Genomic DNA, 72,089 nt, shown 5'->3' with positions numbered 1-72,089 from the left:
CCTTCCACCTTTGCCTTAAGTCCACCCCTTTGCACATTTGCGATGTGATTTCCTTAAGGAGCCTTTTATGCCATTTTAGAAGAAATGCCTCCTTTTTCAAAGGACAAAGGCAACCTTCTTTCTGCAATAACTTCTTCGTTCGAAGTCCATTTTAGCCCATTCAAATTGCAGTAGATTCAGAGTGAGAAGATCTATGCAATGGGATTATTTCCAAGAGCATCCTTGGACCTTCATTTTCCTCTGTGAGGAACACTTTAGACTTATAAGTCTATCCAAGATCCATTTTGGATCACGCCTTCCCACTAAAAGAAATTTTGGTCTCCAAAAGATTGACAAACTGATATGAACAGTAAATGAGAGTAACAACACCCTCTTCTTTCAACCTCCATACACTTTCCTTGCATAGTGCCTCTGAACCAAAGCCTTTGACCACTCTCCTTCCTAGATGTGCTGGTCCTCTTGGGAAGAACTGTTTTCCTCCTTGACTTTATGCAAAACTCCCGCTGAGAAGGTCACAGAAGGTAGTTTGAACTTATCTGCCTTCACCATTGATCCAAGGTGGCTCAAACAAATGTGAAGTTACATCTGCTTCACAAAATTTTCATTTGTACCTGTTTGAAAAGCTGTGAACAACAACTATTAACAACAACATCATTACAGACAACGACTAGATGGCCTAAACTCCTGCTTGAACAAAAGAAATAGATTTTCACATCTTGTGAACACCTCCATGTCTTACATCTGCATACAAATGATGGACTATATAACAAGCCCATAAAACATGCCTTTAAAAACAAATGACCCTTCAAGTCAAGCCATGTAGAAAGGATCTCAAGGATTCTTTTCAAAAGATGAAACACTTCATCATTATCTCCATCTTGGAGACCACGTCAACTTTTACCAAGTCAATATTACATGCATGTTTACAACAAAGCAATCAACCCTTCAAGTTAATTACACATACATGTTCAAATACAAGGAAATAATCAACATCCCTGTGTTCATGCATATCATTCTCATGCATGCATTTCATCCTTCAACTTTCGCTTAAGCACATTCTACTTTCGAAGCTGAAATGAACATAATGTTGTAACAACAAAGTGAGTCTCCTACTCAACTTTTTCATTCACCTTCTTGGTAAAATCCTGCAACTTGCATTCCATTAACAAAGAAATGCAAATAGATGCAAAAGGACATGCAATCTTAATTGGATAAGAACTCTAACCATTTCTTACCAATCCATTTCAAAGGTTCTTCCTTTGTCTGCACATCAACATCAACATGTGAATCATCCTAAAACACATCATTCATGGAAACTTCCTTTCCATTTCTACCATTTTCTCTTTCCACCCTTTTCAAGTTTTGTGGAAGCATTGTTGGATACCGAGTCCAACACTTTGCAGCAACATGTCCTTGCTTATGGCAGTAAGTGCAACACATGTGCACCCTCTTGACAGCATGATTTTCCTTGTCCAATGGACCTTTGGCTTCTTGCTTCCTTTCCTTCAAAAGTTTCCTATATGTGGCCATTCTCTTCCAACATCTAGAAACATTATGGTTATCCAAACCACAAAAGGAACATGCAATTCTTTTCCCATACTTATATGGAAATTTATCATGCTGAACATAATCAAAAGGAATATGATAAGAACCAGATTTATACCTTTCTCTTTCACCTTTATTGCCTTCATGAGGAGGTGAATCAAATGAAGAAGTAGCTCCCTTTGGAACATCATCAACCTCTTCAAGGCTGTCAGAGTTTCCACAACTCTCTAGTTCAAGTGCATGCTTATGAACACCTGCATCCTGCAAATGATGTTTCAAGCTATTGCATTCTCCACGAATACAATCTTCACACTCTTGAGGTAGAAGACCTGAAATGAAACTCCTTGGAACTGTTTAAATGGCCTTCATGGCAGCTTTGGAACTTTCTCCATAAGCTTGTCCATAGCCAAGACCCAAATACTTAGGCCTTTCCTCAATCATTATTGGCTCAACAATACTATGTGCATGTTTACCCAAGCCTTTTCCTTCATAGCCCATCTTGGACATTAGCTTGGAACCTATGCCTCTGGTATGTTTTTCAAAAGAACCAATATAAGCATTCTTAGAAGAATTTGAAGACAAACAGAAACTATTTACCTCTTCTTCAAGTGATACTTGACTAAGGCTTCTTTGGCAACAAAAAGTTGTGTCTCCAACTCATGCATCCTTTTCAGGTTCATATTTGCAATATGAAGTTGCCTCTCCATTTCCTGCAATTTGTCAGAAAGCAACTGCTTCTCTTCCTCCACGGAATTCAACTGCTCTCTAAGTATGTTGCTCTTCCTTCCATCCTCATACATTTCTCTCACCATATCCATCATGGTGAACAAGTCTTGCTTCTTGTCTTCATCAAAGAATCTTGTGAAGAAAGAAGAATTTGAGGACTCACTTGTAGAAGTTGTCATTATCAGAATGATCAAAAGAACTTCAAACAAGATTAACAAAGAGCTTATTCAACAACCTTTTGCAACAAATCTCTTGTGCTTCAAGGATTGTCTTGAGGTCCTTTGGGATAAGAAGAATGCCTTCAGCCCTTCTTCCTTCTTGTCCTCTCCTAGACTGAGCTATCAGTAGCTTTCCCTTCACCTCTACAAACTCAAACAATAGTCAGTCTGCAAACAAGCATACAATCAACCTCTGACTATTTAAACACCTTTCAGACAAGCAATCTTTGCTCTGTCAATCAAGCATTCTGATCTGATACCACTTTCTCTGGTATAACCAGCTTTGATATCACCTTCCTGAAGGTGGGGTTAATCAATCTTAGGCTCTGATACCACCTGATCTAAAAATGGGGCACTAAAGGCTTCTTGTCAAGCTTACAAGAACCTCTCCCACTTCCAAAGCTTAAATATTCCCAAGATCTTATGATTAACCAATTGTGGAATTAAAAATTGCTTGAAAATAGGTGTATGCTTGTGTTTTTTTTTTAACTGTTAAGTGCTTTAAGTTCTGTTTCTTATGCTGATATGTAAATACATGTAACAATAAAACAGTGCAGCAATAAAAAAACCCACATAACAACAATATTAATATGGAGTTCACCCAAAATTCTTGGGCTACGTCTCCTTGAGCTCTAATCAACTCGACTAGGCTCTCTGTGATTATGGCATAAGTTCTTTTACAAGATCCATGCTCAACTCCATTGGATTAAACAGAAACAATGGGCTTAGAATGCCATCTTACCCCTCTGGTTGTCCTCACTCTGCAGACAGATCTAGGCTTCTTTGGACTTGACTCCTTCAATCAGCACTCTGAGCGATCTTGCTCTAGCTTGCACCACCTCCCTCAGAATCCTCTTAACTATCTCTAGAATGCTTTCTTTTGTCTTCAACCCACTCTGGACGCCAGCAACAGCTTGATCATTTCGACCCTTTGTTGTTTTGCAGCTTCACTACGGCACCACGACTCTTGGAAGTCTGCTTTAAGCTTTGTGGCTCTGAGGCTCTGCCTCCAATCTCTGGTGGCTGTGCCACTATCAAGAACTCTATCTCTACAACTCTAGTGCTCTCGCTCTCGGCTTTGGCTTTGGCTCTGGCTCTTAGCTCTGGCTCCTTCTCTCACAAGCTTCTCTTGGCCTCTGCATGCATTCTCAGCAACCTTCCGGTGACCTTCAGCAACAACTCGCTACTGGCAATTGAGCTCTTTGGTTCACTCGACCTCCAAGTGACTCCAAAACCCTCTGCCCTCTCTCAGCCTCTGAGTGTCGTTTGTTAATGGTGCTCTCTATATTTTTGTGGAATCTTCCGACTCTTCGGATCCCCCATCCGTTCCTCTATCTCTCATCATGAGGAATCATTCCCTTGCGGTTCTTCAGCTCTTCGATTGGCCCTCTGTCTCACTGGCTCTATGGCTCTGCGTCTGGCCCTCTAGTGCTCTAGCCCTGTGGCTCTACATCTGGCCATCTGGCTTTGTGGCTCTGTGGCTCTCTGCGTGTAACGCATCATTGTTACAAACACCCACTTACAGTGTGGCAAGGAGAATGGGACAGTTACAAAGGAAATACACAGGCGGTCTCTTCCCAGAACAAAATCTGCGAAATAACCATATTTCCAATACACAGAGAATATACACAGAGATACACTATTGGGTACAAAATCCAGACTTCAAAATCTATGAAATTGTGTTCATAATCCCTATCGGGTTCACCATCCATCGCAATATCGTAATTGCATCGTCGTATGGCCAAATGGCCAAAAGCCCATTTACACAGGAAATACATTAAAAATCAGAATTTCCGTATTTCAAATATTATGAAATCACGTTTATAAACTCCTATTGGGTCCGCCCTTTATCACAAGTCGAATATCGTCATATCACAATGCATTGGCTCTTTGGTATTGGGGATCACCGATCTCCCGATCGTCGATTAAATCTGGACCATTGATTCTGCTCCTCGATCCGACGGTTGACATCGCACATCGCATGTCGCTATCGCAACGGCCCCGGGGGTCTTTCCATATGCCATGGACCATAGCGACGCCGATCTTCTGATCCGTCGATCGCCGATATCTCTGATCATCGCTATCGACTCCAATCGCAAATCGCAATCGGCATATCGCAGTGCCTGGGGTCTCGATATCGCATGTGGGCCTATCTCTGATGCGATAAGTCAGAGGTCACAGTCGGGGGAGTCCTTTTGCCTTTTCCTTAAGTCCACTCCTTTGCACATTTGCGATGTGATTTCCTTAAGGAGCCTTTTATGCCATTTTTAGAAGAAATGCCTCCTTTTTCAAAGGACAAAACAAACCTTATTTTTGCAATAACTTCTTCATCCAAAGTCCATTTTAGCCCATTCAAATTGCAGTAGATTTAGAATGAGAAGATCTATGCAATGGGACTATTTCCAAGAGCATCCTTGGACTTTCATTTTCCTCTGTGAGGAACACTTTAGACTTAGAAGTCTATCCAAGTTCCATTTTGGATCAATATGTCATGCTTAAAATGAGAGAACAATGAGTCACACGCAAATAAGTAATCAAATTATGGTGAATGAAGTAAAATTATACATGGATACTTTTATAAGTGAGATGACAAAATGGGCAGATGAAATGAAACAACTTGGGATCAAACTTAAAAGGCATGAATATGAACTAAGAAAACTAGAAACCAATAGATGCGAGGTTAATAATTCTCTGAGTGACTTGGAAAGAAAGCTCAAAATATGTATTTTTCTCCAAAAAGTGATGGGAAAGAACCGCCAAATCAATGTTCCCATTACTGTTGAGGATACTTTATAAGAAAACAAAAGATAGAGAACCAATACAACTTCCCTCTTACTTGACTTAAGTAGGTGTTGACAAGGTTAATCCTCTCTGCGGACAGAGATGATCCCTCTAGCCCAATGAGTGGGTATAGAAACTGAAGTGACAATCAACTATACATCTTCCTAGGTTATAATTGAAAATTATAACGAAAGAGATGACCTACCTTGTTCTGATGCTATTATTCGTTCCTTTGTTGAGGGCCTTGAACCGCTTGTGTCACAGACTTGTTCCTCCTTCTCTCAATGTTTATGTACCTACACAAGTGATCAAGAGACAACACAGCATGCCAAAACCAATAGAAAATCCAATAACAACCTACTTAACTGATTAAGGAAGGTCAATCTAATAAATACATGAACATATATATTTTGGGAAGATGAACCAACATTTGTATATTATTAGGAAATAAAGGGAATCTTACAACCAAAAGCCTTGATGTTGAAAGGCTCTGCTTGAGTGGTAATCCAAGTCCAAGAAAAGAATTCTCCAAGCACTCCTTCTCCAAGTCTAGATCACAAAGCTTCTCATCCTCTTTGGGAAATTTTCCTTTTCAGGATCATCACGGGTATATAATCAAATAGGGTGATGTCATCACAGGTTTGGCATAGTGCAACATGCGATCATCATGGTTTTTGGCCTCATAAGAGCGATGATCCTCAAATTAGGGTTTAAGAGTTATTTCCTTTAGGGGAAGCTCAAGGAATTTTCCAATAAATGTCTTAGGGAGGATCTGCACTGCATATATGAATGATTACACTGCATAATGGTCATGTTTCGGGCACTTCGTGGTATGTCACAAGGAAGTGTAGGAGGTGTGAAAAAATACTGTGTAACAGATTTCCCCTAAATCATGAAGGAAGAATGAGGAGTGATGGATGAGATACTTTATGATCTTTTGCAAGGACGAGGACACACACTATTAGGAGACCTGCAAATCAAGGATGCATGTACATATACATATCTGAGATCAAGACATGAATCTACAACATGGATGCATCCATCCAGATGATGAAGACTATGAAAATATCCATGGCATGGGCACAACCATCCAATACAGAAGGATCATCTGTAATATGAGATCCAAGGCATGGATGCAACCATCTGATATAGAAGGATCATCATAATAAATATAAAGTCTCATAGTATGGTCACAACCATCCATATAGCATAAACATGTGTACAATCATGAATAACATATAACTCCACATAGCCTGAGTCATATGAGACAAGACTCAGGGTCTTGCACTCCATCCCGACTTGATCAAAGTACAAATTCTAACATGTGAATGAACGTGTCACAGTCAAACATGCTAGAAAACCACCTAACTACCGACCATTAATGTGGACCGTTAATAGGCACGAGAGGAACCACCCATAATGCCAATGGCTCTCAAGGTACGACAATACAATTCGTGAATGTGATAATGAAGTTGAAGTCGAACACTCATGGAATCACCCGATCAAAGGCCAATAGTGAAAACCTGTTGTCGGATGCGAAGAACTTTCCATTAAGGCATGCAAGTTCTAAGGTACTGAAAGGGAGTTTCCAAGTCATCTTCCTGGATAATGAGCTGAAGTCATCATGAAGTGACCCATCGAAGGAGGGTCATAATGATTCCCTCATCATTGACAGGAAACAAGGAATAACGTGGAATAATTTTCAAGACTGTAACAATGACTCAAACAATGTATAGGTAAATAACTACATATTGGACTTCTCTTGAACACTGGCGACACAACTCCAGAGTGTGGCAACATCTGACTTGACATAGGACTAAAGGTCATGATGAAAAAATGGAATAGTCAAATGAGAGGCAAAAATGGATCACCCAAACCTGGGAGGACAAGTGACTGAGTGAGGATATCCCAAACCTGACATGAGAGCAGAAGAGTGTCATGTTCAAGAGTGACATGCTGCCTATACAAAGGATGTTTCATCTTCATTTTTTCCCCACTATTTCTACCGAGTACCTCTTTATTTTTACACAAGCTTGAAGAGGATACCATATGCTTGTCGTATAAATTCACCCTTCGGATGAATCCATCCTAGTAAGTTTTACGAGTCCTAGGAAGGAGAAACTCGGGCTCATCATGGTGACAAGTCTCTCGTCTTTAATTTTTTAACGAGTCTGACAAAAGAGTAACTCAGTGTCTTTTTCATATTTTAGAGAGTTTGAAAAAAAATGGAAAAATAAAACTCCATTAGGTCCCTTTTCGTAATTTTCCTCTCGAACCCGAAAAGGTAGAAAACAATATTTGAGAGAACCTCTTGACCATGTCGAGCAAGGTGTTCCTTTTTTGTACAATAGTCGATTTCAGTCCGAAAAAGGGCTAAACTTATACTGAGTAGATGCCAATTCATTTACTTTAATGAGTTTGAAATGATAAGTACTCGACAATATGTTCATATTTTGGAGTTTGAAAAGAGCTGAAAGAGGAATCCACCTGGAGGAACGAGTGGTATAAAAGGATAACAACTGGTTTCGGTCATGATGGAACTGCTCAAAACATGTAATGGTCAAGAGGTTGGCCAATATGACCACTCATCACAAATTTTCCTCAGGTAAGGGTAAAACAACCAAGTGAAAGCATATGATTGGCCAAAGAGATGGTGATGATGGAATGAACAAACCAAGGCTCATCTGGAAAAAAATCGGCTGATAAAAAAGGAAATCATGAGATGTAAAGTGGGAATGGTTTCATATTTACACAAGCTTGAAATAGAGACAAATTATGCTTGGATTTGGTTTCATTTTTACACAAGCTTGAAACAAAGATAAACTATGCTTGAGATAAGTTTGCATTCCCCCAGCATAATGACTCAATTTGAGGTACATGACCCCCAAGCTTCATTTCATTCACCTAAGTAGACTACTGGTTACTAATAGGTGGATGGAATGAAGGTTCAATTATGACATCAAGTGAAAGACTCAATTGGAATCTTACGAGATCTAATCAAAGACTCGAATTGGAAGGGGATGTGTTTCATTTTCTAATGAGCTTAACACAGGGAAATAACCATGCTCATAACCTATTTCATTTTTTAATGAGGTTGACATAGTAAAAGAACTATCCTCATATCCCTTGTTTCATTTTTTAACGAGCTTGATACAAGACAAGGAACTCTGCTCCAACCCTTGTTTCATTTTTTAACTAGCTTGACACAAGACAAGGAATTCGGCTCCATGGTACCTTGTTTCATTTTTTAAGGAGCTTGACATAAGTAAAAGAACTCTACTCCATCCCTTATCACAACCCAAAAGAGGCCATGGCTTCCAAGAGGCTCTCATTAGATGGGAGAACAACACTTTGGAAGAGATACATGTCCAAGGATCCAAAGGAAAAATCAGGCTCCAATGCCCCCAGTACATAATGTACTACATCACCTACTAGATCATTAGTAGATGTGGGTATGGAATAGGTGGCCACGTAATTACCCTGTGGTGGGGGTGATATCGCTTGCACATGAGAACCATTTAGGGATGATGGTTGAGTGGGAATTGATTCAGGACCAATGAATGTAAGCTGATCAATGATCACAATGCTTCTGTCGTGCGGGAAGCACATCACTCGAAAAAGGGAAGAAACACGAGCTCCCATGACATAAACATAGTCACGGCCAAGGAGTAGATTAAAATCCAATGGGCCTTGGACAACCGTCACGTCTATATAGATAGTCTTTCCTCCCAAAGTAATAGGTAACTTAGGAAGGATCCCTAACGGTTGAATGGTTCCTCTATTAAAAGCTAACAGATTCTGGGTGATGGTGACAAGCTGAGGAGAACCTAGAGCTTTCCAAGCAGTTGAGGACAGGATGCTAACAGGTGCACCCTCGTCTATGACTGTGATAGGTATGACCATATGGTAAGCATGTACTGTAATCTAGAAAGGCACATAAGACAGAAGGCGATATCCTGTCAATTGACTCCAATCAAAATAAGTGACTAAACTACTTGGAGGGGGTGTCATAGGAACGTGAGAGCTTCCCTCTTGTTCTATGGGAATAAGAGAGATGCTCTCATGCACCTTGGGAATAGGAGGATTTCCCTCCAGTTCATTCGAAACTAAAGAAACCAGAAGAACCTGAGCAGTATGAGGTTCACTCTCTACTAGAAAGGTACGGTTAACTGAAGGTGGAACTAAGTCTACCATTTTCTCAACCAATGGTTGGTCAAGAACAAACTCACGAGACTCACTTTAAAAGAGAGCGGGGTTGACCAAATATGATTTTTGATCAATCATTGGATCAATTAGTGAAGGATCAAGGGAAAGCTTTCGATACCCAGTCAGAAGACAAGGTTGAGAAGCTGTAAGATTTTCCAACCCTTTAGAAGCTTCATCCATAAGAGGAAAAAGGTGAATGGGATGATTACCTTCACACAACTTACAAGGAAATTTGACTTTTCCCTTTTTTCCATGAGCTTTACTAGTTGAAGGTTTATCACCAGCATGATCGCCAGAGGTTGATGACAAAGGTTGATGTGAACCTGTAGACCACACTTCTAAGACCTTGGGAATACCAGGACATGTCCGAAGAAGTTGGTCACCCTTACATAACATGCAAGGGAATTTTACTTTCTGGAGATGGTTGGAATATTTTCCTTCATTAGTTGCATCTATAGCAATTGCTGCTTAGGTGCCCCCTTGCTTATTTTTCTTCTTCTTAGCTTCCTAATTACTAGAATCTATACTTTCACCAGGTGAAGAGGAAGAACGGGATGAAGAAATAGGTGAAGAAGGCGATGGGTCAACTTCAGGATCAACATGAGGTTAATGTTGTTCAGGTGGAGGAGAACTTGGTTGAAAAGTAGTTTGGACACTCAGAACCACTGAGGTCAAAAATAACCAAACTGGCAGACTAATGGTCAATCCAAGAAGGGACAACATCACCATATAGGGAGCACTAGTATTTCCAAAAGAATGAAAAGGACTAGGATTCATGTCAGAGGGGTTTCCTTGGCTGGTAGACTTAGGGAAAGTTGCCATTAGTATCAACCTAAGATCTTCTAAGGAGTATTTCCACAGGAAGGATGTTTTTCTGTGGTCAATTAATTTTAGAATTTGAAACAAAAACTTTGCCTTTTCATGTTTTAAGAGTCGAGAAAAGGATGAAAAGGTGACTCTAGTCGCTTTCGTTGGTTTAGCGAGCTTGAAAGGACAAGTGCTCGATGATCTTTTCAAATTTAAGGAGTTAGAAAAGATCGAAATGACCACTCAGGTAACTCTAGGCAAAAGGAGTACCAAGTAACCGTGAACTGCAATATACACCTCAGCAAATAAATTTACCAAGGACTTGATGTACGTGTAGGAAATCTCCCCGAATGTTGTGTTTGGTGTATCACATTTATAGGGTGGCAGACTCAGCTTCCTATGGATAAAGGTTTGCAACCTATGGGGGTGTTCCTTTATATATGCGACGATATGGGGAGCACAAGTCCATGCTAGCACTATCTAATGCCGAAGCGAACAATAGTTGCTAAGTTTTATAGATGACGGAACACGTCTCTAGCCTATACCACTAAGTATGAATGTTAATGTTTCAAATGCTCCTTAGATTAAGTGATAGATTTTAGAGTTGACCTTGAAATTATGTTTCGGTTTCAAGGCTCAAAATGATGTCACCTGAAAACCTATGATGAAACTATATGAGAAAAGGAAAACTTTCATTTCAATGAAAGCTAGACTAATCAAGGGAATAAATTTCAATCAATAATGCATCAAACAAAATGCATCATGCAAAATGCCTTCCACTAACTTTCACTTTCGTCTTCCAAATGCAAAATGTGAAAACAAAACCTAATCTTTCATTTCACTAAATGCAATGCAAAAAGTAAAAATGATTTCCACTTTTCACTATCCTAAATGCAACTTCTTGAAAGCAAAATGATTTGAACTTTACTAAGATGCACTTGTATGAATTATGCTTTTCTTTTCATTTTGAATGATTTGATGCACCTAATACAATTTTTTAGCTTTCAATCACTAAAAAATGTGATCTATTTTCAATGATGAATTTCAAAAAATAACTTTTCAATGCAATTAATCTAATGCATTTTCACGAAAAGTAAATTTCAAAATACAGGCTAAAACAAATGCAAAACGATGTTTTCAATGAATTCTACAGAAAACAACACTCAATCAATCAGCAAAACAAACATCTCAATGACATCAACAAGCAGCAAGAAATGACCAATGACTAGAAACCCTAGAATTCAATCAGATTTCACTTTGAAGCCAACGAGACAAATTTTGCAAATTAATCAAGACAATCAATCAAAACATTGACAAATCCAAGCATACAGGATGGGAAAAGACCTTAGGGGCCAAGACACACTGGATTCTTAGGAAGAAACCTAAAAAATTCTCACATTCAAGGATCATCACTACTTTATATACCCAAACCCGCGATTATCGCTACTTTGCATAGGAAAACCTGTGATGGCATCACTACTTTGTATAGAAAAAGTAGTGATGATTTTAGCGCGACCAAATAATGAAGAAAAAAAATTCATCGCAACTGTAAAGGTAAAAATCGCGATGCCATCACGACTATTAAGGCTAAACCTGCGATGGGCGAGGAATATGGGAAAAAACTAAAAAGATTCCAAGAAACAATCCAAACTTAGCACTCTAAGGTAGTAATCAGTGATGGTATACACCCAAACTGATGCAGACAAGCCGAAAAATTAACGGTTGGTCAAACTAGACAAAATATCAAGGTGAAGGATTGAAAGGAAAGGATCATAGGCTCCCCAGTGGAGTTGCCATTTTTTTGACAAGGTTAATCCTCTCTATGGATAGAGACGATCCCTCTATCCCAATGAGTGGGTCTAGCAACTGAAGTGACAATCAACTAGACATCTTCATAAGTTATAATTGAAAAGTAGAATGAAAGAGATGACCTATCTCGTTCTGATGCTATTTTGATTTCCTTTGTTGAGGGCCTCGAACCGCTTGTGTCACGGACTTGTTCCTACTTCTCTCAGCATTTATGTACCTGCACAAGTGATCAAGAGACAACAAAGCATGCTAAAACAAAAAGAAAATCCAATAACAACCTACTTAATTAATCAAGGAATGTCAAGCTAATAAATACATGAACATATATATTTTGGGAAGATGAACCAATAGTTTTATATTATTAGGAAATAAAGGGAAGCTTACAAACAAAAGCCTTGATGTTGAAAGGCTCTCCTTGAGTGGTAATCCAAGTCCAAGCAAAGAATTCTCCAAGTCTAATCAATAGCCTCTAGGCACAAGCTTAGCATAAGGGTGCAAATAGACATAGACCAACCCAACCTCTAACTTGACCAACCATTTGGGAATGGGAGAGGATGAATATATAGGTTGGGAAAGGGAGTTAAGATCTCTCCAAAGATAGGATTAGGCCCTTATATCAAGGAGGTAACTCATAGGGATAAGACCAAGAGGCCAAGTTGAGAGAATTCGATCTCATCTACGCCGAACAACCTCCAGCTCGCCGCTCTGGAAGCTTCTAGATCTGAAGCTTCTCATCCTCTTTGGGAAAATTGCCTTTTTGGGATCATCGTGGGTATATAAGCAAAGAAAGAGATGTCATCGTGGGTCTGGCACAGTGCAACATGCGATCGTCGTGGTTTTTGGCCTCATAAGAGCGATGATCCTCAAATTAGGGTTTAAGAGCTATTTCCTTTAGGGGAAGCTCAAGGCATTTTCTAATCAATGTCTTAGGGAGGATCTGAACTGCATATATGAATGAGTACAATGCATAATAGTCATGTTTCGGGCACTTCAGGGTATGTCACAGGGAAGTGCAGGAGGTGTGACAAAATACTGTGTAACGGTAGGTGAGGTGTTCAATCAATACTCTTTCCATCTATTTAATGAAGCAGAGACTATGTACTCTAGTAATATTACTTCCAGAATGGGTGGTGACACTTGCAAGTTGATCCAAGAACAAGATCTTAAATTTGTGGTTGAGACACTTCAAAAGTGGACTATTTGTCAAATTCCAAACAGGACATAGAAAAGGGAACATTGATAATATTTGTAAACAAGGAAGTTTAAGTAGGAAGATAGGAAAACAAGCTTTGGGAGGCTATAGAAATGGAACCATTATTCCTCATTCTATTGGTAGTGGAGGGGCATAAAAAGAAGCAAATAACCTCCAAGAGAAGTGGCATTGGTATCTTTCAAATGTCGAAGTGTAGATGTATCAAGCAAGGCCCCCAATATGGGAAAACTTCAAGATGTATTTCCAAGTTATGACACCTAATGATATGAATGCAGAATACTTGAATAAAGATACATCATTTAGGGAATTTGATACATCATCTTGGGAGATTGAACTTGAAAGAATTCGAAATTGCATTGTTGAAGTGAGGAAACAAGATTTGACTCATGTTTTTTATCATCTTCAGGATTTTAAAGAAGTTCAAGAGGCAAGCTATATATTTTCACTTATATAGCAACAACATATTTCTAGTTTTGCAATGCTAAGGTTGTGTTTTGCATGTGTGATATACTTATTAATTGGGGACAACACATTATATATTTTCCACATGCCACTTGTTTGGTGTTTACAATCATGAAATGTTGAAATGAAAAAAAAATAAGTTAGCAAAGCGGACATGTATTGGATTCATCGTAGAAAGTTAACAATTTTTGGGCATGTGGTAGAGTACATTCCATTGTATGCTATTTGGTGGAATATTATAATCACGTGGGTTTCACTCAATGAACCTTTGACCTATCACATGTGTTCATGGCATATTAAACAATACCCTTAACTCGACTACATATTGGAAAATACCTCTAAAAATCACGTTATTTAACTCACTGCCAATATAAATCCAATACACCTTCCCAATTTAGAAAACCCCTACTATCCACTAGACATTGTAGGTATCCATTTTTTCACATTTTTTATACCCCTTTATATTTTTCATTAACTTTGAGCTCCACTTTTTATACCTTCCAATATAAAAACCCTTTACCCCCTATATATCCCCCAATATATTATGCCATTTTTTCCTCAATATATATCCCCCAATATGAACCCATGTGGTATGGTATTTCTCCCCCAATGAAGCCCCCATGATTGTAATCTTATGAAGTTGAAGGAATGAAAATTGCTTCATTACTATATTGAAATGTTTCATAAATATTCCTAAGAGTTGTTGAAGATTGATTTGGCAAAAAAGAGTGATGACACTCTAACAATAAAACAAATGTTCAGTGGCACATGTATGCTTAAAGGGATTTAGAGAAATGGATTCTTCCATCTTCATTTTCAATCGACTCGCTGGTATAATTAATGGTTTTGATGTTGTGGATGTTGGTTTAGGAAATTGAAAAGATTTTATTTATTTTTTACTGAAATGGTTGGTTCAAGTTTAGAAAATAATAAATACTAGTGCAACCATATAAATTAAATGGTTGGTAAATGTTGATATGCATCAATTAACAATAAGCATCAAAACACTTTAAAAAATAATAAAAACTAACTAAATTATAACTTTATTTAAAATAATAATTATTATTACTGATAAAATAATTAATATATAAGTTAAACATATATACATTTAAAAGAAATATGTAAGAAGATTATTAACCATAGAGATTCACCTTCACTTTATCATGGAAATTTTTAATATGTAAATAGGCTTTGTTACAATGCCATGGGCCAATACCATGACTTATTAATACCACATGAACAGAAAAACCATGACTTATTTTATATGGCATTTTTTTTAATTAATGAATTTAATTAAAATGGAAAAAAAGCATCACTACTTTGGAATTAAACCTCAATCTTTGATTTGTATATACTACTAAGAATATTCTAGGATATTCTATGGAGGTTAAATCTGTACCATCCACCTAATAAATATTGATAATTAAATTAAAATTATGGAAAACCTATTCCAAAATAGACATGTCTATTGACATAATAAAGTTGTTTTAACAAATTCTACATAATGGACGGTTGTTTGATACCTGTTAGCTACCTATATCAATAGGTTTCATATTTCATGATTGGCAATGAAAAGGTCCAAATATGCTCTGCTTTGATGATGCAAAGATCACATATTTCCAAGAGAATACAATCTGTGCTTATAGCTTGATGTGGACTCAATTTTGATGGATGGTCCAACAGCCTAATCTGGATCATGCCATGTTTTAAATTTCCAGTTGTAGAATAGAGAAGGAAGTCTGTCCAAACTGTTTAATCTTGGCAGAAAAGTAGCTCAAGTAGAGAAAGTAAGGCTCCCAACTGCTTAATCTGGGACCTTGGAAGCAATATGGGTAGAATTAGATAGAAAATCAAAAGGAAAAAGCCAAAGAAAAGAAAAGGCAAATAAGGGTCTGCAAGCCTAAGTGCACCCTCCAAGAAGAAATAAAAAATGCTAGGAAAATAGATGGGTAGGCAGATGGGGTTGCAGCAGTATCATTCCTTATAATTGAAGGTGTGCTAACCTATTTCACAAAGCAAAATCAATGGATTGAGAAGTCTTTCTTCTCTATCAGGTTGCAGCAAGCAAAGAAGCATGTCTAACTTCCCAACTTTTCCCCTTTTCATTCATTACTAACATCCCATCATCAGTTGAGATTCATGGAAGAATTGGTGGTTTTATGGTGGCTCTTAGTCCTTTAAAAGCCACATTTCTTGTCTAAAACTCTTTTCATTTTGATCTACTCCCTAAGCTAAGTTATTTTCAAATAAACTTAGTAATATCACCCCTCATCCACTCTTTCACCCACATTAATTTCTAACTTTATTATATAAACCCCCTATGTTACCCTTTTCCTAAGTATTATAACACCATGGTGTATAAACCCCAAACATTGTATAAATATCCCTCCCCTTGGCATTATAGCCATATGTTCTCTGTCAGGGATCAAAATGACATCTGGTCACTTTGATAAACCTAAGTCTAACCCCCCTCCCCTCTTCTGAATTCATTTGGCCCATTAAAACCTTCATTTGCTAAAGAAAACCTTGTAAAAGACCTTTTTTTTACCCATACCCACTTTAAATTGCAAAATAAACATCAAAACCCACTTTTATTCGCTTATCCAAAGTGTCGGGGCCGCATTATTTTTACATTGGAAAACATTACAAATCCGTCATATCCCAAGAGGTTTCCGCCGAGCACAGATCCCGAAAGAAATATTAAAATAATCCCGCCCCCTTCCGTATTGTCCGATCACCTCACTGATCCGTCAGCCGTCGGATCGGACCTCTTTGATCCGACGGTCCTCATCCATATCGGACCGGCCCCGACGTCCGACAGATACCTTCCGATATCTGTCAGAGGGTGACGTCAGGCCTCCGCCACGCGTCATCCCCACAGCTTATCGGAGGTACGCCTGACAATTCCCCTTCCGTATCAAAAGCGGTGCGATGAGAAACCGCTAACCGCTTCCGGTTTCGGTCGATCCGCCCGGCCAACGTCACCACCACGTCAGTGCCACCCCGCCGTCGCGTCAGCTCCTTCGTCCGCCCCCGCGCTGATATGCCTGCCACCTCATTATCCCCGTGGACCAATCACACCTTGCCACCTCACCCGATGACGTCATGCTAACGTCATCCGACCTTGACCCCACCTGATGACGTCATGCTGACGTCATCCAAAAAATGCGCCAATATGCCAAAAATCCATATTTTGGTCGATTTTTCGTGTTTTTCATAATTTTTGCCAAAGCGCTGTTGCTTTCTCTGCATGGTTTTTTACGTCCAAACTTGCACCACCTTGCTGAAATCGATTTGGAGACCTCCGGCGCGCCATTTCTACATGCATTCGTGACCGTTGCTCGCTGTTTACCAGTTTACCCTTATAAATCCTTCATGCGCCTAATTTGTCTGTGAATTCCCTCAAAAAGCTTAAAAGACGAAGAAACTTGCAAATTCGCCGGCAAAATCCCTGTATCTAGTACCCATTTGCAACTGAAAGGTCGAAAATCATCAGCTGAGCCTTGTTTGCCTAAATTTCACCAAAAGACTGCACTATGTTCGCGCAATCGCGAACCAGTTACTCAAATTACACCTACTTGCTATAAAAGAAAGATTCAGACCAGACATTAGTCTTATCTCTACCTTAAAGCAGTATTTCAATTGCTGCAGCTGATCATTTATCCTTTATCCCTGAATAATTCACATTTCTTCGTCGAAGAAAACTCTTTTGTGTTGCTCTGCATAGCAACTCCATCCATAATCCTAGGAGAAATCATGGATCCACCAGTAGCTCCTATAGCATTGAACGTTGCTCCATTGAATGCCCCTCAGAGACAATTGGAATGGCAGCCTCTGGCAGACATGGACTATCAGATTTCAGAGGAAATGCTGATGAGGACCAAGTTCCACATCCACCTGCTCAATGAATTGAAGGCCAAGCATGAGACTGGAACAGATGTGCTGGGCATATGGGAGTCTTTCCTCCCTATTTTCAAGCTCCCTCAGGTTAGACAATTCCCTGATTTGATCCACCTGTGTGCTGAAAACTATGACCCCACTCAGAGGGCAGTTCTTGACCCTTCAGGCTCAGCTGTGTTTTATATCACCCCAGAAGCTATCAAAGAGATGCTCTGCTTCAGGACTGAGAAGAAACAGGTCCCTCTATCACTTGTAGACCTGATAAATCAAGGAGCCAGAATGACAGATGCTCAGGTCACCAAATTAAATCAGCTGTACATTGACTCTGACTCTGTGAAGTATCCTCCTATCAATCAAGTATACCTCAACCAACTGGGTAGAGATCTTGCAGACATGATTAGTCCCATTTTGGGCTACAACTCAATTGAGTTTGTTGATCAAACTGTGCTGGTAATGATGCTCATGTTTGCCCCTGGCAAGTCTCCTATCTGCTATGACTATGCCACCTATATAGCAGACAAAATACATGAGCAACTAATGAACCTGGCAAGAGAAAGAGTGTTCAGATACACCTCTTACATTTACCACTTAATCTTATATCATCAACATCAGAAGTTCTCTTTTCCAATCAAAAGAGTGGATGCCCAAGGCAATCCAAGATCAGTGGTCTATTGGTCCTCTGTTTTCCACTGTAGATTCGAGTCTCCTTATACTTATTGTGAGTTCATAGATCTCTTCATCCACCCAGCTATGTCAATGTTGATGAGCTCACCTCCTCCAAGGCTCACTGATGACATGCAAAGGATCCTGCAGTTATCCAAATCATACAGCATTGGGGACTGGTACTTTTACCAGAACCACACCGTCATCAGGATATATGGGTGTGAATTGCCTCCCTACAGACTACCCAAATATGTGCCTATGAGGTTGTTTGCCCTAGAATACTTCAGGCAATTTGGCAATGTTGATGTGCTTCACTTTTCAGGCAAAGGCAAGAAAGCACAGTTGAAAGTCAGGAACCAACTTGGCCACTTTGTCTATAACCAGAGGGAGGAAGGTTGGAAAGAAGCAGACAGGATGCTTGAGTCCCTTGGCCTTCAAACCAGTTTCCTTTGGAAACCGTATGACCCCAATCACTTCATAACTTTGAGAAGGCTCAAATATAAGCTGTCTGGCTATGATCATGTAAAGATTCCTCACATTGAAAAACATGCAAACCAAGTAAAATGGAGGAGAGGAACCCTAGAAGAGCCTGTTACACAAGAAGAGCTGAATCAAAGAGCGGTGAGGAATCTAAAGAAGATGGCTGACCTTGAACTTTGTTCACAGGTGTTTTCCCTTCCAAGCACACAAGTGGGAGTAGTTTCATCCTCCTCGACTGCAAATCAGCAAGCACCCAAAGCCACTGAAGATATATCTAGCAAAGGCAAGGAAAAGGAAATGGAGACCGAACAGCCACCTCATGAGAAGGTGCAACAACAGCAACAGCAGGTAGAACAACAACAACAACAGGAATTACAGCAAGAAGAAGGGCAGCATGACAAAGAGCAGCCCCCACAGCAAGAAGGGGCAGTTGAGGCCCCAATTTTCACGGAACAGCAGGCACAAAACACGGTGCCTCCTAGGCAAGAAACATCAGCTGATGCATCAATCCTCCAAACTCCACAAAAGGAGGATACTAGCAGAAAAAGGGACAGAGAGACTCCCTTGACCACATCAATAAGTCATGGTGAAAAAAGACAGAGATTGAATCCTTTCTCTGAGGAGGAAATGCCAATAGGGCAGTCTCTGGGCATGGGCCCACCTAGTAGAGAAGCATCTGCTAGCTCCTTCCAGCAGGGACAAGACAGAACAATAGGAGGAGAAGTCAGCTCCTCAAGCCACCAAAGAGAAGCTGAAGGAGGGATCAAACAGCAGTTCATAGACATAAAGAGGAGGAATGAGCCAATAAAGATACAACTATACAATCATCTGTTGAAAATGGCTCCCACTAACCAGCAAAGACTGATGTCTGCGTTTGATGTTAGTGAAGGCAAAATGATCATGAGTCATTTCTTGCCAGCTGTAGCACAGCCCCAGTCCCCTGCAGATTATATAAGGACCAATCTGGAGGTCCTTGCCAAGGACATCCACCCGATGGACAAAATTGAACTACACAAACAAATGGGTGAGATGGTGTATGCCTCCTTGGCAGACAAAACATTGGACAATTATAGGCTGGAAAATAGCCTTAATAATACAGCAGCCCAACTTGAGTTGGAAAGGGCATCCTCACAAGCTAAGGACAACAGAATTAGGTCCTTAGAAGATATAATTATAGAGATTGGGCATGATCCCAAAGATATCAAGGGCATACAAGAGATATTGAAGTTGAGGGATGCAGACATGGCAGCTTTGAAGAGAAAGATCAAAATCCCAGCCACTATTCACCCTCAAACAGATGAAGTTTCCCAGCAGAGGCATGATCAAGATGCCACAGCTTTGCTGGTATCTCTATACAAGCAGCTAATTCAGACTCAAGAAAAGCTGGGAGAATCAGAGGCTGCACAGGCAGCATTGCAGGCAGCTTTGAAACAAAAAGAAGAAGGTCAGACCTCCCAGCCTCCTCCTGAAATAATAAACCTTGAGGAAACTGCTCCAACTACTGTTCCTCCTCCTCAACAAACAGAACAGGCAGCAACATCCACCTCAGCAGCACCACCAACAACAGAGCAGGCCCCAAGCCTGGACATGCAAAAGCTGAGGAATGAGATCCAGGCCTTGGAAGCACAAATGACAGAATTGAATGAGGCCAGGGAGAAACTAGCCAAAGTCAATGAAAGATATGACAAGTCCAAGCAGACTGTGGCAGAAAAGGGCAGGGAGATAAAAGCCCTCAAAGACAGAATCAAAGAGCTAGAGAATGAGCTCAAATTAGATAAGGTGGTGGCCGAGATCAAGACAGTGCTATGGGCCAATATTGGCCAGTCTATTACTGACCAATGGCAGTACATTGACACGATCCATGAGCAGTTGGAGCTCATCACAAAGGCACAGAAGGAGATTCAGAGATCAAGGGCAGCTCTAGGCAATATGCCTGAAATTGCCACCAGGATGGTCAATGTGCTCAATAACAGAACAAGTTCTCAGTTAGCAACCATGGGAATTCCTAACAGAACTGAGACTATTATGTTGGTAAAAAGGGTCCTTACACTAAGAAACTTAGTGCAGACATTGGAGAGAAGGACCCAAGACATGCAGACCGAGGTAAACAGATTTATGGACAAATTTGTGGTATTACAGAACCGAGGTCTCCCTGGCTTACTGAACAGTGCAAGGAAACTGCTTACCCATGAGCAGTATGCCAAGAGGGTCAATACATTTGCCACCAGTCAGATCACTGAAAGGCCCAGCACCTCAGAAGAAACAGGGCCAGCTACAGGACAAAGTCTCTACAATAGAGTAGAGAATTTATTCTTCATAATGAATGAAATTAATCACCTGTTTGAAGTGCCTCCTAACTTCTATAAATACACAGAGGCAGATGAGAATATGGATGCAATTCTCAGGCATCAACTACCCACACAGGAATGGTGGACAAAGGCAATACAGATGATCTTATAGACCAGGAAGCCATTCTTCAAGTTTTGCATCAAAAATATAAGGTGGCATGCACAGGAAAAGCTAATAAAATCAGCATGCAGGAAAAGATACAAGCTGAGCCAACTCAGCAGGACTTTCGGCCAGCAAGTCAAGATGGACAGCTACAGGTGACAGGGCCAAAAAAGTTACAGCAGAGCAGCCACATCAGCGCATTTCCCAGCATTTACAGCAGATCATTCCAACCGACTCAGTGGCCTCCAAAGGCCAAAATATCTTCTGACTGACATAAATGAACATTTATGATGTATTAAAGACAGCAATAACTTTTTATCTGCTGTTATGTACAAAGTTGGTGAAATATTTATTTCTCAGATGACTCAACGCCATAGATATTTTGTATTACCATTTGTATATATTGGCCCCTCGCATAAGCTTGGGGGGTTGTTGTTGATTTCTCTTGAAGAAGTTCTTATGTTGTAATCTTTTCAGAGTTTAATAAACAAAGTGATGGAATTTCTCAAAGTTCTGAAGTGTTGAATGCGTTCTGGTGTCTGTTGAAAACTGCAGGATTCCTGTGTACCTCACAATTCAATAAGTTTTCTGTAACTCTCTTTGTTATGTGTTTCAATCTTTTACAATCCATATATGTTTCTAATTTCCAAGTATTTAGCAACAAAGAAAAAGAATAGCCTTCAGGATTTATTCATGAAATACCCTGAGCTCAATCTATGTTGTTAATGAATGTTTTCTTCAGCTATAATCTTGATAAGTGTAATTCTTAATTGCTACACTATCAGAATATATCTTTCACAGTGACCTTTGTTTCAGGAATTCAAGTTTGCTCCTGAGCAACATGTTTCACTTTCACATCACCAGCTTAATGGAGAATTCTTAATTGCTTTCCGTTGGCTGACCATACATCACCACTTAAGTTTAAATTTTGTTTGTTGAGATACCCAATAGGCCCTGCAGTCTGAACATTCTCACTCCAGCATTTCAAAACATTTCACAGCTCTAGACTCCATTGCCCAATGATATACTACTGTCTGGACACTACATCTTAAGCACTGAAAGAAGTCCTTCAACCAAAACATAAACCAAAAACCTGAGCATAATAGCTAGCCTAAAACACAATCAAAACAGAGACAAATCATAAAGAGAGAGCCCTCTCTGATTACAGTTTGGCTAGATATTGTAATCCAAAGATTGGTTAGTGGTTACCCCGGCCGTATTCCCTTGGGAGTCATAGGGAACAACCTGGGTGTTAACATAAATGGCGACTCCGCTGGGGACCTAAGCATAATTTTCAAGCTGTTGTCTATCCATAGACATTGGTGCTAAAAAGCTTAAACAGTCCCTTAAACAAACCTAAAATATCTTAGAAAATACCAAAAACAAATTCAAAAGCTGGCTCCTAAAAGGGAAACCAGACACACTAGGTCAAACCCTGACCCAAATCCAGCAGTTTTTGAGAATCCTAATATAATCCCTAGAATAATTAGGAAGCAACAAAGGCAGGAAAATCCTAGTGATTTGAGTCCTGAGACAGCCCACCCTGAACCAGTTCCAACCCCTATCAAGGTTCTATTTCGCTCTACCCCTGTCTCCCCCAGTTCACCATCTACATCTCAAAGCCCTCCTTGCACATCTTCACCCACTGCACATATCCCCTTGAAAAATACCCTAGGTGTTGCTACACCTGTTACCCCTGTAGTACACACCGTTCCTTTTATCCCAGTTGCCCCTGTAAATCCCCCAAACCTTGTGAATATGGCTAACAGATATGCACCCTTGCAGATACCAGCTAATGCTGCCGCTCTACCCCAAGACTACCAAACCAAAATCTCATATTTTGACTCCACTGGCCCTTTGACAGCTGTTCAGCATGCCAAAAGGATGCAAGACCATTTTGAGACCTATGAAATAGATGATGACAGTGTGAGAATGAGGATGTTTGTTCAAAGCCTAATTGGGGATGTAAGAACTTGGTTTAGATCCCTGAATGCAAATTCCATCACAACTCCTGATGAGCTTTATCAAGCCTTTACTAGCAGATGGGAGAAGAAGAAGGATCCTCTGCACATACTTGGTGAATATGACACTATCAAAAGAGGTCCCCAAGAGACTGTTTTGGAGTATTGTGCAAGATTCAACAATGTATATAACGCAATCCCACAAAATTTAAGACCCCCTCCTGATTTAGCTTTGTACAAATTCCCTGATGGTTTCGACCCTGACATGGCCTATCAGTTGAAGGAGAGAGACCCTCAAACCCTTGCAGAGGCCCAAAAGGTTGCTGTCACAGTGGAAGCTAACCTGATTGCCAAAAGAAACAGAGCAAGGTTGGAAAAGAGAACAGCCTTCAAAGAAGAACCCTCTACTTTTGATCAAAAGCTGGATGCAATACTCAATGGAATGAAAAGATTGGGTGATAGAGTGGAATCGGTTGAGAGAAAATCATCATGGGAAGCACCACAAAACAACCCTCCTAGGAATCCAAATTTTAGGAGAATTCAAAACCCAAACGTTGGCAAGGCCAGTGCTGACCAAGACATAAGACCCCCTTTCCAGGAAAACTATGTTGAAACTTCCACATCAACTGAACCCAATGAAGATTCTCAGATTAATTTAATGGGTCTAGATGGTGAAAGTCAAGTTTTCTTAACACAAGAAGATCATGAGGATGATGAAATCAAACTGTTCCAAACCAAATCAGGTGAATCCTTTGACTTTAAACAAGGCTATGACACTGCTGTTTATGAAGTCCATAAACAATACAAGCTAAGGAGCAGAACTGTGAATGTAAATCAGCCTAAAAAGATAAAGGATAATCAGCAGCCTAAAAGAGCCATAGTCACAGAGCCTAATGACAAAACAAGTTCACCTGCAGAAGAAGTAATTATCGAAGAGATCACTGAGCCATTGTCCTTAAAACAGCAGCCTATGGCTACTTCATCCTCTCACCCTAATTTAAATGTTACTCCTCAAGAGATGAGTAAAAAAGACAAGTCCCAAAATCAAGATAAGAATCAAGAAGAAGATTTAGTGAACAAGGAAAGGACTGTTATCCATAACCCTAAGACCCAATCTGAAAAACCCTTTGACCTAGAAACTGAAATTGGCAAACTAAAGATAGCAATTCCTCTCTCAGAACTAGCCAAGCATGACATTTATAAACAACAGATCAAGAAGTCCCTTCAACTCACCAGCATCAAAGATGATGTCAATGTGTTGGATGACACCCCAGAATTACTATTTGGCCCAGAAGTGGATGGAAAAACAGTAGTCACAGGGATATTACCTTTTTATGTCAGCTTACATATTCATGATAAAATATTACATAATGCAATGTTTGACTCAGGTGCCTCTCATAATCTCATGCCAAAAGCAGTCATGGAGAGATTGAATCTAGATATAACAAGACCATACAAGGACCTATTTTCCTTTGACTCCAGCCAAGTCAAGTGTTTAGGTCTCATAAAAGATTTATGTGTGTCTCTGGTTCAATACCCAAACAAAACAATTCTAATGGATGTTGTAGTTGCTGATATCCCACCTAAGTATGGGATGCTGTTATCAAGATCATGGGGAGCTAAACTCCAAGGTTCCCTGCAATTAGATATGTCATATGCCACCATCTCTGTCTTTGGGCAACCAAAAAGACTATACAGAGAAACACTCATGAAATACATGGTCAGCAGTGAAGAAAAGCCTCAAAACTTTCCCATATATGTTGTCCATTCAGACATAGACTCATACATTCTCTTCAATGACAGCACAACTCTCTCAAAAAATGATGTTGAAACCAAGATACTCATACAAGAGGAAGACACTAATGAAAGAACTACCACCCATGAAACAACAGTCAATCAATCACTAGACACTGCTGCTGCTCTAGTTGTCAAGCATATTCAATCAAATGATGAGACTATCCTAGAAGACAAGCCAGATGAAAAACCAGAACTCCAACTTACATTGCCAGCCCATGAACAGATCATTAAATCTCCTTCACAACAAGATATTCTATGGTTCCTTGAATTTGATGGCTCAGTCAACAAATTAGGGGCAGGAGCTGGAGTTTGGGTACACAATAAAGAAAACAGTCATGCAGAAGGCAGAGCCTATAGATTAAACTTCAGATGTACTAATAACATGGCAGAATATGAAGCTCTTTTACTAGGCCTCAAGTTAGTAAAGTTCTTGCAAGCTGCCAGGGTTTCAATCATGGGAGATTCAGATTTAGTTATCCAACAAGTGAAGGGAAATTTTGTCACCAATGACAAAAGACTAAGATCTTATAGGTCTGCTGTTGCTGAAGTACTAAACTTTTTCTCTGAATTCCAGATCACTAAAATTCCTAGAACCCACAATCTGCATGCTCATAGTTTGGCCACATTTGCTAGTACTTGCAAATTACCATTGGAACCTAACAATTGTTTCACAGCTGAGATAAAACACAGACCCTCCATTCCAAACAATGTTAAAGATTGGCAAGTATTTGAGGATGATATGCAAATAAACAATTTTTTAACGCTGCAACAAGAATTTGCAGGATTAAATATTGACACTGACAGAGCAAGTCAATCACAAATACTTGAAAAAGCAAGTCAATCACAAATACAGTTTGAACAGACCAACCACCCAATATCACCTAGAACAGCAAAACAAATGCTAAATCCAACTATTTTCAACAAGGAGAACATACAACAAATTCAACAAACCAATCATGAGGAAGCAGCTATTGTAGAGGATGAAATCATAGAGCTGAAAGACAATTTTCTTCCAACAGGCCTAACTCCACTAGAGGACATCTTTGATTCAAACGATATTCCCAGAAAACCAAAAATGCAGCCCCTAAATGCAGCCATTGAAGAGTGCAACATTGGCACGGTGGATAAGCCCAAGATAATAAAGCTATCTGCATCTCTGCCTCCTGATCAGAATCCCAAATACATTGACCTTTTCAAAGAATTCCAGGATGTCTTTGCATGGGGTTATGAGGATTTAAAATCCTATGACACCTCTGTTATCCAGCATACAATCCCTCTCAAGCCTAATCAGAAGCCATTTAAACAAAAATTGAGAAGGATTAATCCCATGCTCCTCCCTTCAATTGAAAAGGAATTGCAAAAAATGTTTAAAGCAGGCATCATAGCACCAATCAGGTTTTCTGATTGGATTTCAAATTTGGTCCCTACAAGAAAGAAAACTGGTGAAATAAGGCTTTGTGTGGATCTTAGGAACTTGAATCAAGTATCCCTCAAAGACAATTATCCCTTACCCAAGATGGATCACATTCTCCAAAGAGTGGTAGGGGCCTCAAGGATCTCATTACTTGATGGATTCTCAGGCTTTAATCAAATCCTGGTACACCCTGATGATCAAGACAAAACAGCATTTACAACCCCATGGGGAACTTTCAAATATGTAAAAATGCCTTTTGGATTGAAAAATGCAGGGGCAACGTTTCAAAGAGCAATGGATATTGCTTTTGCCAAAGAGATTCATGACTTCCTTGTCATTTATTTGGACAACCTCACACCATTCTCAAAATCTGACCAAGAACATTTGAAACACTTGAGGCAGATCTTCTTAACATGCAGGAAATATGGAATTTCCTTGAATCCCAAGAAATCTTTGTTTGGTTTGGAAGAAGGCAAGTTGCTAAGACATATCATTTCAAAGGATGGCATAAGAATTGATCCAGATAGGATACAAGCTATCCTACAAATGCCCCACCCAAGAAATATAAAGGAATTACAAGCCTTTTTGGGTAAAATCAACTTCTTGAGAAGATTTATCCCAAACTTGGCAGAATTGATCAGATTGCTAAATAACATGCTAAAGAAGGATTCAAAAGTGAAATGGACTGTTGAAGCAAATCAAGCCTTTGAAGGTATAAAATTGGCCCTTACTCAAACTCCAGTCTTAACAAATCCTCAATTTGACAGAGAATTTATCATTTTCTCTTTTTCCTCCCAGCATACTATTGTTGTTGTTTTATTACAGAAAGATGACCAAGGAAATGAGAAACCCATTGCTTTCTTTAGTAGAGCTCTTAGAGATGCTCCCCTAAAATACCAAATCATGGAGAAACAAGCTTATGCTTTGGTCAAGGCCATCAAAGACTTTAGGATCTACATCCTTTATTCCCATGTTATAGCTTATGTGCCAAGTCCTATTGTCAAAGACATTCTCACCCAAGAAAATTTAGAGGGCAGAAGAGGAAAGTGGATTGCCAACATTTTGGAATTTGATATTGAGATAAAACCTACAAAACTAATAAAAGGGCAAGGTTTGGCCAAACTAATGACAGAAGCAAACTTTCAAGCCTTAGACATCAACCAGATGGACAGTGAACCGGAGCTGGCGACTCCAAAGATCAATGTAGCCTTTGAACAATCCCCTTGGTACTCTGATATATGTTATGTATTACAAAACCTGTGTGCTCCCCCAGGATTGTCCAGAACTAAATGTAGGTTCTTAAAAATGAAAGCTTCTAAATTCTGTGTTATGGATGGAAATTTACTTTGGAAAAACCATGAAGGGATATTGCTAAACTGCCTAATTGAGAATGAAACTGACAATATCATAAAAGAATTTCATGCAGGTGACTGTGGTGGACACTTGTACTGGAAGTCCACTGTGGATAAAATACTGAGGGCTGGTTACTACTGGCCCACCATGTTCTCTGATGTCAAGAAATTCACTACCTCATGTCATAAATGTCAAGTGTTTGAGGGAAAGAGACAGTTACTGCCACTTCCCTTAAGGCCTATTGCAACAGAGAGACCTTTTCAACAATGGGGCTTGGATTTCATTGGGGAAATTCATCCCTCATCTTCAGGCCAACATAGATTTATCTTAACAGCTACAGACTACTTCACTAAGTGGATTGAAGCTGTTCCATGCAGACAAGCAAATGATTCAACAATCATTCAGTTTTTGGAGAATAACATATTGGCTAGATTTGGCTGCCCTCACAAAATAATAACAGACAATGCTACTGCTTTCAGATCCAAGAAGATGGTGAATTTCTGCCACAAATTTCACATTACCTTGGGCCATTCTACTGCATACTATCCCCAAGGAAATGGCCTTGCTGAGTCATCAAATAAAAGCCTGGTAAACATTATAAAGAAAGTGCTAGAAGAGAACAAAAAGAATTGGCATAAGAAACTTGTGAATGCCCTATGGGCAGATAGACTAACAACCAAGAGATCAATTGGGACCAGCCCATATGAGTTGGTTTATGGCTTAGAAGCCAAATTCCCTTCATCACTAGGAGTTCTTGTCATGAAACTTCTTCAAGAAAGCCAAGCTGAACCAAATGATATGCAAAGAAGGATCAATCAAATAATATGCTTGCAGCAAACTAGAGATCAAGTCTACAGCAGAGTCCAAGTTTTACAAGAGAAATTAAAGAAGGCCTTTGACAGAAGGACTAAGGCAGAAGATTTCAACATTGGTGACAAAGTCCTCAAGTGGGATTCAAGAAGAGAAGATAAAGGAAAACATGGAAAATTTGATTCCCTTTGGAGAGGACCATTTGTTGTCCAAGCAGTACAAGGAAACAACACTTATTTCCTTAAAAGTCTTAATGAAACTGATTTGGATGAAGGTCCTGTGAATGGCAGGATGCTGAAGCACTATTTTGACTACTACCCATAAGTGCAGCCTGAGTTTCCCTTGTACATATTCAGATGTATATATTATTTTCTGTTAAAATGTAAAAATGCAGCTTCTCAAGTCTTCTTAACTATCAGCAAAAGGTAAATAGGTTCAGAGATCTACCAAGAAAGAAGAGCACAATTTTGGCATTTCAAAGCAGCATACTTCAAGTTTTGGTAAAAGCAGTCAAGGGCCAAGGCAATCTGACCTGCTGTTCTTGGTCTTTCAAATGAAAAACCATCCCCATGTGGAGCCACTGTTAGCTACCTATATCAATAGGTTTCATATTTCATGATTGGCAATGAAAAGGTCCAAATATGCTCTGCTTTGATGATGCAAAGATCACATATTTCCAAGAGAATACAATCTGTGCTTATAGCTTGATGTGGACTCAATTTTGATGGATGGTCCAACAGCCTAATCTGGATCATGCCATGTTTTAAATTTCCAGTTGTAGAATAGAGAAGGAAGTCTGTCCAAACTGTTTAATCTTGGCAGAAAAGTAGCTCAGGTAGAGAAAGTAAGGCTCCCAACTGCTTAATCTGGGACCTTGGAAGCAATAAGGGTAGAATTAGATAGAAAATCAAAAGGAAAAAGCCAAAGAAAAGAAAAGGCAAATAAGGGTCTGCAAGCCTAAGTGCACCCTCCAAGAAGAAATAAAAAATGCTAGGCAAATAGATGGGTAGGCAGATGGGGTTGCAGCAGTATCATTCCTTATAATTGAAGGTGTGCTAACCTATTTCACAAAGCAAAATCAATGGATTGAGAAGTCTTTCTTCTCTATCAGGTTGCAGCAAGCAAAGAAGCATGTCTAACTTCCCAACTTTTCCCCTTTTCATTCATTACTAACATCCCATCATCAGTTGAGATTCATGGAAGAATTGGTGGTTTTATGGTGGTTCTTAGTCCTTTAAAAGCCACATTTCTTGTCTAAAACTCTTTTCATTTTGATCTACTCCCTAAGCTAAGTTATTTTCAAATAAACTTAGTAATATCACCCCTCATCCACTCTTTCACCCACATTAATTTCTAACTTTATTATATAAACCCCCTATGTTACCCTTTCCCTAGTATTATAACACCATGGTGTATAAACCCCAAACATTGTATAAATATCCCTCCCCTTGGCATTATAGCCATATGTTCTCTGTCAGGGATCAAAATGACATCTGGTCACTTTGATAAACCTAAGTCTAACCCCCCTCCCCTCTTCTGAATTCATTTGGCCCATTAAAACCTTCATTTGCTAAAGAAAACCTTGTAAAAGACCTTTTTTTTACCCATACCCGCTTTAAATTGCAAAATAAACATCAAAACCCACTTTTATTCGCTTATCCAAAGTGTCGGGCCGCATTATTTTTACATTGGAAAACATTACAAATCCGTCATATCCCAAGAGGTTTCCGCCGAGCACAGATCCCGAAAGAAATATTAAAATAATCCCGCCCCCTTCCGTATTGTCCGATCACCTCACTGATCCGTCAGCCGTCGGATCGGACCTCTTTGATCCGACGGTCCTCATCCATATCGGACCGGCCCCGACGTCCGACAGATACCTTCCGATATCTGTCAGAGGGTGACGTCAGGCCTCCGCCACGCGTCATCCCCACAGCTTATCGGAGGTACGCCTGACAATTCCCCTTCCGTATCAAAAGCGGTGCGATGAGAAACCGCTAACCGTTTCCGGTTTCGGTCGATCCGCCCGGCCAACGTCACCACCACGTCAGACCCACGTCAGTGCCACCCCGCCGTCGCGTCAGCTCCTTCGTCCGCCCCCGCGCTGATATGCCTGCCACCTCATTATCCCCGTGGACCAATCACACCTTGCCACCTCACCCGATGACGTCATGCTGACGTCATCCGACCTTGACCCCACCTGATGACGTCATGCTGACGTCATCCAAAAAACGCGCCAATATGCCAAAAATCCATATTTTGGTCGATTTTTCGCGTTTTTCATACTTTTTGCCAAAGCGCTGTTGCTTTCTCTGCATGGTTTTTTACGTCCAAACTTGCACCACCTTGCTGAAATTGATTTGGAGACCTTCGGCGCGCCATTTCTACATGCATTCGTGACCGTTGCTCGCTGTTTACTAGGTATTTACCCTTATAAATCCTTCATACGCCTAATTTGTCTGTGAATTCCCTCAAAAAGCTTAAAAGACGAAGAAACTTGCAAATTCGCCGGCAAAATCCCTGTGCCTAGTCCCCATTTGCAACTGTAAGGTCGAAAACCATCAGCTGAGCCTTGTTTGCCTAAATTTCACCAAAAGACTGCACTCTGTTCGCGCAATCGCGAACCAGTTACTCAAATTACACCTACTTGCTATAAAAGAAAGATTCAGACCAGACATTAGTCTTATCTCTACCTTAAAGCAGTATTTCAATTGCTGCAGCTGATCATTTATCCTTTATCCCTGAAAAATTCACATTTCTCCGTCGAAGAAAACTCTTTTGTGTTGCTCTGCATAGCAACTCCATCCATAATCCTAGGAGAAATCATGGATCCACCAGTAGCTCCCATAGCGTTGAACGTTGCTCCATTGAATGCCCCTCAGAGACAATTGGAATGGCAACCTCTCACAGACATGGACTATCAGATTTCAGAGGAAATGCTGATGAGGACCAAGTTCCACATCCACCTGCTCAATGAATTGAAGGCCAAGCATGAGACTGGAACAGATGTGCTGGGCATATGGGAGTCTTTCCTCCCTATTTTCAAGCTCCCTCAGGTTAGACAATTCCCTGATTTGATCCACCTGTGTGCTGAAAACTATGACCCCACTCAGAGGGCAGTTCTTGACCCTTCAGGCTCAGCTGTGTTTTATATCACCCCAGAAGCTATCAAAGAGATGCTCTGCTTCAGGACTGAGAAGAAACTGGTCCCTCTATCACTTGTAGACCTGATAAATCAAGGAGCCAGAATGACAGATGCTCAGGTCACCAAATTAAATCAGCTGTACATTGACTCTGACTCTGTGAAGTATCCTCCTATCAATCAAGTATACCTCAACCAACTGGGCAGAGATCTTGCAGACATGATTAGTCCCATTTTGGGCTACAACTCAATTGAGTTTGTTGATCAAACTGTGCTGGTAATGATGCTCATGTTTGCCCCTGGCAAGTCTCCTATCTGCTATGACTATGCCACCTATATAGCAGACAAAATACATGAGCAACTAATGAACCTGGCAAGAGAAAGAGTGTTCAGATACAGCTCTTACATTTACCACTTAATCTTATATCATCAACATCAGAAGTTCTCTTTTCCAATCAAAAGAGTGGATGCCCAAGGCAATCCAAGATCAGTGGTCTATTGGTCCTCTGTTTTCCACTGTAGATTCGAGTCTCCTTATACTTATTGTGAGTTCATAGATCTCTTCATCCACCCAGCTATGTCAATGTTGATGAGCTCACCTCCTCCAAGGCTCACTGATGACATGCAAAGGATCCTGCAATTATCCAAATCAGACAGCATTCGGGACTGGTACTTTTACCAGAACCACACCGTCATCAGGATATATGGGTGTGAATTGCCTCCCTACAGACTACCCAAATATGTGCCTATGAGGCTGTTTGCCCTAGAATACTTCAGGCAATTTGGCAATGTTGATGTGCTTCACTTTTCAAGCAAAGGCAAGAAAGCACAGTTGAAATTCAGGAACCAACTTGGCCACTTTGTCTATAACCAGAGGGAGGAAGGTTGGAAAGAAGCAGACAGGATGCTTGAGTCCCTTGGCCTTCAAACCAGTTTCCTTTGGAAACTGTATGACCCCAATCACTTCATAACTTTGAGAAGGCTCAAATATAAGCTGTCTGGCTATGATCATGTAAAGATTCCTCACATTGAAAAACATGCAAACCAAGTAAAATGGAGGAGAGGAACCCTAGAAGAGCCTGTTACACAAGAAGAGCTGAATCAAAGAGCGGTGAGGAATCTAAAGAAGATGGCTGACCTTGAACTTTGTTCACAGGTGTTTTCCCTTCCAAGCACACAAGTGGGAGCAGTTGCATCCTCCTCGACTGCAAATCAGCAAGCACCCAAAGCCACTGAAGATATATCTAGCAAAGGCAAGGAAAAGGAAATGGAGACCGAACAGCCACCTCATGAGAAGGTGCAGCAACAGCAACAGCAGGTAGAACAACAACAACAACAGGAATTACAGCAAGAAGAAGGGCAGCATGACAAAGAGCAGCCCCCACAGCAAGAAGGGGCAGTTGAGGCCCCAATTTTCACGGAACAGCAGGCACAAAACACGGTGCCTCCTAGGCAAGAAACATCAGCTGAAGCATCAATCCTCCAAACTCCACAAAAGGAGGATACTAGCAGAAAAAGGGACAGAGAGACTCCCTTGACCACATCAATAAGTCATGGTGAGAAGAGACAAAGATTGAATCCTTTCTCTGAGGAGGAAATGCCAATAGGGCAGTCTCTGGGCATGGGCCCACCTAGTAGAGAAGCATCTGCTAGCTCCTTCCAGCAGGGACAAGACAGAACAATAGGAGGAGAAGTCAGCTCCTCAAGCCACCAAAGAGAAGCTGAAGGAGGGATCAAACAGCAGTTCATAGACATAAAGAGGAGGAATGAGCCAATAAAGATACAACTATACAATCATCTGTTGAAAATGGCTCCCACTAACCAGCAAAGACTGATGTCTGCGTTTGATGTTAGTGAAGGCAAAATGATCATGAGTCATTTCTTGCCAGCTGTAGCACAGCCCCAGTCCCCTGCAGATTATATAAGGACCAATCTTGAGGTCCTTGCCAAGGACATCCACCCGATGGACAAAATTGAACTACACAAACAAACGGGTGAGATGGTGTATGCCTCCTTGGCAGACAAAACATTGGACAATTATAGGCTGGAAAATAGCCTTAATAATACAGCAGCCCAACTTGAGTTGGAAAGGGCATCCTCACAAGCTAAGGACAACAGAATTAGGTCCTTAGAAGATATAATTATAGAGATTGGGCATGATCCCAAAGATATCAAGGGCATACAAGAGATATTGAAGTTGAGGGATGCAGACATGGCAGCTTTGAAGAGAAAGATCAAAATCCCAGCCACTATTCACCCTCAAACAGATGAAGTTGCCCAGCAGAGGCATGATCAAGATGCCACAGCTTTGCTGGTATCTCTATACAAGCAGCTAATTCAGACTCAAGAAAAGCTGGGAGAATCAGAGGCTGCACAGGCAGCATTGCAGGCAGCTTTGAAACAAAAAGAAGAAGGTCAGACCTCCCAGCCTCCTCCTGAAGTAATAAACCTTGAGGAAACTGCTCCAACTACTGTTCCTCCTCCTCAACAAACAGAACAGGCAGCAACATCCACCTCAGCACCACCACCAACAACAGAGCAGGCCCCAAGCCTGGACATGCAAAAGCTGAGGAATGAGATCCAGGCCTTGGAAGCACAAATGACAGAACTAAATGAGGCCAGAGAGAAATTAGCCAAAGTCAACGAAAGATATGACAAGTCCAAGCAGACTGTGGCAGAAAAGGGCAGGGAAATAAAAGCCCTCAAAGACAGAATCAAAGAGCTAGAGAAGGAGCTTCAACTGGATAAAGTGGTGGCCGAGATCAAGACAGTGCTATGGGCTAATATTGGCCAGTCTATTACTGACCAATGGCAGTATATTGACACAATCCATGAGCAGTTGGAGCTCATTGGAAAAGCACAGAAGGAAATTCAGAGATCAAGGGCAGCTCTAGGCAATATGCCTGAAATTGCCACCAGGATGGTCAATGTGCTCAATAACAGAACAAGTTCTCAGTTAGCAACCATGGGAATTCCTAACAGAACTGAGACTATTATGTTGGTAAAAAGGGTCCTTACACTAAGAAACTTAGTGCAGACATTGGAGAGAAGGACCCAAGACATGCAGACCGAGGTGAACAGATTTATGGACAAATTTGTGGTATTACAGAACCGAGGTCTCCCTGGCTTACTGAACAGTGCAGGGAAACTGCTTACCCATGAGCAGTATGCCAAGAGGGTCAATACATTTGCCACCAGTCAGATCACTGAAAGGCCCAGCACCTCAGAAGAAACAGGGCCAGCTACAGGGCAAAGTCTCTACAATAGAGTAGAGAATTTATTCTTCATAATGAATGAAATTAATCACCTGTTTGAAGTGCCTCCTAACTTCTATAAATACACAGAGGCAGATGAGACTATGGATGCAATTCTCAGGCATCAACTACCCACACAGGAATGGTGGACAAAGGCAATACAGATGATCTTATAGACCAGGAAGCCATTCTTCGAGTTTTGCATCAAAAATACAAGGGGGCATGCACAGGAAAAGCAAATAAAATCAGCATGCAGGAAAAGATACAAGTTGAGCCAACTCAGCAGGACTTTCGGCCAGCAAGTCAAGATGGACAGCTACAGGTGACAGGGCCGAAAAAGTTACAGCAGAGTAGCCACATCAGCGCATTTCCCAGCATTTACAGCAGATCATTCCAACCGACGCAGTGGCCTCCAAAGGCCAAAATATCTTCTGACTGACATAAATGAACATTTATGATGTATTAAAGACAGCAATAACTTTTTATCTGCTGTTATGTACAAAGTTGGTGAAATATTTATTTCTCAGATGACTCAACGCCATAGATATTTTGTATTACCATTTGTATATATTTGCCCCTCGCATAAGCTTGCAAGGGTTGTTGTTGATTTCTCTTGAAGAAGTTCTTATGTTGTAATCTTTTCAGAGTTTAATAAACAAAGTGATGGAATTTCTCAAAGTTCTGAAGTGTTGAATGCGTTCTGGTGTCTGTTGAAAACTACAGGATTCCTGTGTACCTCACAATTCAATAAGTTTTCTGTAACTCTCTTTGTTATGTCTTTCAATCTTTTACAATCCATATATGTTTCTAATTTCCAAGTATTTAGCAACAAAGAAAAAGAATAGCCTTCAGGATTTATTCATGAAATACCATGAGCTCAATCTATGTTGTTGATGAATGTTTTCTTCAGCTATAATCTTGATAAGTGTAATTCTTAATTGCTACACTATCAGAATATATCTTTCACAGTGACCTTTATTTCAGGAATTCAAGTTTGCTCCTGAGCAACATGTTTCACTTTCACATCACCAGCTTAATGGAGAATTCTTAATTGCTTTCCGTTGGCTGACCATACATCACCACTTAAGTTTAAATTTTGTTTGTTGAGATACCCAATAGGCCCTGCAGTCTGAACATTCTCACTCCAGCATTTCAAAACATTTCACAGCCCTAGACTCCATTGCCCAATGATATACTACTATCTGAACACTACATCTTAAGCACTGAAAGAAGTCCTTCAACCAAAACATAAACCAAAAACCTGAGCATAATAGCTAGCCTAAAATACCATCATAACAGAGACAAATCATAAAGAGAGAGCCCTCTCTGATTACAGTTTGGCTAGAAACTGTAATCCAAAGGTTGGTTAGTGGTTACCCCGGTCGTATTCCCTTGGGAGTCATAGGGAACAACCTGGGTGTTAACAATACCCATGATGTTTTTTATATAATTCTATAAAAAGGCTATAACCTTGATGGTTGACTCATTTTTTAGAAAGGAAAAAATTGTTGGATTGGTGCCTTTGTTTATAATAATGGTGCTCTTAACCTTGTAGCTCAAGGTTTGGGGATGCTTGCAAGACATCCGTATTACATTTACCTTAGGAAACTATGAGGAAGGATGCTAAGAAATCAGTGGAAATTAAGGAAGATTGGTCCATAGGTTATAATATGTTTGGGGTATCATATGTTGGTCTTGAAAAATATGGTAGTGCAATTTTTTCTTACAACAAGAATCTAGAGCTTTATCATTCTAATAAAGGATTAAAATTGGGTTTTTTCAATGGATAGTTTAATGCAATTTGTTCTTACGACAAGGATCTGGAGCTTTATCATTTTAATGAAGGATTAAAGTCGGGTTTTTTAACGGATAGGAAACAAATAGATTCCAAAACCCATTCTCTCCATTTAGAGATATGTTTTAGAGGCTAAGAGCAACAATGGATCCAAAGATCAAGAATATGGTCCTTCCATCTATAGTTTTTAGTGATTTGAACAATGTACAAGGAAATTTCAACATTTTTAGAGATGATATTCCAAAGTGATGGGCAACAAGTTCACCACAAAGTTACAACTGTTCAATATTTGGTTTCTAGCAATGCATTGCTAGCAAAAAGGGAGTTTTTTAAATTTTTACTATCAATTTTAATTATTTATAAGAATGTATATGAATTCAACAATTACAATTCCTAATTCTTTTATTCCATGATTTAATAGGTATAATTATGGTAATTATTGAAATAGGAGAATGATGATGTCATGCAATAGTTTTACCCATATTTGTTACAAATTTTGATTATACATGTATCTCAATGCACCGAGTACAAGACATAAATAAGGGGGAAGGGAATGTAATACCCCTATCTTAATACTCGAATTTTAATGCATATGTATATGTGACACCTAGGTTGGTGAGTTGGAACACATTAATTAGGCTAGCGAGTCAAGTTCTATTGAGGCCTATGTGCTTATGTCTATAAATGCATTAGGCTTGTCAATTAGTGTACATATATTTTTTGAGGTTGAATTGTCTATGTGGTTAGGCCAAAGCGCTTATGAAATAAAAGGCCAACAAAACTAGTAGATGTAACATGTAAATGCATATGTATTAATAAATGACATCATGGTTATAGACCAAGGGATAGAAAGAGTATGGGGGTTGTTACACAGCAATTTGTCACCGTTTGTCACCGTCCCTGTTACCCCTAACTTGTACATTGGAGGACTCATTCCGGGACCTGTGAGAAGTGACATGACTTGAAACCACTTGCATTATATTCCTCTGAGTATGAGCTTCATTTGCCCTGAAGACATCTCCTGCAAAATACTCATGAAAACAGCTCCTTTTGCATTAGCGCGGGTCCACCGTTCACTGCCCGCGCCCATGAGGGAAATCCTCTAAAAAGGGCGCGCCATTGGCGCTCTGTCTCAGAGTCGCACTCGCGCAAACCGAATTGAGTAAAGTTTTCAACCACCAAACTCCCGAAGGTTCTCTTCAACCCATTCACCAACTGAATCTATGTTGAGCTAGGATGGTTTGGCTTCGAATCTCCATAGAAAGGAAAGTGGTTTGCCACCTTTCATGGAAGTTTCCAAGTGATAAAGCCAATCCCATGAATAATGTGGTTGATCCTATCTCTTTCCTCTCTATCTGTAAAATCTTGCTTCTATGCCTTGAGGAAGCTAGTTACAATAGTTACAGTCACAATAGTCAGTAGTTCCAGGAGTTTAAGAGTTTGAAGTTGCAAGATCCTTCTTTGCACCCATAAGGCCAAATCTAAGTAAGGAGATTCTTGTCACCCAAAGAGAGAGAGGCTTGTTCCTCATCCCAACAAGCTTTGCAAGACTTGTGTAGCTGACTGCCCAGCCAAAGGAGGATTTGACGTCAGAACAATGGTTGTATTCTTATTTGTTATTTATTAATAATAGATGACTATCATTATGGTTCCACTCTCATTGTCTTATGTTTGATGTTGAGTTATATCTTTTTTGACTGATATATAATTGCATCTACTAGATTTTATGCTTGTTTTCATATTGTTCTTTGCATGTGCAGGTGTCCAATCACGGAGATCGTGAGGATCGTGACCGGCCAAGGCAAAGGAACGAGGGCGATACCTCTTCGACGAATACTAGCATTGGAATCCAAGTAGGTTCTCACCATCTACTTTTTATTTGCAATTAGGAACTTGCGTGATAGCATTGTGTGATTGTTGCTAGACCCGGTCTGGGCTAGTAGGGATCGTCTCTGTCCGCAGAGAGGATTTACCTCCACAAAAATTTGGCGACTCCACTGGGGAGATCTTGTTATTTGATTTGTAAACTTTAGACGGAGCCTGAAGTACGGCCAGGTAGCCTTCGAAATGCTATTGCTTTGCATTAGCGAAGTAGATCAACGCCACTTCAATCAATCTCCGGTTTGGTTTACGGACTAAACAACTTGGAGTTTGTCTTGTCTCTTTGGCTTTTCTTGCTTTGATTGCTTAGATAGCTTTCTGGGTTGGATTTCTTGTTGTTTCTTTCTTCCTGGTTGGCCTAGATACTGTTCTCAAGCCCTGGGTCGCTTGCTTTTGTTTTTTATTTAGCAAACTTGATTAGCGTGCTTTTTAGCCTTACAGTCGCGCTATTGGCGCAAGTTGCTCAAAGACAACCTGCACCAATCCTATAAAAGCGCGAGTTGCAGCCTGACAGTCGCGCCAGGCCTGTCAACTTTTCAGTTCGCTTGTCCTTAAGCCCTCTGAGCTTGGATTTGTATCTTGTTGTGTCTTTTTCAATTACTGGAGTGTGTTTGATCCTGGTTTGACTAGTTTTAGACCTTCATCATTCGGGTGTCTGCCTTTTTCTATCGATTTCACATTTTATCCCTAGGGCATCTAGTGGCTTTGTGCATCGAGCCTCCTGGAGGTGTTTTGTGTTCTTTGATCATCCGGTCAACATTTTGATTATTCTTTTGCATTCGCTCAGTAGTTGTCAAAGTTTTTTCTTGTCATTCAAGTGATTTGCTTCTTTTTCGCTTGGGTTTCACTTGGCTTCGTTTGGGCTTGGATCACATAGCTCATAAGAGGTCTTTGTGCTTTCTTCTTGGTTTGAAGGACTGTTTTGGTGTTTTTGGGATTCGATTGTGTTCTCATTGAGTGAAATTGATCTTTTTCTCAGTGTTACTGTCTCTCAAAATTTATTTAGTGCACTTTGCCATTGAAAAGAAAAACGAATAATCTCTTTTGCGTTGCATTAGTTAATTGAAATTAGAAGCTTTTCATTGATTAAGTGATTTAAAACAAAAGAAAAGTTTCGTTTATTTGTCATTAGCTGCATCAGAGTGATTCTTGCTTGTTTGTGGTCATTTTGTTTGAAAAATCCTTAACTCTCTCGTAGTTAGCATTCATCGAACGAAATGATATTCTTTGGCATATAGTTTGCATTTAGGAAATTGTGAGAGATTACATACGGTAGGACCTGGAAACTGAAACTTAACTAAAGATCAACCATAAAATGAACTAAATGAACTTAAAAATGCATTGGAACATAACACTCACTAATTAGAGGTCTAGGCTAGAGACGTGCTCTGGCGTCATTAAACCTAGTCACTGTTGTTTCACACTACGGTTGGGTGATTCCTCCTTTTGTGACTCGATCGTGCTCTAGCACGGACTTGAGCTCCCACGTACCGTCACATATATAGGGGAGACCCCACTAGGTTATCATCCTTTATCCACAGGAAGCCGTGTCTTCCACCTTACAAGCCGTAACGCACGAAACACAGCATTCGGGAAGATTGACTGTTGTACAGGAAGTCCTTGGTTTTCATATGACTGCCAAGGTGTATATGCAGTTTTACGGATTTGTTTGGTAAACCCTTTGCCTAGTTCTCCAGAGTAGTCACTTTTGATCCTTTTCAAACTCCTTAAAAGAAAAGGCTCACTTGAGAAGTTTGTCACTTCGAGCTCACAAAACATTCGAAGGCGACTAGAGTCACCTTTTCGTCCTTTTCTCGACTCTTAAAACATGAAAAGGTCAAGTTGTGTCCTTGCGTCTTAAAATTCATTTGGCCACGATAAACATCACCTGGTTAGATCTTGTGTGCGTTAGTTTGAGTAGGGTCCTTTATCGTTAGATTCCCTTAGGTTTGTTTGAAGTTTGTCATCCTGGCTGAACGGTCGACTCCCGTTCCAAGTGATCAAGGCTCTCTGTCTTCCACTGCTCCTGAGGTACCGGTTGTAAGTGATACTCTTCCTGTTATCTCGAGTATCCAACCGATCAACTCTTGCGCTCCGGATGACGAAGGTTACGAAATTCATTGGAACCCCATCTGGGAACCTGACGAAGATGATATTCCTTTTACCCCCCCTGGTGTTTCGTCTCCAATGTCTACCTCTCACATGGATGAGACATCTCCTAGAGTGAGTGAGACACCTGTGTTGTCGAATATCAACACTCCCATCCCAGCTACTTCTCTGCTCCCCCCACACTATCAGTCGTTGAGGGATAGGGTAAGTGCCAGGACCCCTGCTTCGACCATGTGGGATCCCCATATCACTCCCACCACGGGATATTTTGTTTCACAAGTCCACACTACACCTGTCACTTCAGTTCCGACGAATCTAACTGTTTGTGTAGCACATTCAACTCCGGTTGTTAGTGTCGTAACAACGTCCTCAGCCTTGAACACTGGTGTTGGTCCCCCTCACGATCAAGTGAGTAATGGCCAGCCAACACTCTCGCCTAGAGTTGTCCACCCTGCACAAAGTGCTCCACCCTCTTCTGGTCCCGTTCCAGGAGGGGGGCCATATGATGCATCTGGACAAGCTGTTTAGGATCCGAATGCGCAGGGTCCATTCTTTTATTATGATTCTACCGGTCAATACCTTCAACTCTCTCAACCCTTGCCTACTCAACCTATTGTTGAGGTTTCGGTACCATTATCTATTGCTTGGAACCCTAGTACCACCTCTTTCCATGGAGGCCAAGCAATGCCTGCACAGCTTCAGGGACCACCTAACCAAGGCCAGCCATCTTATGTGCAAACCCCCCAGGGGCAGCAATATTATGGCCAGTCTTACCCAGGACAACCTGGGGGCCTACAAGGACAACCCTATCAAGGACAACCTTTGGCCGCTGGCGGTCCATCTTTTACCTATCTAACTCAACCTTCTGGTTATCCGGGGCAACCTGGTACCCAGCAAGGTTACCCGTCTGGACAACCAGGACAACCTTACATTCAATAAGGCCAACCTGGTATTCAGCAGGGTTATCCCTCTGGAAAAACCGGACAAACTTACATTCCACAAGGTCGACCGACAGTCCAACAGGGGTATCCTTCTGGGCAAGGGGGGCAGCCTTACATACAGCAGGGCCAACCCATTACCCAGCCTAGTTATCCTTCTGGGCAAACGGGCCAGCTCTCTGCACAGCAAGGCCAACCCACTGCCCAGCTTAGTCATCCTTCTAGACAGGCTGGCCAACCTCAAGGTCAACCGGCCGTCCAGCCCGCTCAACCATCTGCTCCGCAAGGACAACCCTTGGTTGCTCAAGGACAACCTAGTACCCAGCAGACACATCCTTCTGGGCAAACAGGTCCGTCCCAAACCCAACCAAGCCAACCTTCCGGCCAGATGGTCCAAGCCCAACCTGTTCAAGGACATCCTTCTGGGACCCAGACTCAACTTGGTTATCAAATGCAAGGTGGGCCACGACCCCAACCTTCTTACCAAGCGCAACCTTCTTATCAGGCTCAGTATGGAGCTCAGCAAATGTATGGCTACCAGCAACCCCAGGGGCAAACTCAATTTACCCCTTATCAAAATTATCAACAAATGCAGGTCACTCCTTATCAAAATTATCAGCAATAGTACGTTGCACCTGCAGGTCAAGTTGCTAATCCATGGGGTGTTGGGGGGCAGACCCAGGGTCAACTGTCTGCTTATGGACAGAATCCATATGGACAGAACCCCTATGGGAAAAATCCCTATGGGCAGAACCCTTATGGGCCAGGCCCATCCGGACAAAGTCCATGGGGGCAACCACCACCTGGTTGGAACCCTGGTACTACCTCTCTTCCACAGCCACAAATGTCCTTTAATCCTCAGTTGCCTTTCTTAGCGACGTTGGAACTTCCGGATGTGTCCAAGTTGATGAATGATCCCATTCTTCATAATCCATATTGGCCACCAGTTCCAACTAAAATACCCGGTGATTGCCCAAAATTCGATGGCAAAGCTGGTGAAGATCCTCAAGCCCATGTCATGACCTATCACCTTTGGTGCTCATCCAACTCATGGCTTGATGACTCCATCCGGCTCCGCCTCTTCCAAAGGACTCTCACTGGCTCAGCCGCTAAGTGGTATATTGAATTGAATCGCGGAACATTTCAAGATTTCAACTCACTGGCTATGGCATTCCTAACTCATTTTCAGTTACCCATTCGGTATGAGACAGGGACACATCTCCTTACGTCTCTCAAACAGGACACGGCCACGCATATATCCGATCATATACATGAATGGAGACGGCGTCATCGCTTGATCAAATTTTGGATTCCTGATCAGCTCCTGACCGATTGGTTCACGACTTCCTTTGTCCCTGCGATCGCGCGAGATATCGCCATGGGAGCTTGTGTAACTGAAGAGCAAGCTATCGCGCGTGCTCAGTACCTCGACTTAGTATACTCTCAGTCAGGTACTTTATATGATTATTTTCCAAACGCCTCGAGACCCGGAAAATCCAAAGCTCCGCCAAAACCATCAGTTAACGGAGATATTGGCTCTGTAAACACGTCATCAAAGAAATCAACCACGAACCCTGGGAAGCAAAAACAGAACGCCTCTAATGCAAACACTTCTCAGGGTTAATCTAATTCTGGAAGTACCTCTGAGGTTAACGCCATTTAGTCCACCGCGGCGGATAAATCCTCGAAAGGGAAAAAGAAAGGGAAAGCTAAGAATAAGACCGAACAGCCCAAACAGGAATCCCCTAAAAATCCACCCGAGGAAGGAGCCAAACGAAAACCTAAGTATCCTTGTCTTATCTGTGATGAGGATCACTACACTAAACACTGCCCCAAGCGGTCCGAAGTTAGTCGATTATTGAAAGGTGCTCCTGGGACTCCTTCTGTGCTTAAAGAACCTTTCCCTTCTCAACAAACTCAAATGGTGGCAGATACATCGCAACCCTCTTCTTCTTTCGGCTCTCAAGTATTTATGGCTGGGACAATTCCCATCCATGTCACTACTCGAGCAAAAGAATATCCGTCTCCCGCCGAGAAAGAGCCAGAGGTCCCCTCCAGCGCTCCTCCGTCCAGTTCTGGTCCTCTCCACATCGAAAGACCCAGCACTGAGACGATTTCCCGACCCCCTCCGAAAGGTGTACTCCGGAAGTCTTCTTACAACCCTAATGCTCGTGCTGCCCAGCACTACAGCATTGTTGAGGACTTAGCTCAGGCTCCGTCTGCTATGTCCGCTCTAGAAGTCCTCCAGAGCTGCCCCTCCCAGAGGAAGTCCTTGCTATCGGCCATCGGTGGCATAGACCCGGCTGACTCAGATCTGATTTCTTTTGATCTCGAGGGCTATACGCCGAGACTGCCCCACCAAATCGCTTTCCTTATACAGGTCATCATCAATGGCAAAACGATTCATCGTACAGTCATTGATGAAGGTGCCTCAACTTGCATCATGTTTGTTGCTTGCTGGAAAGCTATTGGTTCTCCTACATTAAGCCAGTCTCCTACGACGTTAGAAGCCTTTGATGGAAGAGAGTCTCGTCCTTACGGTATCCTCCAACGCTTGCCCATCTCCTTGGAAGGAAAGACGGTAGAAGTGGAGGTCGAAGTTGTCGATGTTAATCTTACCTACAACCTCCTCCTTGGACGTAGCTGGACATACGCCATGCAAGCCGTGGCTTCCTCCCTTTTCCGTGTCATTCGTTTCCCTCATCAAGGGAAGATTGTCACGGTGGACCAGCTCTCCTTCTTCGCCTCTTCTTCCAAAGGTAATGTGCCATTCGTGGAGCATACCTCTGTGGGAGCCGGACTCTTTAAGGATCCCGCTCTAATGGGTGTCTTTCCCCTTCCACCTCCGAATCTCACCCCTATTAACACGATTTCCGTGCGCTCTGATCCGTGGGTCCTTCCTCCCGCTAATCAGGAAGAATCCTGGGGCGATATGATGTCGTTGAGTCCTGCCGAGCTCAACTACGTCGAAATTGTTGCTGTATCGACTCCCCCCCCCCCCCGAACCTGCTCTTCCGAGCGGTGTTCCTGATTCGTATGTCCATTTCCCTTGGCTTGGAGATGATGCTACTTCAGATCCCTTAAAGGAAATATTTCCTTCCGATGAAGCCATCATAGAGACCATGTCTTTTGAAGAGCCCCCTTGGTCAGATCATCACCACCGCTCTTCGTTTCTCCCTGCCCATTAGGAAATGATCGCATGTCTCGAACGGTTTGCTTCGTGTATCCCATCCTCGCCCCTTCAAACACCTATTCAAATCTACCAAGTATCTTCTGAGGGAAATATGGGAAATATCACGCAAACCCAACCCATCGACATCTCTGTGATATCAGGGATTGTTGAGCACATTTACATAGGAGTCACTTGCACTCCAGAGGAAGTTCAACTCTACACTGACTTATTTCGCGAATTTCGTGATGTTTTTGCTTGGTCCTATGAAGAGATGCCTCACATCGACCCTAGTATAGTGGTGCACGAGATACCTACGTATCTCGGTGCCAAGCCTGTTTGTCAGCGCCTACACCCTGTGCACCCCCGAAAGGCCGCAGCCATCAAAGCAGAAGTCGAAAAGCTTCTCAAGGCTGGTTTCATTTAGCCCATTCCACTGACGGATTGGGTTTCTAATATAGTCCCTGTGAACAAAAAGCAAGGCACTATTCGAGTCTGTGTTGATTACCGTGATATCAATTGCGCCTATCCTAAGGATAACTTCCCTACACCCTTCATCAATCAGCTTATTGATGAGTGTGCAGGAAGAGAAATTTACTCGTTTATGGACGGTTTTTCTGGATATAACCAGATCAACATCGCGCCCGTTGATCAGCATAAGACGGCTTTTATCTGTCCTTGGGGCACTTTTGCCTATAAGAAGCTCCCCTTCGGTTTAAAGAATGCTGGTGCTACCTTCCAACGTGCAATGTCCTATACCTTTCATGACATTCGTCACATTGTACAGCCATACCTGGATGATCTTCCAGCTCATTCAGTCAAGCGTCAGGACCATCCTTCCCATCTTCGCGAAATTTTTCTCCGTTGTCGACACTATCGTATTAGGCTCAATCCTCATAAATGTGTCTTCTGCGTTGAATCAGGCCGACTACTCGGGTTTATCGTCTCCCGAGAAGGCATCCATCTGGATCCCCTCAAAGTCGAGGCCATCCTGAATCTTCCTCCCCCTGCTTCTTTGCAGCAGTTACAGAGCTTGCAAGGCAAAGCAAATTTCCTCAGACGATTCATTCCGAATTATGCCGAGGTGGCTAAGGGTTTTACACGATTACTGAAGCGAGACACACCCTTTCATTGGGATGCTACCGCTCAGGAGTCTTTCGAGCGTCTCAAGGGTCTCCTTGTTTCCGCTCCATTATTGAAACCTCCGAACTACCATCGTGATTATACTCTCTATCTGGCCGCCGCCGATACCACTATCGGCATGGTTCTCGTGCAGGATGATGATGACGGCAATGAGCATGTTATCTATTACCTCAGCCGCAACCTCCTGGATACGGAAACTTGCTACACTTACGTTGAGAAATTGGCATTAGTCACTGTGTGCACCGTCCAATGTTTCTAGCACTATATCCTGTTGCGCACCACAACCGTGATTTCTGACTACAACCTAATGACGTACATTTTGTCGCGTTAATTGCTAGGGGGCAAATACTCAAAATGGATCGTAATCCTCCAAGAGTTTGACTTGGAATTTACTGTTGCCAAGTCTAAGAACTCTCTGGTCTTTGCTGAATTGCTCTGTTCTTTGCCATCTCCTTCTGCACCCTCTCTTTCAGAAGATCATATCCCGGACGAAACTCTTTTTCTGATCAGCACCCTCGATCCTTGGTACGGGGATATTATTGTTTATTTACAAACATCCTCTTTCCACCCTGCTCTATCCAAAGATGCTCGGCGACGGATCTGCCATCAATCTCAACCCTATAGGATCATAAGGGACACCCTGTACCGCCTCGGTGTTGACTCTGTTCTCTGCCGATGTCTTACCCTCGAGGAAGCTGAGAGAGTCCTGAATGACTGCCACTCTGGCGCCTATGGTGGCCACATGTCCGGATATGCCACATCTCAAAAAATCCTTCACGTCGGTTATTTCTGGCCCTCCATTTTTAAGGATTGCATTCTTGCTGTCCTCTCGTGTCATGCATGCCAGATATACCAGTGGAAGATGCGTGCGCCACCGGCCCCGCTACACCCTGTAGTGACCGTAGGCCCTTTTGCAAAATGGGGCATTGATTATACAACCTATAAGCCTCGCTCGCCAGGGGGCATGGGTTTATTATCGTTGTCGTCGATTACTTTACAAAATGGGTTGAGGCGATGCCCACATTAAATGAAGACGGTCATACAGCGATGCAGTTTTTGTTCAATCATGTTATTACGCGGTTCGGAGTTCCACAAGCCAACGTCACATATCACGAAAAGCATTTCCGTAATCACATGATGACCAAGTTGACAACCCAACTAGGCTTACGGCATGATAGTTCAACCCCGTACTATCCTCAGTCCAACGGTCAGGTTGAAGTTGTTAACAATATTTTGGTTACGATGCTTCAACGTACTGTCGACATGCATAAGTCTAATTGGCATCTGATGTTGTTTCCCCCCTTGTGGGCCTACCGAACCTCTATGAAGGATGCCACCGGGTTCACTCCATTTCAACTAGTATATGGACTGGAGGCTACCCTTCCTATAGAATGTGAAATTCCTTCGTTGAAAATAGCCGTCGAGTTGCTTCCCAACACCACTCCGGTAGAGGAACGGCTCCTTTATCTAGAACGGTTAGACGAGACCCGTCGTTTAGCCTCTCTAGCTATCGAAGCTCAAAAGAAGAGAGTCAAAACTCATTTTGACCATAACATTCATCCTCGTTCCTTTATTGAGGGAGACCTTGTCTTGCTATACGACCAAGCCAATGACAAGCTGGGGGCAGGCAAACTCGAGCCCATGTGGCTAGGCCCTTACATTGTAAAGAGAGTGTTGCAAAAAGGGGCCTACGAGCTAATTGACTACGAAGGTAATCCTCTTGATAAGCCCCGCAATGGGCTGTACTTGAAAAAGTACTATGCATAATTCATGCGCTTCGATTTGTACATGTGTGTGTGTGTGTGAGTTTTCATGTTTTCGGTTTGATGTGAAAGCGTGATTGCCCCTTATTGTGTCTTTTTTCTTCTTGTGCAGATGTCAGGTGCACCTTACGTTGGTTTCGCTGATGGTGCCTGCCGCAGTACTTGTAATTTGTCCTCTGCGGCGTGGGTGATCTACGATCCTCATGGTGAGTTGATAGACCTTCAAGGTGTCTGTTTAGGCTGTACTACAAACAATGTTGCTGAATATAGCGCTGTTATTGAATTATTATCCGAGGCAATTAATCTCGGTATTCGTACATTGCTTGTTAACCTAGACTCTCAGCTTGTCGTCCATCAGCTCAATGGGCGATATTCCGTCAGAGACCGTCACATTTTAAGGTTGTACTTACGTGTTAAATTGTTAGAAAGGAATTTTGACTTTATCACATATCAGCATATTCCACGACGATTAAACACATTATCTGATGCATTGGAAAATCATGTATTAGATAGACATTTGCGTAATTTATAATTAAAACATCCTACAAGCAAGCACATAAAAGCACAATAATAAACCATAGGCATATGTATATATATGTGTGTCATAATGTTTGCACCGTGTGCGTTACAAAACCCAAAAATAATACATGTTCATCCTGATACATCCTCGGACAACATGTCCCTCAAAAAATATGCATGAAAGAAACCTAGGAGTCTACTCGTGGTGGTGCTCATGATAGCATGCCACCGCGCGCACCAAGCGTCTCAACAGACGATGGATGCGGGTCGGCACCCCCACCGTGTGCCTCTGGTATGCAAACGGCACATCCGCCAATCTAGCATAGCCTGGAATCCCTTGGGTAAGTCCCTCGAGATTCTGCACCAGCTCTTCCCCCACGGCACCCCTTGCCTGAGGGTCAGCTGCAGGTTGGTCCCTCCGCGCTATAGGAGATAAGCCGGCTGGTCGCTCTGGGCCCACATCTGCATATATATACAACTGTCATCAGAACATGCATGTATTGACAAAAAAAATAAAAATACATAGAAACATCAAAAAGAGAAGATCATACCTAGCTCCTCTTCCCATTCCTCTCCCTCTGGCAGTGGGAGGTCTGGGTCCCCCATGAAGTTGGTTCCCGCGTATGGCCAGTCCTCTACCACGATCAGCTGGCGGCGAAGCCATATGAAGAACTCGGGCCGCGAAGACATCTGCTGGCCCCCTCCTCCTCTGGGCATCAATGCTGCCCAGCGAGCCATCCTAGGCTCTCGTGGTAATGGATCCGCTACTACAGCTCCCTGGTACTGGAATAAGGGTAATTGTTCCAAGAAGAACGACACCACAATCGAGCCATACCCGAACTATTTCACTCCCCCGCGCTTACACTTTGTAAGCTGCCTTTTGATATTAGTAGTCACCGTTGTAGCCCAGTCAAAAATGGTGGGGCTGAGACATTCTGTCGCCAGTAACAGATGGTTCTTGCTTGCCTCATGGGGCGCCTGTACCCTAGCTGCACGTGTGATGGTGAACAGTATCACCTTAAGAACCAAATCATGGATGGTGGCGATATCCACCTTGGCGCTGTTCTTCCCAAATTGTGCCTCTGGGCACACACGAGCCTTCACTTCACCTATTTTCTCCCCGGAAGGCCTGCTTCCGGTCAAAATGGGGCTCGCCCCTCTCCGTGACAGCCCAGTAATGAAGTACACATCAGATACATCCAGCTCTAAGGTCTGATCCCGTAATCGAAATACTTGGTCGTCGACATCCCAAGCATCCACTATGAATTGTAATAGCTCTAGTTGAGCTCGCAGATAAGAGGTGAGGAAGAACTTCTTGAGACCACAGTCTCTCAAAGCATTCATGCATCCCTCATCCGCGATGGCCAAGGCATCTATGGCATCATGCTCCCGTTCTTTCCATTCCACCACCATTTTTGCTTGTTTCCTGCACCCACAAGGATGAATAAATCATTAATGAAACCCTGGTAGGCTTACACACCGGACAAATTTCGGAAATGATGGGAAAATTTAAGTAAAAAATTAGGTCACGCGGTTGGCGTGACTGTTTCTAAAACAGTCGCACCAATGGCGCGGAACCTTTGGGTAAATCACCCCATTGGCGCGGACCCATGTCGGATACCCGCGCCAATGGGACGCAACCCTAAATTTTAAAATCCCCCTTGCGGAGGCTCAATTAAGGAACAAAATGCATAAAACAAGTATGGAAATGGGGCTAAAGGAAGCGCCTCTTACCTGGAACTGGCGGAATCTCAAATGGTTGCCCGGATAGATGGTAATCGATGCTCGAAGTTTGCACCCCAAATGGACCACTACCACTATGCAAGAGGTAAAAAGTAAAAGTAATTTTGTTTTTACATTTTCATCACATTTATAGACTTTTTGACTTGTAATAGGGTTTAAAAAGTTTTTTTTTGAATATTTTAATATACTTTTGGTCGAAAATGGGTTTTACGCTTGTTTCTAGTGCTATGGCAGGTCCTTTTTGCAACTTCGATGGTGAAACGAGTTGTATTTTATACTTTTTCGGACTCGGAAAATACACGAAAAAGTCACTATGGAGTTATCTTTCAGCTCTTTTCTGACTCGTTAAAAGTGAAAAGATTGTCGAGTTACCCCTCTTGACTCGTTAAAAGTAAATAAGAGGTGGTCGTCTTTAAACCCTTTTCCGACCGTGAATGGTTACGAAATGATGTGATGTTGATCACTTTTCTACTTTTTCGGGTCGATGTCACTACATATGAAAAGTACTCCTCGATCGTAATGGTCGAGTGGTTCTTTCGAGCATTGTTTTATACTTTTTCGGGCTCGGGAGACACAACTTTACGAAAAAGACCCCCCTGGAGTTTTCTTTTTTTTGTCTTTTCAGACTCTCTAAATAGGAAAAGGCGCCGAGATTCTTCCTTTGTCAGACTCGTTAAAACTTAATGACATCGAATTCCGTCATAATGACGCTCACAAGCATATGCTATCCCCGTCAAGCTTGCTAAAAATAACTGGGGTACTCGCCAGAAATGGTGGGGAAAATGGATCCATAATTGTCGTCGTGTCGGCAGTATGTTGCTCTTGAACATGGCACTAGTCTGCATTCGTGTCGGGGTGGGGACATCTCATCTTGTCTTACACTAGCCTCCATGGGTTTGGGTTATCCTATTTGGCCTCTCATCTGCCCATTGCCTTGTCACCATGACCTCTGCTCATTTGATGTCAAATACTGCCAAATCCACTATCGTGCCGCCGATATGTTCAAGAGAATTTGACCTCTGCAGAAATACAACCTCCTCTGATACCTCGCATGATTTTGCATCACCACAACATTTTTCCTCTGTCTCGTGTCAATGATGTGGGAAACACTATGGCCCACCTTTGATCAAGATCACTTCCTGTCGACTTCAGCTCATTATCCAGGAAGCTGATCTAGAGACTCCCTTCGGTGCCTTGGAGCCTGCATGCCTCAATGGCAGGTTCTTCGCGTTCGACGAGAGGTTTTCATCATTGGCCTCCGATCGAATGACTCTACGGGTGTTCGACGCCAACTCATTGATTCACACGCCGTAGATTGTACCTATAGTACCTTGAGGGCCATTGGCATTATTGGTGGTACCTCTCGCATCTGTTAACAGTTTTCATCATTGACTGGTAATCAGATGATGTCCATGCATGTTCGACTTCAACTCATGCATTCGCATGCTTGAACTTGTACTCTGTTCGGTTCGAGATGGAGTGCAAGACCCTGGATTTTGTCTATTGGAATCCAGGCTGCGATTTGTGGCTTATTATGATTATTACATGACTCATTCACTGGATGGCTGCAACCATGCCTGAGTCTATTTATCGATCCTCTCTGGATGGCTGTGCCCATACCCTGGATCTAGATTATTATGTACTCTATTATGGATGGTTGCGCCCATACCACTTATATCATGTACTTGAGATATCAGTTGTACTTCTTTACGCAGGTTCTCCGGCGGCCGTGTTTTCAGTCACGCATGTTCTTGTAAAGCATTTCACCCCTCTCTTTCTCGGGCCTCATGCTTTAGGGGGCATCTATTACACAGCAATTTGTCACCGTTTGTCACCGTCCCTATTACCCCTCACCTGTACACTGGAGGACTCATTTAGGGACCTGTGAGAAGTGACATGACCTGAAACCACTTGCATTATATTCCTCTGAGTATGAGCTTCATTTGCCCTGAAGACATCTCCTGCAAAATACTCACGAAAATAGCTCTTTTTGCATTAGCGCGGGTCCACCGTTCACTGCCCGCGCCCATGAGGGAAATCCTCTAAAAAGGGCGCGCCATTGGCGCTCTGTCTCAGAGTCGCACTCGCGCCAACCGAATTGAGTAAATTTTTCAACCACCAAACTCCCGAAGGTTCTCTTCAACCCATTCACCAACTGAATCTATGTTGAGCTAGGATGGTTTGGCTTCGAATCTCCATAGAAAGGAAAGTGGTTTGCCACATTTCATGGAAGTTTCCAAGTGATAAAGCCAATCCCATGAATAATGTGGTTGATCCTATCTCTTTCCTCTCTATCTATAAAAGCTTGCTTCTGTGCCTTGAGCAAGCTAGTTACAATAGTTACAGTCACAATAGTCAGTAGTTCCAGGAGTTTAAGAGTTTGAAGTTGCAAGAGCCTTCTTTGCACCCATAAGGCCAAATCTAAGTAAGGAGATTCTTGTCACCCAAAGAGAGAGAGGCTTGTTCCTCATCCCAACAAGCTTTGCAAGACTTGTGTAGCTGACTGCCCAGCCAAAGGAGGATTTGACGTCAGAACAATGGTTGTATTCTTCTTTGTTATTTATTAATAATAGATGACTATCATTATGGTTCCACTCTCATTGTCTTATGTTTGATGTTGAGTGATATCTTTTCTGACTGATATATAATTGCATCTACTAGATTTTATGCTTGTTTTCGTATTGTTCTTTGCATGTGCAGGTGTCCAATCACAGAGATTGTGAGGATCGTGACCAGCCAAGGCAAAGGAACAAGGGCGATACCTCTTCGACGAATACTAGCGTTGGAATCCAAGTAGGTTCTCACCATCTACTTTTTATTTGCAATTAGGAACTTGCGTGATAGCATTGTGTGATTGTTGCTAGACCCGGTCTGGGCTAGTAGGGATCGTCTCTGTCCACAGAGAGGATTTACCTCCACAACAGGGGTCCAAGGCTCCATGAGAGGGAAAGGTGAGGAGGTGGAACCAAGGCATGGTTCATAGGTCCAAATAAATTTTACTATTATAATATTCCTAAAGTAACTTTATGGGATAATATTAAAGTATATTATAATATTTTAATATAATAGTATTTATATTAAGCTATAAATAAAAGGTAAAGGCGGATAATTATTATTCATCATTCCTGGGAGGATCCTTGGCTACTATACCTTGAGGACCCTAGCTCTGGGTAAGTGTACACTTCTTTTTGGGCTGCCTTGGGGAAGGATGGAGCCCTGGAAGGAGAAGTGTAGGGATAGTGTCATTGTTCAGGGCCTGGAGGGTACCTAGAGACCCCTAAGGGTAGTGAAAACTCTTGAAAGCGCATGTCTCTTAGACATACTTGGGTGGCCAAGTTAAAACCCATGAAAGGTTAGTGGCATAACCCAATAGACTATAGGAGCAAAGAAGGGGGTGCACTCCCTTGGGTTGTGTGGGTTGATGGAGGATGTGAGACCGTTGGTTGTGTTGTTGGGGTTTGGTACCGTATCTCTATTCATATTTGGTATTGATTGTGTACCATAGTTGGCTTTAGGTAAGTAGTTATCCTTATGGAGTCATGGCCCTAACTGGGGGTGATCCACTATTGAGAGAGCTAGAGAAGTGGAATATATGGTTGGGAGGAATGTCCAAGGTATGCAACCAATCGACAGATTTGATAAAATAAGTATCGAAAATATATTTTATAGCATATTTGTTGTTTATGGTTTATAGTTTTCATATATGATATTATATTATTATCGTGATTATGTGTGTGTCATTAGTTAAATATAATATCAATATTAGAGACAGGTGGCATCACCCCACTGGAGTGGCTACATGATGTTACACAAGTAACCTTTCTATATCATCAAAGTATCCCATAACCGTTATAACATCCCCACATGTACCATGTGCAAATTGGCCTTAAAATTAAATCACAAACAACTCAAACAATGCCAACCGTTTAAGATCCTCCCTGCCCTCATGTCCACAAATAACTTGACAATGCCTCGAAAGGTGTGACAACTACCTCAATATTTGTGAATTTCCTTAAACAGTATGAATTACCTCGAGAAACATGAAAGTGGCAAAAAATTACAATTTAATCACACTTCTCTGCGTATCATAATTGAGTGATAAATGCAGAATTTTATTATAGGTAACCCTGCTGAAAGGAGAGATAAGAACTTGCTCCAACAGATGGACATCTGCTCTTCTCATGAATGTGTGAAAACCTCATAACCTCGTCATTGTACATGTCATCTCCATATCAAGAAATCACAAAAGATATAATAAAAAAGTTGCTACATTTCCATCCAACCAACTGACTTATTCTTCCTGCCCCCACTAAAGCACGTGTAAAGTGCCACTGCTATGTGAAAATTGATAGCCGATTCAACCACTTGAGCATCTCACCAACCCACTGACTCTTCCCTTTATGTTCATCATGATGTAAAAATTCTTCATAAATGTAAGCAAGAATGATTGTCCCCATTACCCTCGGATACTTGCGAATCAAGAATCTCTTCTATTATATGCAAAAATGAACCAACTCGGTTGCATGACTTGTGTACACAGCTCTGGAGAGTGTTGTCACAATCATTGCTAGCCTTCAGAATGTCTCCTAGTCCCATTATCAGTTTCAAGACCTTTATCTCGCTGGTGCCCGAGGACTCATCGTTCTGCATACGTACCCATTGATTAAGAGGCACATTCAGGCAGGGCATATTCTCACATTCTCTACAACTCCTAGAGAGAAAAAGCCATATATTCCCCATAACAAACAATAATTTATATGCACCAAGTCCATCTTTGCTAAGAAAAACCATGAACAACTGTAAATCGACCCCATAGTCAAATTGGATAATAGATATTTACTGTCATATACAGGAGGGCCTTCAAAATATGTTATGTATGATCGCTGACTTTTGAATCCTAATCGCAGCAATAGGTCTTTCTATGGTGACCCGTACGTGGCTTGGGGATTAGTGGAGGGTCAGTCCCCACTCTCGTTTCCACTGTCAGCATCAAAATCATCATACTCCTAAGTCTTGAGACTGAGTAGTGTCACTCATTGTGTTAATCTAGGTACATTTGGCATGAATCTTTGCACAAGTTCACAGCAATGTGAGACACCCTAACAACCTTTGCACTCACCTCCCTTATCAAGTTGAAAAAATTGAACTAGTTCTATGCGCAATGTCAATATACCCTATCTCTTATAGTGTTGATATCGCATATGGGGTTTGGTGTCTAGAACTGGTCCTCAAAAGGAAATGAGGTGGATCATTTGACTATGCTACAAAATTTGTGTGAGAATATTCTTTATTTTTTTCATTTTTGGTGTTTTCACAAAAGAGAATTGTCTTTATTTGTATTTTCACATTTTCATGTCTCTCTTGGCCAACGTCGGACTTAAATACAACAATTTCACATTTTCATATCTCTCTTGGTCAACATCGGACTTAAATACAACAAGGTCATTAAAAGAGAGAAATAAAGCTACCTCACTAGCTATAATGGGCTTTCAAGCGTATCATTATGTATCCAACCCTTTATCAATGTTACAATTGAAAGGTAAGGAATGTTCCAAATTTAATTCAGAGTTGGGATCCATGCTTTTGTCACATTCATCGATGAACTAGAGATATCATCTTTGTCTTCCCCTAATCATAGTTACTTGGAAGTTTAGGTGTTGGAAAACCATCAAGATTGATATCAAAATGAGTACATGGGTTAGTATGATAAAAAACACTTTTATCCATGATGGTATCTCATTAGTTTTAGGCCAGGTGCATTGCATATGGTTAAATTGAGTTATCCTTGCTACAACTGTGTTCATGACTATTAGATACTAATTCTTATTGATGCACCAAGTCACCCAAATGACACTCGTATCCTTCCAAATATGGGTTGTTCTCCTCTTCAATAGGGGGACCACAACCCTCTTCTATGATGCTTTGTTCTTTGCCAGTCTCATGTTGGAAAAGTAACTATGTTTGGTCTTCATAAATGTCTTTGTATTCATGTCATTATATATATCTTATGTAATAAAAAGAAGAAAGAAAAATTATTATTTTTCAAGCATGGGTTTCATGTTTTTTAAATTGGTCAACTAGGTTAAGCATGTTCTTCATGCTTCTAGGGTTTGTCATTGCCATGAGTCAAGAGAGTCAATATTAATTTGTATAAGGCCTATTTGGGCATATTGTAACATGTAAAGAATTTTATTTTTTTAAGTTTACAAAGTCAAGAAATCTTCCAAGATCAAGTCGGCCTAAGTCAGGAACAAGTCAGCCTTGCCATAGTAAAATTGGTCTAGAGAGTTAATATTAATTTGTATAAGGCCTATTTGAACATGTTGTAACATGTAAAGATTTTTTTTTTTCAAGTTTACAAAGTCAAGAAATCTTCCAAGATCAAGTCGGCCTAAGTCAGTCTTGCCATAGTAAAATTCGCCTAGAAGAGGCCTGATCAAAAGTGTATATAGTAGAAGAGTTCGACTCATTGAGGAAAAAATAAAGAGATTTGAAGTTTGTGAAGGAATCATCTACAAGAAGCGAAAGTCAAGAAGAGAAAAACAAAAATCAGAGCGAAGGAAAAAGATTTTGAAACCAAGTCATGTCTGCCTACTCGTACAAGAAGTTAGGGCTTTTCTGGACAAGTTGCAGGGGTCGAATGTCACAAGTCGAATTGCAGACCTAAACTACAGGACCAAGAATTTGATTGGAACAGATTGTGAAGAGCTTATTAAGACTTTGACTAGAGGGCTAATTTGATATTTGGACAAAGTTTTGATTTTAGGGGTTGGGTCTTAAAGGATTCATTTTGATTTGATTTTATAAGAAGGAGATTGTTTAGGTTTTCCCTGGCGTGGGACCTATGTTTTGTGTCTATTGTCTCTTGTGATCTTCATTTTGATAATTGCATAATTTAATAGGAAGTCAACAAAGTTCACAAGTGGCTATCAAATAAGGAGAATCAAAATTAATCTTGATTCTTTATCTACCTTGATTTTCCAACATGGTATCAGAGCTGAGCGAAGGTTGACAAAAGGAGGCTAAAAGATCATGAACTCGTTGGCATAAATGTAGATACCACTACAGCGGTTTAACAAGTTTAACAAGTGACGAAAAAGATGCAAATCTCCATGACAACATTATATGAGTTTCTTTGGAGCTGAACATACGAATTTTGTGGCGTATAATCTAAGATCGGATGCGAGGTTCTGTGATTAAAGGAATGCGAGGAAGGGAGCATTTAATCCTAGGTGCTTCAATTGATACAAGTAACAGTGGTATAACTGATCCGAGATTCTTGTCACATATGCTGGTTTTAGTACAAATTTATGAAAGGCACTGTGTTGTGAGTTTGAATATGCTGATCCTGTGTTACAATTCTACATACCTTGAATGGTGCAAACCTCAACAGTAATTCGAAGATAATACAAGCCACTATCAAGACATTGGAAGGATGTGACCAGAGGAAATCACCCTTGATCCAAGTTATTTTGGAAGATGATATGGGTTTGTGTTAATCCAAGGATCTGTATAGAAATACGAGTTATCTCCAAATCATGACAGATTACCAACGCGATATAAACTCCCTTATCAAAATATAATGCAAAGGCTACAATGCGATATTTTTCAATGATGCAAGTTTCTACTGGTGGGTATAACAAGTATTACGATGTTCTGAAGAATCCAAGTTATGTGACATCTCCAAAGTTTGGCAGTAATACGAATTCTCCTTGAAGACTCTCAAGAAGAGCGAGCAGATTTAAGAAGAAGTTGAAAACATAGTCCATGTGAAGAGGGTCATCATCTGATTCATTCCAATACAATCTTTCTAGAAAATTTTACCTATGAAAGCTCGAGTTCTCAAGGAGATAGTTGAGTTTTGTAATCTAGCCATACTCACTGTTATGAAACCAGCTCAAGAAAAGATAGAAAAGAAAGATCAACGCCTTAGAATTCAGCCTCTTCGAGGGGGCAACCTCCTTTACATTACATAAATGAACAATTCTTGGATGATACAAATGAAAATACCTCCTTTCTATATATAGGAGTCTAAGTGGTCCCAATACAATCAAAGCCTACATAACAATAATATTGTAGGGCACAACAATAACAATAGTGGGCTTCTATGTGGCCCAATAGTAACAATATGGGCACTACATGGGTACATCAATATAAATAAGGGGTATAACTACAATAGTAATGGGGTAATCACTAGTATTATAGGGACCCAACATGCCCCTCTCCTTCAAAAAAGTGTTGTCCTCAACGCTTGAGTAGTTCAGGATACTTCTGCATAAAATTCTCATCCTCCCATGTGGAATCTTCAGCGGATAAGTTCTTCCACTTGATAAGGTACTCTGAAATTGATCGATTTCGTAGCTGTCGAGTTCTTGTTTCTATAACTGCTTCCGGTTCCAATATAATTTTTCCTTCTTCGTCAAGTTCTGGCAATATTGTTTGAACTGGGAGCTTGTCGCCTATAACCTTCTTTAAGCATGAAACATGGAAAACTGGGTGCAATCGAGAAGCTGCAGGAAGCTCCAATTTGTATGCCATAGTACCAATCTTTTGCAACACCTTGTACGGACCATAATACTTTGGTGATAATTTATTATCCTTCTTAGCTTGCTTGAGGGACATTTGCTTATATGGTTGTAGCCGTAGGAATACCCAATCACCTACATCAAAACTTCTTTCACTGCGATGTTGATCTGCCTGTTGTTTCATTCTATTCTGTGCCAACACAAGGTTATCCTTTAAGAGTTGGAGGACTTGTTGTTGATGTTCGATGTGATGTTCCACTGCCTGAACCTTAGAATTTTCTCTTAAATATGATGTGATGGATGGTGGTTGATACCCATAAAGTGCCATAAATGGGGTCATTTTTGTTGCTGTATGAAAGGAAGTGTTATACCACCATTCAGCCAGAGGCAACCATTTGACCCATTGTGTCTGTTTATCAGATACAAAGCAACGAAGGTATCCTTCCAAACATTTGTTTACTATCTCAGTTTGCCCATCAGATTGAGGATGATAAGATGAGCTATGAGCTAACTGAGTACCAAGACAAGAAAATAATTATGTCCAAAAATTTCCAGTGAAAATGGGATCTCTGTCACTTACAATAATCTTTGGGTTTCCATGTAGCTTTTGAATTGTTTCCATAAATGCAGTAGAAACTGTACTGGCTTTAAATGGATGTGATAATGCACAAAAGTGTGCATACTTGGTAAGTCTGTCAACTACCACCATGATGACACTCTTTCCCTCAGACTTGGGTAAACCTGTGATAAAATCCATTGATACCTCCTCCCAACGTTGGCTTGGAATGGATAAAGGTTGTAATAGACCCGGTGTCTTAATTGTTTCAACTTTATTTTGCTGGCAAACCAAACATTCTGCCACAAACTTATGAATATTTGATTTAAGGCCATCCCAAAAAAATTCCTTCTTAACCCTGTGGTAAGTTTTTAAAAATCCTGAGTGCCCTCCTAAGGGAGAAGTGTGCAATTCCATAAGAATCTTTTGTTTTAGCTGGGAATTCTTACAGAGGTATAAGCGATCTTTGTACCATAACGAATCATTTTTCCAGCTAAATGTATCAGACGTACTGGAATCTTGTTGTAGCTTTCGAATAAGTGCCCACACTTCTTCGTCATTCTTCCATTCCTCCCTTGCTTCATTTATCCAATCTGGTTGGATGATAGAAATAGCGCACAACAATGCTTCCACATCCTCATCCTTCCTTGAGAGTGCATCTGCCACCACATTTTGCTTCCCCTTTTTGTAGATGATTTCAAAGTCATAACCCAACATCTTTGTGACCCACTTTTGTTGCTCTTCAGAGGATAATCTTTGTTCTAAAAAGTATTTAAGGCTATCATGATCTGTTTTTACCTTGAAGTGTCTTCCCATTAGGTAGGGTCGCCATTTCTTAAGTGCATGGAGTATTGCCAACATTTCCTTCTCATAAATAGCTTTTCTTAGAAACTTTCCCTTGATTGGACGACTTTCAAAGGCAATGGGTCTTTCATCTTGCATTAGAACAGCACCAATTCCATTTCCTGAAGCATCACATTCCACAATAAAGGTTTTTGTGAAGTCCGGTGTAGCTAAGACCGGTGCTTGGCACATTGCCTCTTTAAGATGTTCAAAGGCCTTTGTTGCTTCCGGAGTCCATGAAAATGCATCTTTCTTCAATAATGTCGTTAGAGGTGCTGCTATTCTCCCATAATTCTTAACAAACTTGCGATAATACCCTGTCAACCCAAGAAATCCGCGCAAATGCTTTATGGATGTGGGGATTTTCCATTCCTTAATGGCTTTAATTTTGGTAGGGTCTACCTTAACTCCTTCATGAGATACAATATGACCCAAATATTCCACCTCCTGGACTCCAAAGAAACATTTGGATCTTTTGGCATATAATTGTTTCTCTTCCAATAGTTGTAGCACCCTGTCAACATGTTCAACATGATCCTTCCAAGACTTGCTGTAGATAAGTATATCATCAAAAAATACTAACACAAATTTTCTAAGGAATGGTTTGAAAATTGAATTCATCAAACCTTGAAATGTTGAAGGTGCATTGGTAAGGCCAAAAGGCATGACCAAAAATTCATAATGACCCTCATGAGTTCTAAATGCCGTTTTCGGAATGTCTTCAATCTTCATTCTGATTTGATGATATCCTGAACGAAGATCCAACTTGGTGAAGTAAATTGATCCATGCAATTCATCCAGTAATTCATCAATGACAGGAATGGGGAACTTATCTTTAATAGTGAGCTTGTTGAGCTCCCTATAATCCGGACACATGCGCCATGATCCATCCTTCTTGTGCACCAATACTACTGGAGCAGAGAAAGAACTTTGACTCGGTTGAATTATACCAGCCTCTAGCATTTCTGCAACCATACGTTCAATTTCACTTTTTTGGACATAGGGATATCTGTACGGCCTGATGTTTGGAGGAACACTTCCTGGAATCAGATGAATAGCATGATCATGATCACGCATAGGTGGGAGACCTTTGGGAGTCTCAAATACCTTGGAATGATTGTCCAGGACTTTTTGGAGATCTGGAGAAATAGATGATTCTAATGTGGAAACATCTAGCGAACATAATTGTGCAATTACACCCCTTTGCTCCTTTTTTAGAAGCTTTGTCATACCATTAGAGCTGATTATCTTTCCTGGTTTCCCTGCAATACCCCTTAATTCAACTTCCTTTCCTTCCACAGAAAATTTCATGAAAAGTTCTTGAAAATTAAAAGCTATTGTACCCAAGGATTGTAGCCATTGAACTCCTAGTACAACATCAGCACCTCCCATTGGAATGGAAAGCATTGGGCTAGTCAATACATATTCTCCCATGGATAGCTTGATATTATGGCACTTTCCAGAGCAATTTATTGTTCCTCCATTTGCAATCATCACTTGACACTCTGGTGCTGGATATAGGAAGCAATTCAATTCTTTTGCTACCCTACAATGAATAAAATTGTGGGTGCTTCCTGAATCAATCAACACTATCACCTTTTTCTTCTTGATTTGTCCTTCTATCTTGATGGTTTGAGGAGTGGTAATTCCCGCCAATGCATTACAAGATATGGTCGGATTTATTTGTTCTTCATATAGGCTTTGTTCCTGGAATATATCCTCTTCTTTTGACCTTTCTTGCTCCTTTTCTTCTTCCTCTTCACAATCTATGTAGAATAATTTCTTCTCAGCACACTTATGACCTTTTGTGTATTTGCTATCACAATTGTAACAAAGCCCTTTTGCTCTTTTTTCTTCCAATTGTTGTGGTGTCAACCTTGTAGGTTGTGGAAGACTATGGGCAACAACACTTCCATCTTTATAGTTGTGAATGGTATGCTTCCTAGTTGCCATAATTTTGCTTTCCATTTTTCTTGCTAACCTGAATGCCTTCTCTAATGAATCAGGTTCCCAAAGGCGCACATCATGTTGGATATTATCCTTTAAAGACCCTATGAACACATCAATCCTATGCTCCTCTGGAATATCTTTTATCCTTATGTTCAATTTTTGGAACTCCTCAATGTGCTCCATTATTGAACCCTTTTGTTTGAGACTCATCAATTGGCTAAAAAAAGTGTTGCTTTTTGTATCCTCATAATGTGCTATCAATTCTTCCGTAAAAATTGCCCAAGTGATAAATTGTTTACGAGAACAAAGCCATTGATACCATACAAACTGATTTGGTTCCAAATATAAAGTTGCCATACGTACCTTTTGTGTGTTTTGCACATTATTGAGATCGAAGAATTGCTCCATCTGTAATATCCATGTGGCGGGATCCTTGCCATCAAACTTCCTCATATCGATTTTTGGAACATGATGAGTCTTCGATCCAACATTAGCATCTATGGTATCATGATTAACATTTCTTTTGTTCTCATCATGAGTTTCCTTTACTACCTTTTCACCATTAGTGACACTTTCTTGTAGCAACTTCTTCAATTCTTCCATATCTGTCTTCAAATCTATCTTCAAATCTGCCATGTCTCTCTTCAAATCTGTCTTTGAATCATCCATCTTAGCTTCCATGCCCTTTATCTTAGATTCCACGCCACTTATCTTAGCTTCTGTTAGCTTTTGTGAGCGTGACATTTGTTGCACTTGTTCTTGTAATTTTGATATATCACGTAGCATTTCTTCTTCTTCTTCATGAGTCATGCTAGAGCTTTCAGGTTCCTTACTAGGTGTTTGCATTTTCTTTCCTCGGGGCATCAGTTACCGATAATAATTCTTTACTATGCCCTTTGAATTCCGTTAAACCAAGCTTACACAAAAATTTAAAAAAAAAACTACACACCTTTTTTTCACTTTATAGAAGCCTGATATTGAATCTGATGTGTCTCTGTAATTTCGAATCATCCAGTTCTGAAATTGCTACCTGCAGTAGCCTTCTGCGTCCTCTTTCCAATGCCACAAGTCTGAGCCAAATTGGATTCTCCAAGGAAGAGTTATGTGAAATCTCCCACCGTGACTTGCTTTTAGACTGGTTCAGTAGAGCGAACTTGTACGACGTGCCACGAGCCACTGTTTCAACCTTTGAATCTAAAACACACATACAAGAAACTACAGTCCGTCCTCTTTCTGTACCTTTTTACGAAATTTCAATCCGATCCTCAGAGAGAGAGTTATGACGATTTTCCCTAGGTCACCTGTTTTGAATGTAATTCAGGAGTCTGCAAAAAGGCCAACTTCCTTAGATCATATCTCCGAAAATATCACGCGAAAATCTCTGAAATTTAGACCCAAGGTTCAGCGTCAATTCTTCTCAAATGGGTTTTTTTTGCGACTTCTGAAACGTCACAGAAAAAAAGTTATAGCGAAAATTCCACGATGACCTGTTTGGAGCAGCGAAACCCTAGAATCCAAAGCTCTGATACCAAATGTTATGAAACCAGCTCAAGAAAAGATAGAAAAGAAAGATCAACGCCTTAGAATTCAGCCTCTTCGAGGGGGCAACCTCCTTTACATTACATAAATGAACAATTCTTGGATGATACAAATGAAAATACCTCCTTTCTATATATAGGAGTCTAAGTGGTCCCAATACAATCAAAGCCTACATAACAATAATATTGTAGGGCACAACAATAACAATAGTGGGCTTCTATGTGGCCCAATAGTAACAATATGGGCACTACATGGGTACATCAATATAAATAAGGGGTATAAATACAATAGTAATGGGGTAATCACTAGTATTATAGGGACCCAACACTCACGGACAACTTGTTCTTGTAATTAAACAACCTAGAGATCATATTAATCGAGAGATCTAGTTGAGATATAGTCGTTGTAAAGGCCGTAGTAGGCCCAGTAGGGCTACAAGTAGAAAATGTTCACAAGCCCATATTTTTCAAATGAAATTTGAGCACAGGACCTAGGAGAAGACGATCATAGGATAAGAGAAGCTGGATGGTCGAGTTAGAATGGTTGAGTTAAGAAAGCTAATGAAAAAGTTTATTAGCATGATTTTGGACATACTCATGGGAAATATATCTCAGAAATAAGGTCGAATTTTTTTTGTTTGATCATGTCCCTTGTAGGAGGGATGAACTAAGATACTAGGTTGAGAGTTCTAAGAAACACAACAAAGAAGGGAGGCGGCAATTCTGAGAGAACCGAGACCCTGAATAATGGTAGAAAGAAAGTTGCAAGGCCTGTAGTAAGGCATAGACAAGAGGCAGAAGTTCTGTAGAAGATCTTGGGTCAGCAAGGAAGGGGACCACTAGGATATATGTGACTGAGGTGGCCAAAGGAGACTCAACTGTGGGGATGTGGGGCTGCAAAGGACTGTGATTTAGGAAGAAATGTTTAGTCAAAGTTCTGATCAGAATCGTGAATCCTTAAGATTTTTGCCAAGTTCCCAAAGGAGGTAAGTTTATACTCTTATATTTTTTAAATTGCTAAGTGTGGAAGACTGTTCATAAGGGTTTTTCATAAGAAGTGTAGATGCTCTAGAAATTGTTATTTGATGTGATAAAATCGTTATTGTGTGAGCTGTCTAGTGTGCTCTAGTTATTATACAACTTCAGTGGGCCTAATGGTTAAGAGCATGTGTTTCCTCCTAAGAGGTCACAGGTTCAAAACCAGAGGGGGGTAGAGTATGTATATGCCTTCGTAGACTTAGCAGTCAAATCGATGGGTAGGGTGGGTCCCTTGTCCCACAAAAAAGGGGGTCTCATACGCCAATTTGGTGTCTGGTTTGATCATGACCTTAATAATAATAATTATTATTATTATTATTTTGTATATCAAGTCAATATTGAATGAGTTGACTTGGTAAGCCTTAAATATTATTAGCTTGGTGGATCAAGAAGGATGTTGTAATGGAAATTTGTGTAAGCTATAGGTATGACATTCTTTGAGAAGCCAAGAAATAATAAGAGGGCTGAGTGTAAAAATCCTAATGACAATAAAGTAGTTCACCATCAAGAGAGTTGTGTTAAAATGACCTTATGATAAAAGTCTTGAAGATTGGTGCCCTAAGGACTTTCATTTTGAAGTAACAATAAGATAGTTAGAGGGCTAAGGACAACTCTAGAAGACCCCATGAACAATATCATTTGGAGCAAAAAAAGTATTGTTGAAGGGGAGAATTGTAAATCCTAGTTTTGTGATTTAGAGCAAAATATCATAGATAAGAGGGCAGCTAGTTGAAGACCTTAAGAGTTGGCTATTTTTGAAGAGCGGGATAGTAGCTAGAGGGAATATTTATGAAGCTATATTAGCTGATAGAGATTGATTGGAAAGGTCAAACAAGTTGTACTAAACAATGGATTGGCTAACCTTTTGATAACCTTTTAAATTGAAGGAATTGTGTAATGAATTATCTTCAAGGCAGGAAACAATGCAGGAAGTAGTGGTGGATATAGTTGAGGATGTTGTAGGTGAAGACCTCAAGAACAGGATAATGATTTGTTAAGAGGCAGATTTGGAGCCCAAGGAGTTGCAAGATGAGAAATCTTGGTGATAAGAGGGTTGGTTGAGGAAGCTACAATTATAACTGGTAGATGATGTAAGGGAAGTATGAGTATTTCCCACATAAGCTGAGGCTTGTTGATGAATTCTCCTTGGTTGATAGGGAGTGAGCATAAATCTCTCCTCTCAGGTTGAGAGGGAGTAAGTTTGGACACTAATTTTTCTTGTGTCATGTACTCTGCCAGGACTAACAGCCATAAGTCTAGTACATGTATCATGGATAGGGTAAATGATGATTTGAATTAGCATGGTTCTCCTTGTGTCAGGTACTATGATGGATTAGGACTAAAATCCTAAGTCAAATACACAGACATGGATAAAGAGAATGATGGATTGGATAAGCATCTTGGATAGACATTATTTATCCATGTAATGTGATGGATTAGAATGGAGATCCTAAATCAAATGGACTTGGATAAGAATGGTCTGATGGACATACATTTTCTTGAGGGAAATGGTCCTAGTTGGAGTATATACCTTGTTGAGGCAGTGTGGTGTCCCATGAAATTCCTACCAGCATTGTGCTCTGATCTTGTGAGAGATAGAGTGTACTTGTCAAGGCCTTGGTAATGGAACAATATTGGCTATGATGATATTTTGATGCTTATCAATCTAGATCCCTTCTTATGAGAATGTTTCAACTTGAGATGGGCATGTTGAGTCATTATGAATACCTCCCTAGTTAAGAGGGAGTGTTGGAAAAGTAACTAGGTTTGGTCTTTTTTTTATAATTTAGGCTTCTGCGATCCATATTATAATTGTTGAGCTTCGATGAAAATCATATGAAAAAATTTTTGTTGATACCTTTTGAACCATCTAGTATGGTTCACCATTTGGTCTTCTTAAATGTCTTTGTATTCATGTCATTATATATATCTTATGTAAAATAAAAGAAGAAAGAAATATTATTATTTTCAAGCATGGGTTTCATGCTTCTTTCGATTGGTCAAATAGGTAAAGCATGTTCTTCGTGCTTTTAGGGTTTGTCATTGTCATGAGTCAAGAGAGTCAATATTAATTTGTATAAGACCCATTTGGGCGTGTACAGTAACATGTAAATGAATTTATTTATTTAAGTCTACAAAGTCAAGGAATACTCCAAGATCAGGTTGACCTAAGCCAGAAACAAGTTAGCCTTGTAATGGTAATGTCGGCCTAGAAGAGGCATGTTCAAAGGCAGGGAAAATTTTAAGAACCCCCCCTAAATTTACATGTATAATAAATGGGCGAATCTCCATGGTATATAGGAAAAATGGAAGGCAATTTTATCAATAATATGAGATGTATATATAATTTTTTGGCGAATCTCTCACCAGGCATGGCGAATATTTTACTCAATTATAAAATCTTGTGTTTATTGAATACACAAATGAAATCATTGCATTTCTTTAAAATATCTTTTGAAATCAAAATTAGCGAAATTACATATCAATAACCTAGTGGGTGTAGGATAAAATTCACCCGTGCCATTCACAGAAAGCATGAGAAAAAACCTAATACTATATGTAAAACCAAGAAAAATTCAAATTCATCACTTCTAGGGGCCTCGTAACCACCCTGCCAATACACAAATATGTTCCTGTTTGCAATTATAAAAATTACCCAAATTACAATCTGTTTACTCCAACATATGTTGGAAAGTTATAGAAGGATGACTAGTGCAATCAATCCATTCCTTTTAGCCCTGGATTTGTTTCAATTTAAAACAGAAGTATACAAATATACTTGTCCAATGTCTATGCTTTAACCATTCACCTTAAGATGTTTTTACAATATAATTTTCTAAGTCTATTTAATATCTTCATTATCATAAAAGCAACCTATATCCATCTTAACTCCACATCTACCACTCTTAGGGGGATGAAATCTATTTATCCCTTTGAGCACTTGGTAGACCTAGAATTAAGATGGATCTAAGATGATAGAATTTCCCCTTTAAATAGTCTATGCTCACATGAATACCATGGTATTACCATGGGTTATCATAAACCTGGAGCTTAAAAATTACTATTAGTAATTTATAAAAATTAATAAAATTAATAGTTGATTTTTATTTTATTTTTTATTTTAACAAGCTAAAATGTTTAACCTACATTAAATTACAACATCCATTTTTACTCTTGATCGGATCAAATATTTTTTCACTCTATGCTAGTTTGCATATCATGATATTTGATACCTCTCGGGGGTTAGTAGATCCAGAGTAAATATGGATCTATGCTGGTTTAATTCCCCCATTTAAATAGGCTACATTCCAGGTGAATACCATGGGTCAATACCATGTGCCATTTTGGTGAATACCATGGGTCAATACCATGTGCCATTTTTATTTTTATTAATACTAATATTAGGGTTAATAATGTTTTTTTGCATGGTATTAATAACAATCTAGTCCATGGTATTTGTCCCATAGTATTTTGCCCAGTCCCATAGTATTTTGCCCATAGGTTTCACCTAAATATAACACATTTTTTGAGTGTTCATAAATATAACGTGACTTATGGAGTAAATATAAAAAAATGTTTTATTTGTTTACCATACCTCTCGTTTATTTATATTTTTATTAATTTACCATACATTTTTTACAAATATGGTATTTGGCCCATAGGATTCACTTAAATAAAATCTCTTTCTTGAGCCTTCATAAATAGAATGAGGGTTATGGACTAAATATAAAAAGAGGTTTTATTTATTTACCATGCGTCTAGTTTATTTATATTTTTATTTATTTACCATACCTTTTGAGTAAGTATAAAAACACGTTTTGTTTATTTACCATACCTCCACTTTACTTATATTTTTATTTGTTTACACCCTTCCATGTATATAAGGTGACTTATGGAGTAAATATAAAAAATGTTTTATTTATTTACCATGCCTCTCATTTATTTATATTTTTATTAATTTACCATACCTCTTTTATAAATATGGTATTTGGGCCTTTGGCCCATAGGATTCACTTAAATAAAACCTATTCTTGAAAATGGGCGAATGGATTCACTTAAATAAAACTTATTCCTAAGGTTGTAACTCCTAATTTCAAGGGCTAAATTTACCTTTTTTACCCTCTCCCTTAAAATAAAGTGGGCTATTTGAGGTGATTTGTAAAAATGTACTATGATACAAAATATACGCCCACTAAAAATTTAAAACCCCTTAGTTTTTCCAAAGGGCGAACATTCGCCCCTAAAATTTTCTATGTTCAAAAGTGTATATATAGTAGAACAGTTTGTTGAAATATGACAACAAGAATATTCTAATTTAATTTGTCCTTGAATTAAATTCTGAATTAAAATCGAATTTAGTCTTAATAGCTACTTGGAAATAATTAATTAATTTATTTTAAATTAATTAGTTGGAGAAATTCAAGTTAATGCAAGAGTTATCCCTTAAATTAAGGAGATAAGATTGAGTTATATTTGAGTTGTAATTAGTTAACTTAGTTTACTAAGTTAAGTCCAATTAAATTAGTTCCAAACTATTTGAGGAACTAATAGTGAGTTAAAAATTAGTTGATGCATTAATGCACTCAACTAGTGCTACTCCAGTTAACTGAAGATTCCCTCATCAGAAACTCATGCATGTCTATTATGAGAAAGACCCAATTGAGATAAATGTTCAAGGACAGTGTACTATCAATTGCATGTGTTTTCTCATGGAGAAAACTCATGCATGCATTCAAGGATTCATCCTTGAGGATTCTACAGTTTTGAGGGTTTTCCACTTGGTAAAAGAAAATCATCCACAAGGAACATCACAAGGAAATAGGAGCTTGGAGGGCAGAGAGGAAGGTTGGAGAGAAGCCAAGATTGTCTGTGAGCATCTGTGAGGATTGTACTAAGAGCTAGCTAGTTGTGAGAGCTAAGGCTTTGTATAATTCCTATGTATTTCCACCATGTATGATAATACAATAGTGTGGGGTTTTTAGCTGAGGCTTTCCCCAAAGTATTTTCATGTGTATTGTGCCATTGATTCTTCTTCTTCTCGTTATATTGTTCAGCTCAATCTTTAAGCTTCCGCAAATTGCTAGTAGAAGTAGGTTATAGTATTCTGCTTTGATTTATATTGCATTATTGGGTTAACCTACACAAATTTTCTACATGGTATCAGAGATGTGAATAATATACTGAGAAGAGAATTCGAAGTTTGAAGTTCAGGGTTGCAGGTGCAAATCGAATTCATATCATACTTCAAGGTTGGCCAATGGTGTTCTACGGCTTGAGACTCGAGTATGCCTTGGAAGGTAGCTCAAATTACATAGCATGGAAATATAGAATGGAGGCTGTATTAGAAGACAATGGCTTGAAGGAATTCATTGATCAAGAAATCCCAAAGCCAGCTTTAACTAATGCACAAGAGTTGGCTGAGTGCGAGAAGTGTGTGGCGAAGGCAAGATGGATCATCCTTGAGGGAGTTTGAGACCATATTGTCTCGAGTCTCCATGGGAAGGATACTCCATTTTCAATGTGGAAGACATTGAAGGACCTCTATCAGAACAGTAGCAACTAGAGGAAATTGGTGCTCAAGGATAAGCTTCAAAGAATCAGGATGGAGAAGGGAGATAGTATTTCCACATATCTGAACAAGCTCACCACCTGCAGAGATGATATTGGCAGTGGGGGAATAACTACTGCCGATGATAATATGATGAGCCTCGCTCTCCTTGGCCTTCCAAAGGGTTGGAATAGCTACCAGGACTCTGTGAATGGTAGGGAAAAACTGTCGGATTGGGAACGACTGTGGTTGGATCTTATGCAGGAGGAGATCAGGAGGAGCACACAAGATGGTTCTTCATCCAAGAATGATGATGAAGAAAATCTGGCCTTAGCAAGTAAGGTAAGGAAAGGGAAGGGGAAGGCTTCCCATTTCAAATCGAATTCTTCTCATGGAGGGAACAAGGGTGACATGTCTAAAGTAAGATGCTTTCATTGTCACAAGATGGGACATTATGCAACTAATTTCCCATCAAAGAATTCCAAGAAGATATCCTTAGAAGGATCGAAAGGTGAGGCATTAGCCTCTCAGTTCGAAATGGACTTTACCCTCATCGCATGCATGGTGTCATCGATGATGGGTTGTGTCTGGTATCTTAATAGTGAAGCCTCATTCCACATGACTGGTGATAAAAATTTATTCAGTGCCTTGGAGGAGAAAGACCTCAAGATGCGCATAGAGATGGGTGACGACGGAAGGTATAGTGTTTCGGGAGTGGGCATGATTGCTTTTTAGAGGGAGCATGGAGCTTCTCTCACCTTGACAGATGTGATGTATGTGCCTAGACTGAAGAAGAACTTGGTATCGGTTGCGATGTTGGAGGACAAAGGCTACAATGTTGCCTTCAGTAAAGGAAAGGCGTTCCTAAGACACATAGCCATGGGTCAGACAAAGAGGATAGGGATTCAGGTGAAGAATCTCTATAAACTAGAGGTAGATGATTTTGCAGCATTCAGTACGAAAGTAGAATTGGTGCAAAGCCAAGACATTGGAAAATTGTGGCACAGGCAGTTGGACCATTTGCATCATGGGGCTTTGATGATAATGCAGCAGATATCTACAGGACTTCCCAAAGGTAAACTTGAGCAAGTTGACACATGCAAAGGTTGTACCTTGGGAAAGTACACCAAGTCTTCTTTTCATGATTGAGACAGTCGAGCAGAGGCTATCTTAGAGTGAGTTCATATTGATTTTTGTGGACCATTCTTGACAGCATCCACAATGAAGCAAAGGTATTATGTGATTTTCATTGATGAATATTCTCATAAATGATGGATTTATTTCATGCAGAAAAAGGACCAAACTTTCACAAAGTTTTGTGAGTTCAAAGCTTTGGTTGAGAAAGAGTCAGGGAAGAAGATCAAGGCCTTGAGAAGCAACAACGGTGGAGAATATGTCTCTCAATTGTTTAAGGGCTTCTATGCAGAGGAAGGAATTAAATGAGAGTTGATGGCACCTCATAACCCACAGCAGAATGGGGTGGCCGAGAGGAAGAAGAAAACTATTGTAGGGGCAACATAGGCAATGCTGCATGACCAAGGCCTACCACTTCACTTGTGGGCCGAGGCATGTAGCACAACAGTCTATTTGTAGAATAGAATCCCGCATCGCATACTCGGTATGAAGACACCAGAGGAAGCTTTCTCTGGTATGAGATTAGATGTGGGTCACTTCAGGATCTTTGGCTCATCGATATATTGCCCTGTGACAAAGGATGCATTGAAGAAGCTTGAGCCGACAACAGAGTTGGGGATATTTGTGGGGTACACTAATACACCTCACAACTATCGAGTGTACTTGCCTACCAGTCGGAGGACAATGGTTCGCAAAGATCTCAAGTTTGATAAGCAGAAGGCCATGCGAGTTTCCCTTGAGAGGGAGCTCCAACTACAGGCTATGGAGGAACTGTCGGTTCCTAAGGAGGAGGAGCCTCAGACTGATGTGAAGCAACCACATGTAGAGGTTCTAGGAGTGGAGACATCCACTCAAGCAAAGTCTTCCAGAGATGGACGGAAGCGTACAAGAGAAGCTGACAGATT

This window comes from Pinus tabuliformis, chromosome 1_2 (assembly GCF_031772625.1).
Source record: "Pinus tabuliformis cultivar Carrire ecotype Pingquan chromosome 1_2, CPIR1, whole genome shotgun sequence".
Classification (NCBI taxonomy): domain Eukaryota; kingdom Viridiplantae; phylum Streptophyta; class Pinopsida; order Pinales; family Pinaceae; genus Pinus; species Pinus tabuliformis.
Note: the sequence above shows the minus strand (reverse complement) of the source record.